A 68,181-nucleotide genomic window follows, 5' to 3' on the forward strand; every position below is an offset into this window, starting at 1 on the left:
CGGGCTCTGTTGAGAGCTTGCTGCATCCATTTATGCTGTTATGGTCCTGAAATGGTACAACAGAGCACACCAGAGGCCAGCAAACTTTTTCTAGGAAGGGACAAGCAGTAAATATATTTGTCACGACTACTCAATTCTGCCACTGTAGCATGAGTGCAGTTGTGGTTGAATGAGTGTGGCTGTGTTCAAGTAACTTTATTTACAGATGCTGAAATTTACCTTATGTAATTTTCACATCATGAAATATTATTATGATTTTTTAACATTAAAAGATGAGAAAACCACCCTCAGAAACTTAGGCCATACAAACAGATTGTGGCAGATGGGCCAGTGAGGTATGGTGTCTGAGCCCTGGTCTGAAACGGTTGGAGGTCCTTGGGGCACTAAGCTCACACTTTCCGATGGGCCTCACCAAACTCACTCCCTCAGCAGCTTCTTTCTTTCCTTTCTGCCATTGTTGCTGGGCTGCAGGGACATCAAAAGGGGCTCATATGGGAATTCCCTGGAGGTCCAGTGGTTAGGGCACCCCACTCCCACTGCAGGGGTCCAGGTTCATCCCTGGTTGGGGAACTAATATCCTGCATGTAGCATGGCCCAAAAAATTTTTTTTAAGAAGTGACGGATATAAAAAGATAAAGGTTATTTCAATCTCTCTTTTATCCTCTCTGGAAGATTTTCTTCAGGTTTATTTCTTAAACATCTAAGAGGCCATTAAATTGGAGATTCTAAAACTAGATAGCTTAAAATCTATTTTCCAATGCTTTTCTATGAAGATTACATTTTGAGGCCTATTATGATTATTTATTCAATTTTAAATACATAGAAATTTAAGGCACTGTACACTTTCATTTTTTTAATAAACCACATGGCAAAACAATACTTTAATAAATGTATAGGAAATTACAATTTGAAGATTGCAAATTCAGTACATATACATATACTATAGTTTGATTTTAAATTACAAGGACAGACTCCAGCTTCAAAATCTTTCTAAAATCAATCATTATGCAAAATACCTGGTTTCTGAAAGCGTATATGGGAAAGTATATACAATTTCTTAAAGTGTGATATGGCTTACTTATTAACATGTATTTATTTAGAGAAGCATAAGCTTTCCAAATATACATTATCTTTCAGGTGCAAAGCTGACATACTGGCACATTTCAATTTTGTTGCAGTTATTTCAGAATATACTTAATTGCAACATTTAAATTGACACTGTCATAGGTTTAACTGGGAAAGTCTTCTTAAGTGTTTTCCAATCTTACCAAAAATTAGAAAATGTTTGTTGGTCATCACAATATGACTAGAAGAATGGGTTAAATCTTTTGAAAGTGAGAATTCAATGACTGGCTGGCTGGAATGTGTAACGGAGGGGCACACACACAATTTAACACTGAGGACTTCCCACGATGGTTCTTCTCCACAATCTGTGTGCTCTTACTGGCATCACAAGCAATATCCCTGGCTAGCGATCTGTAACATAAATGTGAAGCCCTGTCTGGTGAGATTCACAGGACAGATCTGTAGCTAGGGTTTGCAAATGATATCGTGGTTAGAGAGACATTAGGCATAATCAACAGTTTGGGGATCAAGCTGGCCTCCCCTCAACAGAGCATCCTGCAAAGTGTCACTCTGCATTTGTGACTAACAATACCCAACTGGTTCCTAAGTGAAGCTTGATTCAAAGACAAACTGAACCTGATGAACTAGTCTTGTGAACACATTCTGTAACTTTAAATTTACTATATGTAAGGCAGAGGCAACAGCAAAAGTGTCTAAAACCTTATTCCAAAGGGGCTCAAATTCTATATAAGAACACCTTATTTCGTTGAACCAACTGAAGAAAACACATTTAGCTAATTGTGCTTGTTTCAGAAGTGAACACTTCTCTGCGGTAAGAGTGCTTATTTGAATCTTAGCAGTGATCCTGGCTTGTGATTGTGCAGTGCATCTAGTTCTACCACACTTACCATAAAGCTCGGCGTGCAGAGAAATTTGGATCAGGAACAATCAGCAGCTTAAACAAAGGTTCTACCTTACCCAGAAACACACTTATAAGTGCTGCTTTGTCTCTGAAGGATGGTTTTTCCTCATATTAAAATGAAAGGGAAGCTCACATATCTGATCCTGCCTGTGTCTATTCTGGGAAAATTCTACTGAAGACAAACACTCAGTGAGGACACCTGAGCTCAAGAGGTAGAACCAGAACACTGAGACTCCTAAGAGCAGGAAACTAGTTTTAGAAAATGGGAATGAAGCACCTGAAGTGGAAAACAGTAAAATAAGAAATCTAGTGATTTGGCAAACAATACTGATGGGAGCTGCAAGTTGTGAAAATCCTGGCTCACATTACACAGGGAATAGCTAATGGAAAATGTATGGAGGAATTCCGTCGCTTCTGGTTCTGCATTTCAAAGCCCTCTGAAATATGCTTTATGCAACTATATTCCCCGTTTTATATTTCTAAAGCAGCATGGTCGTTAATGAAACAATAGGCCATAAAAGTCAAAATGCTGCATCCGGTCAGAGCTGTGAAACACAGGTTATACACATAAGTAATTCTGATTATTTGCAAATGATAACCAAAATACACCTCACTGAAGAATTGCCCAGTTTTTATGTTGTGATCTGTTTTCCTTATGCAAAATTAATAATGCTAGGTGTTTATACAAACAGCCACTGCCTTTGCTGGACAATGGAGAGCCCTTTTTGAGAGCTGGCTGAGGAGTCTAACTAGGGGCTGTAACTAGGCGGGGGAAGGACAGACCAACTGTGCAATTCCTGGTCATATCTGCTAAGTTCACATCCTTCTCTGCAGGTCTTATAAGTTAGAAGTTAAATCTATCAATCCTCAAATCTTACACTCCCAGTGAAGTACCAGTACAAAGTCTATAGTCCTTGCTACAAAAAGGAAAGCATAGGAAAACTTCATGTGTTTCTCATTTTAAGGAGAACACTATAAGATTTACAAAAGTTTTTGGTCTTTCTGCGTTTTACAAAAGGATCCTTTCAATCCTCAAATGTATTTCAGACTGTTTCATCAAGTAACTTTCCAAGGAATGGGTTATTTATGAAAAGTCAGATATTGCTATTTAAGATAAAGGAAAATTTATAAGAAACAAGCTGGGTAGCTATGAGGAACAATTTGCAAATACGGGGAAACCATTAGCATAATTAATGCATATTCTTTTTCCTTCTCTTGCTAAGTGCTCAAAGTCTACAAGTGCCCAAATGTCCACTGAAATGCCTCCCATTTATTCTTACTTGCCCTCTGTATTTTAATTTTATATTTATTTTGATTTCAACAGCTTATGTGCTACTGAAATTTTTGAAAAAGTCAAATCATTATTTTAAATAGATTCACAGTAAGAATCTCATAAAGTTAATATTTAACAAACACGAGGTTTTATTACAAACCATTAATCCTCATCAACCCTTTTTTGGGGTAAATCCAGGTTTTATCTTAGGTTTATTACATAGTGAGGTATTTGGCAGAAAGATAAAGCATGTGTCCTGTTCATTTATATCAGGAGTCATCTGCATGCCCATCTAGGATTTCAGTTCACAACTTGCTTGGTACACTGCTGCTCTACTCTGATTCTGAGAAGTCAAAGGACCGTATCTGTTCTTGGTATAAGAAACTGTTCTTCTTGAAAATGGATTTCTAACATGCATAAAGATAATCTCAAAACCAACAGTTGCAAAATGAAACATGAATATTCACAGCTGCCTCTTTAACACAATTGTTACCAATTAGTTGCCTCTGCTCTGAAAACTTTTATGCTTAGCCTCCCCACAACAGATTTAATGTCCATCCCCATTCCCCTGCTTCAAAACATAAGAACACACAAGGTCAAAAACCCTTGAAAATTTTGTCTTCTCAGAGTAATATCTTCCCCCAATCCCTCTGGGCATTTCTGTTTTGATATTATTATTGGAAAAACTTCAAAGTTATACCCTAGGATTTCTGGAGTCCGTGGAGAATCCCTAACCCGTGTCATTGATCTGAAATTATTCCTGGAGGAAGGTGGTTGGTCTACAGGAGAGGTGGAGGGCACACTGAAACTTAGTTGCCCAGAGTTCTACCCTGAAAGGGCTCCCACAGGTTAACTGGCATGGAAGCAGGAAGGAAGGTACCAAGCAACTTCCTGTACAAAAGGCAAGGCAGTTTTTAAAAGGACAGAGGGTCATTGTTTACCTTCTGTGGTCTCTTGCTGTTCTTAAAATAATTCCATGAACAAGTGATTTCAGGAAGACTTAAATCTGAAACCCCACACCCCATTCTCACTCCGTTTTTTTTTTTCAAAGTATCATATTATAATTTGAGTTTATGATTCACTTCTGCTATTCAGAATAACACAGAAAATATCTCCTAAACAATTTAGTATCAGTGGCCACAATAGGTAAATATTTGATTCTGATAAGATTACAAATAACCAAAAATGCTAACTTTGAGATACAAAACCCTGTACTATCTGGAAAAAGTTGATTACAAATTATAACAATAAGATTCAAACTTATTTGTGAAATAAAACATTTCTGAAACTCTAGGAATACATGCTTATTCCATTCTCTGGATAATTAGTAGTACTTTGAGAAATAATTTTGGTAAAAAGAGAGGTGGGTGTCAAATTCAAGAAGCTGGGTTCAAGATTACATAATAAAAAAAAATCAGTTTTCCAGCACTGGCTTGATATAAAAATGGTCTTTAAAAAGGATTTTTAAATGCAAATACTGAATTCTTGATGCTTTCTTTAAGACATGTACTGTCATAATTAGTGAAGTACGGTCTTGGATTGTCTTCTGTGAGGTATCTGTAGAGTCATGTCTCATTCTGTAAACAGTGTTTTAGAAACATCTTCATATGAGAATCATGGTGAAGTCTCATTTTACCATTAAACAGAAACTAGCACTGGCAGGCTGGAGTGTCTGTTTTGAGAGACCGGTGCTTGATAGTGACACAGCTGTCAGGGATTCCATTTCTCACTCAGGTGTGCATTTATTGCTCTCACATCTGTGACTGCAGGATAAATAAGGCAGCAGTCTCTCATATATACACAGTTAGGAACTGGAACTCTGACAGTTTGCACAAGTTCTGTTCACTTCTTGCCTGTAACTCTGAAGCTGAATAGTACATTTATACATGCCAAACGTGTTCAATAATAAATGCTTTGCTTTGGACTGTACTTCCTCCCATTTAGATGAACTTCCAGGAACTGCAATATCAAGAAAATATCATTACTATTCACTGCACACTGTTACATTATTAGTGAACAAGACAAAGGGCAAAAAAACAATCATACTATTCTGTGTACATGTTTTTATTAGTTTGAGTTCTACCCTCTTGAAGCTATTCTGTTAGAGAAGTGTTTCAGTTCACAAAGCCAGAACGACTTCTTCTTATTCCAATTTCTCTAGTGCACTCTTGCATAGAGAAAGAACACTAGACATCAATTACAAGTCTTTCATCTTTTGTAGTCTTTTTAAAAAAGCCATAAGCATGTATTATTTTGATAAAAAATAAAAAGCATCAATCTGTGAAATGTTTAAATAAAAACATAGAGTCTAGCTTTTTCTATATAGAAAGAACATATAAATATACTTTATGCCTTTAATCTGAAGGCAAAAAATCTATCTGTAATATCTCATCAGAGAGAAAATGACCGCTCTGCTATCATTATATTGACTTGCAACTCACCTTTTGAAGAGCTTCACCCTTCCCTTAAAATAAATCTTTCCAGCAGAAAAGTCTTCCTATTTACTCCTAAGGACGGTTGTTTAATTCTAAAGATAGAAGTCCACCAACCCCAGCATTTACCATCAGCAACATACTTAGCTGTATGTGTACTATGGCAGTAGGTTTTCCTGAAGTGAGAGACCAGATATTTAAATCTTCCACTGAATGTACATCTTCTATTTTCATCAAAGCTTCTTTGATATAGTCTACATTCAAATGGCTTGGTACACCTATTCAGAATGGATCATTTATAAATAAAGGCTATTTTAAGAAAAAAGTTATATATTACTAATATGACATTTTTTAAGAAAAGAAACCAAATGGGTTTACCTAATTCAGTTTAAATTAGTACTTTAAACTACATTAAAACTTTAAGATAAACTATGCATATATATAGCAGGATATACACGAGAGGTTAATAAATACTTAAAAAAATGCTCACCAAAAAGAAATGTCAACCAAATCAGAATACTTTAATAAATAAGCTAGGATAGACGAAAAAGGAATATACAATGATGATAAACCTACTTTGAGAACTCACAGTTACATGCTTATACTTAGTATCAGTAAGGCAGGAATGTTGGAAATTGAATAGCAAGTTAAATGGGAATTACAGACTTAATACATGAATTACTAAACATAACTACATTAAGAATCATGAGCTGCATTCTTGTCCTAGCTCCACAGTTTATTAGCAGCATGACCTTAATGAAGTTATGTTACCCCACTGTGCCACAGTTTTGTTGCTGGTAAATGGGGATAATAATGTCTGCCTTGCCTACCTTTCTTGGCTATTATAAAGATCAAATGGGTAATAGATGGGAGAGTGCATTGACTCTTGAATGTTTTTTCATGTAAGGTGGTATTATAGACTAATAAGTATTAGTAAAAAGAAAGACATGACTCCTACCCTAGAGAATCCCTCCTGCCAACAGCCCCAGTCTGATTTAGGGAAATAATAAACTCACAATGGGGATACCAGAGAGCTTACCTTCTAGAATTATCACTACTGTGTCCCATATGATTCGAAAGGTTGTAAAAGCCACAAGTAATGAAAACACATATGTACAGATGGGATCAGCAATCCTGTATTCTGGCTGAAAAGAGACAAATCAAAAATATGTGATTAAATACAAACAGACATAAAACAAGTCTGAAAAGCAAAGCAAGGCATACTCTGTCCCTTCTTTAGCAGGACTGGAGCATATCTTTAGAACTTGGATGTTGCCAGTCGAGAAATGTCTACTGTTCTTTGTGAAACCCATTTCCAGAAGTTTAGCCGTTTATTCAGCTGTTTTCCTCTGTGCCTCCTCTAAATCTTCCAGTCACAAGCCACAGACTATCAGAATTGAAAGGAGTTTCAGCAGCCATCCATCTGGTCTAAGCCCCTCATATTAAGGTGTAGGGAACTCAAGTTTAGAGCTGGGGGACTTGCTTAAGATCAAAGCATTACAGCCAGAGCCAACACCAGAACTCAGATCTCTGAATTTTCATTCCGGTATATATTCCAGTACCTAGTAGTTGAGTGACAAAGCTTAAAACTGAGTTTTTCAGTGAAAGCACCACCAAAACCAATAGATAAGTTATTCCTTGAGGTGATACTATTCTGACTAGTGCTAATAAAAAAGCGATACTGATAGTTCAGGTATGTTTGCATAACGCAAAATGAATAGGACTGGCACTGGTGTCTAGCACACTGATAAAAGATAGTTGTGACCTTTAGTTTAGTTTTGTTTTTTGTTTTGGCCGAGCCGCACAGCGGCTTAGTTCCCCAAATCTTAGTTCCCCAAAAAGGGATTAAACCCATGCCGCCTACATTAGAAGCACAGAGTCTTAACCACTGGACTGCCAGAGAAGTCCAGTCATTTTTAATGTTGAAATTAAATAATATTTTCAAATCGAAGAATTAGTGATTATGTTACCTTGAATCGTATGATGTATGCAGCTATTAGCACACCAACACTCTGTACCAGATCCCCCAAGGCATGTACAAATGCAGCTCTCACTGCCAGGCTATCCTGCCCTTGGTTGTGTCCACATCTGGGACCTGTGGTAGGAGAATTTGAGGGCAGGGAGTGGGAATGGGCATGATGGTGACCAGATTGGTTCAACAGAAACCCCATTCTGTTAAGAATAAAAGAAAAGATTATTATTCTTTCTAATATTATTGATTAAAATATTTGTTACTAATCAGGCACTAATGAGGCAACATGAAACTCATTCATTTAATTAATATTTGAGCACCTATTATGTATCAGGTACTGTTCTAGGTCTTGGGGTCAAAATAGTGGTAAGGCAGACATATCCCCATGGAACTTATGTTCCAGGAGAGAGGGCAGAGAATTAACAAATAAATACATAATGTACTGGTTGACAATGTGAATGCTTTGAAGAAAAAGTAAAGCATGGCAAGGAGATGGAGAGTGATGGGGAGTGATGAGAAAAGGCCTCACTAGAATTCTGAGTAGAGACTTGAATGAAGTCAGGAAGCAAGTGGTGGTGGAAGAGTGTTCTAGGCAGAAGGACCACCAGGGCAAAGGCCCTAAGATGAAGATGTGCTCTATGTGCTTTAAAAAGCGAGACAGCCACTGTGGCTACAATAAAATGACCAAGATGCTAGGAGGTGAGCTGGAGAGGTACATAGGATCTAACAAAGTGGCCATGGTAAAATGTTTTGATTTTACTCTAAGTATGAATGGAGGCCATTAGTACAGGGACTGGCAAACCAGGGTCTGTAGACCATAGTTGGCTCACTTCCTGTTTTATACATTTTTTTTCTTTTTCTTTTGCAAATAAAGTTTTATTGGAACACAGCCATGCTCATTTGCTTACATACTAAATGTGGGTGCTTCTGTTCTATAGCAGTAGAGCTGAGTATATGTAAAAGAGGCTCTCAAAGCCTAACATACTTATTATCTGGTCCTTTTACAGAAAAAGTTTACTGAACCCTGGCCCAAATGATTAAGTAAGTATTAAAGATTTTTTAGTTTTTAGGAAAAAAGTTGGTAGTTAGAAAAACTTATTAAAATAAAAATACTATAAAAGTTATTTTAAAAACTTTGTCCTACTTAAATTCCTGATTGTTAGTCAAACTTCAGTATACCTGAGCAAACCCATGAGAAACTTATATAATTCCACAACAGTATTTTATTAACATTTAGGAGAAAAATTAATGTACTATAAAACTTCAAAATATATTAAAATATCACTGCACATTATTGAATGCATACACAATAGTCTCTAAGTTCACAGTACTTGAAAATATTAATGTGAACACAATACAGAGTGTGATACTATAATGGTAGATAGTGTTACTATAAATTTGTCCAAACTCATAGAATGAGTTTAACACCAAGAGTGAACCCTCATGTGAACTATGGATTCTGTGCAGTAATGATGTATCAATGTACAGCTCATGGCTTGTATTAACAAGTGTACCACTCTGGTGGGGGATGTCGATAATGGGGGAGGCTATGCATGTGTTGGGATAGCGTACATATGAGAAGTGCTTGCAGTGAACCTAAAACTGCTTTAAAAAATAAAGCTTATTAAATTAAAAAAAAATACAGCTTACATCACGTTAACTGCAACTCCAATAGCTGCAGTGATGAGCATTATATCTCCATTTATTTCATATTTCATGTGGATAGTTCTTTGGACAGCTTCATAGAGGAGGAACCCCATTAGTATATACACCAACAGCACACTAATCATAGCTGATAGAACCTCTGGAAGGAAAAATATAAAAAATAAATATATTTGTAGAATGGTTATTATACTTCATACATACTAAATACTGTACAGTCTCTAGTTTATATATTCTTCCCTCTAAGGAGATAAAGGGATTACGTTATTTTTGTCATGTCATTTTTCTTATTTAAAAAATTGTTGTTTGCTTTGGATCCTCTATTAATTCATTCCCACCACTCCCCACCTCCTTCTCATCTCTTTAGGGTCAAATTATATATATTTACAAACAAAATGAAAAAAACTGAGAAAGAATTTGTAACATACTTGATTACAGACTAATTTCTCCATAGATGATATACTTACAAATCAATAAAAAAAGCAAACAACCCATAAGAAAAATGGGTAAAGGACACAAATAGTAATATACAGAAAAGAAACAGGTATCAAAGTCAACCATAATACAAGAAATTCAAATAATTCCTTTTGCCCCTTACTAAGTTGGCAAATGTTAAAAAGTTTAACAGCCATAGTTAGCAAAGATATACTGATAGAAGCATAAAATAAAGCTATCTTTTTGGAAAGCAGTTAGTAAAACTAATACAATTTTAAAATGCATATATTCCTTAATTCTAAAAGTCTATCCAATAGAAACACATCCATATGTATACAAAGACATCTACACAATTTTCTACTGTAGCTTAGCCTGTAGTATAAAAAAAGATCCAGAGACATCTTAAATGCCCATCAATAAGGAACTTAATGGATAAATTATGGTATATACATAATGGGAAGCCATAGTCATATATATAGGTATTTTTAATTGAAGTATAATTGATTTACAATATCATGTTAGTTTCAGTTGTACAGTACTGTGTGTGTATATATATATATTCTTCAGATTTTCTTCTCTTATGCTCAGTCACTTTAGTTGTGTCTAACACTTAAGTTGTGTCTAACTCTTTGTGACCATAACCTGCCAGATTCCTCTGTCTATGGGATTCTCCTGGCAAGAATACTGGAGTGGGTTGCCATGCCCTCCTCCCAGGGATCTTCCCGACCCAGAGATGGAACCTCTGTCTCCTGCACTGCAGGCAGACCCTTTACCACTGAGCCACTGGGGAAACCCCAGTATAACAAATATTGAGTACAGTTCCCTGTGCTGTACAGTAGGTCCCTGTTGGTTTATTTATATTTTTTAAAAAAGGGGGAAAAAAGGGACTTCTCTGGTGATCCAGTGGTTAAGAATCCACCTTGCAATCCAGGGGGACACGGATTCGATCTCTGGATGGGGAACTAAGATCTCACATGCCTTGGAGCAACTAACTCCACACACAACTACTTAGCCCACGCGCCACAACTACTGAGCCCATGCACCACAACTAGAGAGTTTGTGTACCACAGTGAAAGATTCTGCATGTAGCAACAAAGACTTGACTCAGCCAAACAAATAAATATTTAACCAAATAAATAAAAAGAAAAAAAATCAGGCAAATTGATAATCACAAGAAAAGACTGACAAGAAAATGTTATACCTGGGAAGTGAGAGTGAGTGCTTGGGGAATTTATTTTTCTCTTTATTCTTTTTTGTAACACTTGAAAAATTTTAAGTTTTTACTATAAACACATTTGTCTTTAGACTAAAGAAAAACAAACCCATTTTTAAAGGCATGTAAGTATGCATGAATGCACTTTGACGTAGGAATTCCTCTTCCAGGAATGATATACACACGCCAACTGAGCTGCACGCACACAAAATGAGGTATGTTAAGAATCTATTTATCAAATATTACATATAATAGCAAACAAGTGAAAACAATAAAAGAAGTGATTAGTAGGAGCCTTGTAGCATGGAATATTATGAATCTGAAAAAAGCGTTGAGCTCTTAATGTTTTAATAAGGAATCATCTCTGTGAAAAAAGAAAAGTACACACCAGTATATATGATACGTTAGCATTTGTGCCAAAAGAAAGAGAATATATAAATAATGATCTGTACATGCAAACTCTGGAAGAATATACAAAATACTGATAAAAACAGATTGTAAAGGAAATGGGTGGCTAGGAAACATGGATAATGTTCCACTATATATGCTTTACACCATGTGAGTAAGAAGTAAAAATCATTTTATATCTTAAAATTATTAATATAGTACAATATAAAGTACATTTAAAAATAATTATTATATAAAACTAGTGTTGACACTCAGAACAATAACAGAAAGAAAATATATAACATTTTTCTTAAGAAATCAAATATTAAACCTTTAAGTGTTATAAGTTAAAACAACCTGGAAAATTGTTATCTGGGTCAACTCATTGCTCAAAGGTCCCAGGCAGTTCCAGTATATTGGACTTTGATACATTTTTATTCCACCTCATAAATTGCAACACAGAAAACTATTTCTCCAAAGACATCTCATTAATGTAGCCAAAACTCTAAAATTCTGTGAATCAACAGATGTTAGAATAAGACAAAAAACATAACAACTCCTATTTAAAACTATGATTCACCTATTCCTGACATACTAATTATATCATACTTTAAAGGAGACACAGCAATAAGAAAGATAGAGAGAAAACCAGCTGAAATACACAAAGATAGGGAGAGACAACTATATCAAGTCTAGGCTCTAAGCCCCTTAAGGATATGACTACTTTACATTCCAGGTCACATTTACTGTAGCACTCAGCAGAAAGGCTGGCATGTAGTATGTACTCATGTATTTATGGATGGATCTGTAGAATGAAGTTAGTTAGTCTGAGTAAGGAAAAATAAAAGGGTATATATATACAATTAAGAAGGTTAAGCTAAATATGAACAATAGGTTATTTACTAAATCCCAACAAACAAGAATAGGTTAAAAGGAAAGAATTAAGCCAAATATAAGACTGAAAACACATAGAATTTCTTGTTAAGTTATAACTGCTGATGGCAAAACATACATATATAAATAATATAAAGAAAGAATAAATAACAAATTTTGAACTGTAAAATCTCAGGTACTAGTGGTTGGCTCCTCATTTGACTCATGAAGAAATAGAACTTTAATTCTCTTTAATATTGGTATTTAAAAAATACCAATCCTTCTCAAACTCTTCCAGAAAAAAAAAAAGAACTTTAATCATGTGTCCGGATTGAAGCTAGCTAACAGTTAGGACATCATAGTTTTAAGGGTACCTAAATCAAATTTTTAATATGAAATTATAAAGCAGTACATTTTGTAAAGATTAACAGTTATACAAGTTAATGACATAGAGATGTGATTGCTTATGAAGATCTAAAACCAGTAATTAAAAATTTTTTCAAAACACCTTGTAATTAGGTTGGCCATACTTTCCTGTTTTCCTAGATAGCCCCAATTTATGCCTGTTATCCTGTCATAATTACCAACAGTGTCCCATTTCACTCTCAAAAGTGTCTTTGTCTTTTGGATAATAAGATATATTGTGACCCTAGGAGGTCTTCCAGATAAAATACTGGATGCCCAGTTAAATCTGCACTTCAGATAAATAACCAATTTTTGCATGTAAGTATGTCCCATGCAATATTTCAGACATCTTGTCATCTGGAGAAAGAGCGAGAGAGCTTGCAAGCAAGTTAAAATGTGGCAACACCCAAATCTCAGTGATCATTTTCCTAAACACTGAGAATTATCTCTTTGTGAACTTTCAGACAAGGCAAAACCATATTCAAAATAAAGTAAAATGAAAGTCAAACTAAAGCATAACGTTCTTAACAAGGAGGATTCCCACCCTGAGAAGGCCTGAGGCCCTTGCAGCCGAAAACTCAGTTTTCCACCACACAATTTTCACCCACCTGAGTAGCACAAAGGACCCTAATGCCTGCCCATAGTTAAGAGTAATGGAATTCAGCTGATTCCTAGAAATTCCCAAAATGACATATTAGGATACTGTTACCAAAATGTGGCTTATTCAGTAATTAATAGGAATGTGCCTTATATTTAGTTTCCCTGGTGAAAAGCAAAGAATTCATCTGTTATTTTTTTATTCTAATGATCTGTCAAAATGTTTTCTAAACAGAGCACTGATCAAAAAAGAAACTAAATTTTGAGTATATTTTTAGGGCTGAAATTTATAATTGAGAAGTATAAGGCACAGGAACATATATAACTAAAATTTCTAATAGTAGATGTATGATCATTCTGATAAATGAACAAAAAGTTCTTTCACTGTGAATAAATTAAACTTTGGTGAAATATCATGAATAGACCTAATTATTGTTAAAAAATTTTTTGTAGTATTTTAAATATGATGGAATGCAGATAAATGCAGGCAAGATATTGTTTTCTCCCCCATTTGAGAGAGAAGGAAGCTTTCAATCAACAACCAAATTATGACTTGCTCCAATCTTCTCATTCTTGCCCTGTTGCCCTGGGTTGGTATTTGGTCACATAACATAAAGTTTTTCAAGATGAAAGGAGTATACAACATATGGATTTTTCATTTTCTAAAGGAGACTCAGGAACTTTCACAATTGAAACCCTAGTTTCTGTGAAAGTTACTATCCTATCTGTCTTAGATAAACTTGACAAAATGGAAATTTAGCATAAGTAAACTCTTGAAAGAGATTTTTATGGAAATTCTAGAAAATCTATTTTATAGTAGTTCTAACATAATTTGCTACTTTATTCTACACACAAATAATTGTATCACTCTACTTGGCTGAATGGTAGTTTTGGAGGATGGAGTAAGATGAATGAATATGTGTTCTGTAACACTCACTTGGGTCATTTCATTCAGCTGAAATTACAAATGCTTATTATGATCAATGATCTAGCAAAGACCAAAATATACCCTAAATTTCACATAGAGTGGATAAAGTTTTGATTCGAAAAGCTAATAAATAGTAAGAGCAAAAATTAAATGGAACAAAACACAGATGATTATCAAGTTTTGATAGTACTATAATAAAAATGTTTATTGTACATTTTAACACATCTGTAAATTGCCAAAGGGTTTCCCAGGTGGTACAGTGGTAAAGAACCCATCTGCCAATGCAGGAGATGCAAGAGATGCAGGTTTGATCCCTGGGTCAGGAAGATCCCCTGGAGTAGGAAATGGCAACCCACTCCAGTATTCTTGCTTGGAAAATTCCATGAACAGAGGAGCCTTGTGGGTTGCAGTCCATGGAGTCTCAAAAGAGGTGGATACAACTGGGTAACTGAGAGCACATGCAAATAAATTGCCAAAACTAGAGGTTTTCAAGATTCATATGAAAAATACTGAGTCCTTCTCTGACATCCTCTGTTATTCTCCATCATACTACCTTATTCTTTCTCTTTACAGCATTTAATACAATTTATGATTATGTTTTGCTTGTGTATATATTTACTGTCTATTTCCCCACCCTATAATATTACTCATTCAACAGGAACTTTTGAGCACCTATTCAGTGAATGAGTAACAGTCTACTTCAACTATGTAAACCACACTCAACCCAAGCATATTTGCTTTTTTATGAGTGCTGCCCAGATGTTCTGGCCTGCCATAACCGTTATCTTTGCTATGATGCCAATGTCTGTGTCCCTTCAGGCATACACATTGTCTATTGACTCAAACTTAAATAGCAAACATTTAAAGTTCAGGTTTCAGAGGCCTAGAAAAAAGAATAGGGAAGGACAGTGGAGATATAGTCTCTTCCGTTTCCTTTTATGCTATTTTTCTTTTCTGCTGCTGCTGCTGCTAAGTCGCTTCAGTCGTGTCCGACTTTGTGCGACCCCATAGACGGCAGCCCACCAGGCTCCCCCTTCCCTGGGATTCTCCAGGCAAGAACACTGGAGTGAATGCATGAAAGTGAAAAATGAAAGTGAAGTCTCTCAGTCGTGTCTGACTCTTAGCGACCCCATGGACTTCAGCCCACCAGGCTCCTCCATCCATGGGATTCTCCAGGCAAGAGTACTGGAGTAGGGTGCCACTGCCTTCTACATTCTTCTAAAAGCAGATAGGAAGGAAAAAGAAGGAAAAGCAGTGGGCTGTACTGGATTAGCCTAGAACTTCCAAACTAGTATTTTTATTTCATCTCATCCACAGGTGAGGATGAACTCAGGACAAAGACATCACATAGGATTTCAGGGCCCACAGTTGCCACCAGGATACTAAAAGCTAAACTGCAAAGTCTGTATCTTTGGATCCTCTCACTTCCTACTCTAAATCACCTCCTGTTTTCTGCCTTCGTACCATTCCCTCTTCCCCACACCCACGGTGCCCAGTGCTCTCGAGTTGACTTTTGGCTATCCAGTATTGACTGATGTCTTATACCTGTCTCCGTAAAAACTCCCATTTCTAGCAGGTACCTATACTTTTCCTATATATGTTCATGTGATGCGAATTAACGCTTAAGGTATGAACATGACAAATACGCATAACTCTTGTCAGGGGTGGGAGGAAGTTGTTGAAATGAATCACCAGGGAGAAGAGATGGGTTTTTTTTTTTGGGGGGGGGGGCTGCATGTATGGGGGAAGAAATTTTTTTAGCTGAATACTTTCTGTTCCTTTAGTAACTATCAGGGGAAAAATAACAAACTATGTAGAATTAGCATTATAAGCATATACCTACCTCAGGACAACCATCATCTAGTGAGATCTGCACGGTCTCTGCTCAGTAGAATGACACACTGCTACAAAAGACCCCTGCACTGTCACTTCCCAGCTAACCTAGGCTGAGACCTGCGTTACCAAAGTTAATCTTGCTTTTCATTTCAAATACAGACGACTCTGCTTATTACAGTCCTTTCCCATGGTCACTATCTTTATCTAATTCTTGCAGGCTCTTCAGCCCAAGAACTGGAAGAAAAGCCAAATAAATAAAGTCAACTACACTCATAATCCACAGAGAAGGATAAAAGCAGAAAGCTCCCCCTCCCCCGCCTTTGGAATAGCATGTCCCCTGAGACATAATGTGGGTCACAGTGTGACTTCATGAAGTTCTAAGTTTTATTAACGTCCAGAATAAGATGACATACCCACAGTCAAATAAATCCAGGCATTTAAAAATAACTCACATATCTTCTTACAAAAGACCTACCATTGTAACTCACTGAAATGTAAGAAAGAAAGAAAAAAAAGGAAAAGAAAAACCTGAATGATTTTATACAATCTGTGAGTTCACATGAAGGAAAGAAAGCACCAACAGAATGGAATTGACTCCTGCAACAGCCAGTTGGGCTTACCCCTCAGATCAGAAACTACCTCTCTTGCCTTGACTGAGAACGATTTTTGCTAAAAGAAACTTTGTTATACTGCCCCAAATGTTACTAAAGACCCGAGTTATAAAGCACATCTTTAAAAATTGTTAATCATGAGGGTGAATCATGTTACTTTTCTCCTACTACCTGGCTGAGATAGTTTTGCTAAGAAAATAAGAATTTTGATTGGGGTGGGGGGGAGGCAGGCGGTTTTGAAACATGAAACATTTTGAGAGATAAGAAAAGTCTGGATAAGATGATAAACTGGCAGATAGAAGAAGGAAGGAAAAGAAGGCGGACACTAACTTTTAGTGAGAATTTACTCTGTGCCAGGTATCATGTTAGGAACTTATACTACCTTAACTCTGTCTTTTTATTTTTATTTTTTTTTACAATTCTGCAATAAAAGTACTATCATCCCTATTTTACAGTAGAAACCCATAGTTAAGTCAAGTCATTCTCCTAAAGGTCATACAGCTAGTGAAAGAGCAGATCTCAGACGTGGGATCAGCCCCTGACTAAGATAAGGAGAAGAAATTCCCTTCTGACTAGTTTCTTAATTAGTCTGAAGGACCTATAAGCCAGGCTACACAACTCAGCTCTGTTACTGACCAAATAAATTTTTAAAGTTTGTGAGTATAAACCTATTCAGAATTATAGACAAATGCTTTCAAGTCCCAAACAGTTTTATCCCAAAATTTAAAAAATTCTCCTACTCTCAGTTTGGAAGTCGGTTTAACTTGGAAAACAAATGATTTAAGGATCACTAGATTATCTGTTTCAGTTTTCATATCCATATTTACTCAGCTTTGACTATGTAACAATCTGATTAATGATACCTTATACAGCAGTTATTAGTGCCAGAGCCATAGACTTCCGTATTTTATGTTCTTGTCCCTAGACAATTCATGGTCTAGAAGGAGACACTGTCTCATAAAAATATCTATAAAAATGTGATAAATGCTATTAGACATGTATAAAGTGTTATGAGAAGACAAAAAGAAAATAAATTTAGGGTATGATACTACTAATATCTAACTCTTATCCATAGACATACACCTCTAGTATGCTGCCTTTGCGTAGGAAAGGGTTGCGGGGAGCAGCATATGAACATACATACATATTTTTTTTTTCTTATACTTTCAAAAGGAAATGCTGGAAGGTCAGACAGAAAGTAATTAAAATGGTTGCTAATTAGGAGTAGGGCAGAAGGATGGGTTGGAGGGGACAGGATGAAAGCAGGCTTCTCTGAGTAAATTTTTTCTTTTAAAAATTAATTTTTGACTTCTGTGACAGTTTTATATATATACAAAGTAAATCAACAAAGAAAAATCCAACTCTTATCACCCATGCCATCAAAGCAAAACAAAATTCAACAGCACAGTAACCAACCAGAAGTTTCTTAGGGGGAATTCCTTCCGAAACGTTCTTTAGGACCTGAATCCCCAAGTCTTGGTAGTTGGGAGGTCATTAAGAGGCACGCTCTCTAAATGCGTCCAATGTAAACATACCCTCCCCTAGAGAACTTAGATTACTTGTGAAGCTGTGGAATTTTATAGCACATGAGGACAGCCACTGCTTCAGTTTATAGCTTTGTTCAGTTCTACATACTTTTGTTGCCTTTTTAATCCTCCTCAGATCATCGTAAGTTTTTCTTTCATTACTTCAAAGAGCAGAATAAGTGAAATAAGTTCTTATCTATATATATCCTTGTAAGATTTTGGAATACAAAGAAGAAAAAGATCTCAAGAGGCCCTTCTAGTGTGAGGGTGTGATTCCCTTCTTAGCTCTGGAAAATACTCACCTATCTGTATCACAACAATCCTTTTCCTTCTATTTTTTAGATGACTTAAAAATTTTAGATAAAATTCAAATAACAAAATTTACCACTTTAACAATTTTGAAGTGGACAATTCAGTGGGTTTTCGTATATGCACAGGTTGTGCAACAAGTACCATTAATTCCAGAATATGCTCATCAGCCCCAAAAAGAAACCCTATAATCCTGAAGCAGTCACTCCTTTTTATTTTTTAAGTCTCTTTTTCTGAGGTTTTTAATAGTATACTTCAGACTTTCCAGATCATTCTTTTATAGTTTTAAACTTTTTCTTCCTATTTTTATTTATTTTTGTTCTGTATTCTGGGAGACTTTTTTCTTTTTTACTATTGTTTAAAATTTTTATTGTAGTTGATTTACAATGTTTGTAAATTTCTTCTGCAGAGCAAAGTGACTCAATTATATATATTCTTTTTCATATTCTTTTCTAGTATAGTTTCTCATAGGATATTGAGTATTGTTCCCTGTGCTATAGAGTAGAATCTTGTTTATTCATCCTATTATATAATAGTTTGCCTTTGCTAATCCCAAACTTCCATTTTGTCCCTCCCCTACCCACCCCCACCCCCCCATCCCCTTTGGCAACTACAAATCTGTTCTCTATATCTGTGAGTCTGTTTGTTTCACAGACGGGTTGATTTATATCATATTTTAGATCTCATAAATAAATATTATCATCTGACATTTGTCTTTCTGGAGGATTTTCTTAATTATATTTTCTAGTCCTATTGAAAAAAAATTTTGTTTTAATTTTTTGTAATATTTCAATTTCAAAGAGCTTTTTCTACATGTTTTTTTCAAAATATTTTACTGTTTTACTATACTGAGTATATTAGTAAGTAATTTAAAACATTTTCCTCTGTTTCTTAAGTCACCTCTTTTCAGGTAGGACAAATTTTTGTTAGTTTTCTTTTTTTTTTTTTTAACTTTCTTTCATGCTGCTGGTTTTTCTCATTTCCTAAAAGATTCTTGGTTGTCTGTTCACATTTAGGGCAGAAGGACAGGACTATGCAAAAAAGTAAATGCTGGAAGGATAACACATAACTATTTAAAATAGGTATGAATAAGGGGTAAAGAGCAGGGCAGACTAAGACAAGTGTATTACTTTAGCGTGAGTATGTGGGGAACCAAACTCTAAGGCTGCAGAACCCTGAGTTCTAGGATGAAAAAGATTTATTTTGGAGCATCAACATTCACACTAAAGTCTCAGCTTTCTCCAAACATTTGGCTCAGTTTCTTTTTGGAAGAACTATTTGGTGTTCACATGGAGAAAAATGCAGACTGCCTGAGGGGAGGTGGGGATGGGAAGAAGGTAGGGACATAGTGGACTGACTAGTAGGAGCAGTTTCCCATTTATAGCCATTCAATTAATCTTGTTTTAAGCCCTCTTTCTCACTTCTGCCATTTCTGTCCCTGAGTCTTCTTTGGAGTTCCATTAGGCTGATCCAGTTCCTGCCCAAATGTACTCTAGGCTGCTGTTCCTTGGCTTCTTTCTTTCTTCAACCCACTCCCATCTACTTTCTAACTTCCAGAAATTTCCTGTTTATTGGTTACCCAACCATTTGCTTTTCTTTGTTGTTTTGGTACTCTGTATTTCCTATTGAAATGTATTTCCCATCTCAAATGCTGATTTCTAGTCCACCATCTTGAACTAGTACTTTTAAGGAAAGGGAAAAATATGACTTTCTATAGAAATATACAGAAATACAATAGAGCCAGTCAGTTCTTTTTTCTTTCATCTTTCCGTAGTGCTTGTAATCTACGGCCAAATAAATAAAAAATACTTCTTTGACATTTAATAGAATTTCCCTGATTATGTGTTCTTAGTTTATCATTTGTAGAACCTTCTATGTTAGGGGAGAATTCCACTGTTTTCATTAGAATTCCAAGGGATCTACAATCTAAAATGAATATACTCTCTTTAGAAAATAAAAATCCCCATTCCATGATGCTGTGTTTGAGTTCTGATTTTAAATTGCAAGAGTTTACATCACAAAAAGATTAAAGTTTGAGAATAATTTTGAAGCTTTTACAAACCCCAAGGCAATTAGTAAATAAATGGATGTATAATGTGTCAGTTAGCAGTGGGAGTTTTTTTAGGAACACATCCAAATGCATTATGTGTTATGCATTGGCTTAACAAGTAACAGAAAGACCTCATTCAGGGCTTTACCTCTCTTGTACAGCAGCTGAGGATGCTGAGATATGGGGATGCCAGATAATTCCCCGAAGTTATGACCTGGACAGCTACTTGGAATACAGCCATTCATGTACAATGTTAAGTTTTACACCAGAAGACTCAACTATTAAATTATATGAGACCTACATATTAAGATTAGGCTAAAAAGTAACAAAGAAGGGGAGATACTGATTAATATATTAGCCCAAAGTGTCAATGTCTCTACAAAAGATGTTAATTCTAGTTCTTTAAGACCAGTTTTGCTGAAGCTACTTAAATGTCAATTTTTAGGTTCTAAGCAAACGCAAAAATTGGTCATATGGCACTTCATATCCTAATTCAAGTGACTGTTCTACATGTATTTTAAAAATAAGTAAAAATTTTAAAAAACAAGCAAGAAGAAGAGTTGTGTGGATAACAATGTATGATTTTAACCTCTTTTAATTGAATATTAATATTTATTCAAAATAGGAAAATAAAATATGTGTGCATTGTTAAAGAAAAACATTCAATGACACTTGTTAAAACATAGTAAAGAAGACTTTATTAAAGATTGGGGGAAGCCATTGAGATTGGTATAGGAAGTCATGTTGAGAACAAGCCAGGGTGATGAGACATCACCTGGGGATGACCCACCAAATATTGAGAATGGGGTTTCTGTTAAATTGGCTTGGCATAAAACTAGATTTTACAAGGAAGAACATAGATGGGCTTGGGAGATGATTCAGGAGATTTGGTCAAGCAGAGAATCTTTGTTGTATTTATAGTTAATGGCCACAGTGAAGGTCAGCCATACAGTATGTTATAAAAATTACAGTAGTGCTCCAAACCTGGACTACAGTAGCTTTGATTGGAAAGCCTGAGGTGAAAGAAAGAAGTTAACACTCATTGATGAATTAAATACATATAGTTCTACTTGGTTCAGTAAACTGAAGGTAAACTGTTTTCCTGTTAACATCTTCAGGACACAGGGAACAACATTTGAAGATTAATGATCATCATATAATTTTTTTCTTTTGGCTGTGCCATGGCATGCAGGATCTTAGTTCCCTGACCAGGGATCAAACCTGTGCCCCCTGCAGTGGAAGCACAGAGTTCTAACCACTGGGCTGCCAGTGAAGTACCTGATTACCATGTAATTTTACACGTGTAAGCTATTTAGTACCCTGGAAGATATATATCTGAATGTACCCTGGAAGATATATATCTAAAGATATATATCTAAATAGCTTCATTTCCTAAGCCAATGCATAACACATAATGCATTTGGAGGTGTTCCTATTTGTCTATTTTCTTTTTTTTTTTTTTTTTTTAAATACTGAGTTTATTTCACATGTATATTTTTGTCTCCCCACCATTTCCATCTGTCTGACCACCACTACTACTATTCCTATCATAACATTCCATAAATACTTAAAACCAAGCAAAGGGTGGAGTTCCATCTTTAAAAACTAAACAGGCATTTTGGACAACACATTCTTGGCAATGGAACGTGGACAACATTTATCAGACACGGTAGGGAAAGTTCTCACTCTGCATTATAAAAAGGACAGCCAGATATCAACTGTTACAGAAATGAAATAAGACGGAAAATTTTTAACAAACTGTTTAAACTATTTTCTTAAAGAGACTTCCTCCACTGCCAGAGATCTTGAATAGCCTCCTGGTCAGTCATCCGGAAACAATTCTTCACATAATTGATAAACTTGGCTTCCACTTTGGGAAGGGAACCACCTTTTTCTATACTTGCTTGCATTTTTGCTTTAATGTCTTCTACAGAGCTAGGTCCTTTAGGTGTTTTCGGTGTTTTTTCCTGTTTTTTGAAGGATTCTTGACCTTTTGATCTTGGTGTTGACGGTTTTGAGTCTTTTCCATTTTGGTTCGATTTTTGTGCATTTTTGGCTGGAGTATCTCGTACAGATTTCTTTACTGGAGCTTTTTCTTCAACTTCCTCATCAAAATCGTCATCATCATCATCATCATCATCGTCATCGTCGTCATCATCTTCATCTTCATCAGCAGCAAGCTTCACTTTTTTCTGGGGAACCTTGCTACCACTTCCAGGGGCAGAACGCTTTCCAGATATACTCAGGAGTTTCACCTCCTCCTCCTCTTCTTCTGACTCTGCATCTTCCTCCACGGCTACTAAGTGCTGTCCACTGATATGCACAGGCCCTGAACCACACTTCAACCGTAAGACCACAGGTGGTGTAATTTCAAAGCCCCCAAGAGAAACCGTTGGCTGTACAGACATTTTCAAAGTTGCCAGTGTTACTTTAATTGGACTGCCTTCATAATTCATCGCCTCTGCTTCAACAACGTGTAACTCATCCTTTGCTCCAGCCCCTAAACTGACCGTTCTTAAAGATAACTGGTGCTCATTTTCATCATTATCCACCTTGAAGTGATAATCTCTGTCAGCCTTTAGTTCACAACCGAAAAGATAGTTCTGGGGCCTCAAGGGGCTCATGTCCATGTCCATTGAATCCTCCATGGGTTGGCTGCACGCACTTATGTGGGAGAGAAGCCGGACGGAATTAAACGACTACTATTGGAACCAGCAGCCGCGCAGGACGGAATCACACCAGGGAAAAAAGCCTATTTGTCTATTTTCATTTGCTTTGTTCTAACAGGCTATCACCAGAAAGCCTTTAGTTAATCAAAGGTTATACAGTTCATTGTGATTTTACTATAAATTTTATAAATAAAGAAATGCCCAATTACTTACCCAAGCGATGAAATCCAAAAGTGAACCTTTTGGTTGGTGATTTTGAAGACAGCCACAAAGCAAGCAGGGTCAATATGATGGCACTTAGGTCAGTTAACATATGAAGTGCATCTGTCATGATTGCTAGGCTATTTGCAATGTATCCACCTTAGAGTAAGGGTGACAAGAAAGAAGGAATAAGTTAATTAAAATAACAAACATAAGCAATCAAACCCCAAATATACAATATTCCACAAAACATGAACTTACACCTAAAGTTAACTAAATAATTATCCTATTGCAATTAAGTCAAAGTATCCTGAAATTTTATGTAAAACATTAACTATGCATATATTTTTTTTTCTGGTGAGACTGTCCATTTCTAGAAACAGATTCTCTGAGGAATCAATGACCTTAAAAAAGTTAAGAGGCACTAAAGGGTGGCTAACACAAGAGAAGTTTTATGTTTTAGCACTTCAGCTTCTACTCAACCTACTAATTCTGCTGCTGCCGCTTAGTTGCTTCAGTTGATTCCAACTCTGTGCGACCCTATTGACTGCAGCCTGCCAGGCTTCTCTGTCCATGGGATTCTCTTGGCAAGAGTCCTAGGGTGGGTTCCCATGCCCTGCTTCAGGCGATCTTCATGACCCAGGGATCAAACCTGGGTCATATTCTTTACTGCTAAGTACTGTTAGTGAACTTAATAACCACCATATCTAAATATTACAATAAAGCTGAACAAAAGGTATTCACTAATTTGGGAGGGCTTGAACATAAACTAAAGAAATTTGTAAGATAGTCAATAGTTCAAAACAAAAGATAAAAAATAACTGATTCTCTTAGATATAAATAGCAGTGTCTCCTAATAGAGGGATAAAAGATGGCATTTAGAATACAATTTTTTTGTACTGGTTTTCCAGTAAAGAATAATAATGTATATATTTCATATATTTGGGTGTGTGTATCTGTGTCTGTATATATAAATTTATATTTATTATATATGTGTGTGTATTTATATATATATATATACACACATAAATATGTACACTATTTATTATTTTTATTTTGTTCCATTATGGTCAACCAATTTTCCTATCACCATTCAGAGAATAAATTTTTATTATACAGAGTATTCAAGCTTGTATGTATATCACAATCACCTGGAAGGTTTGTTAAACTATGGACTTCTTGACCCTACTCCCAGAATTTCTAATTCAGTAGATCTGGATGAGGCCTGAGAATTTACATTTCTAACATGTTCCCAGGTCATCACTGATGCTTCTGGTTTTGGAACCACACTATGAGAACTACTGTTATAGTGTACTGCAGAATTTCATGATCAGGATGTTGTGACACTTAAATGTGCTGAGCTGTTGATTCCCCTGTTCCTACGATGGGTGTGAAGAGCCAAGAGCAGCAGAAGTGGGGCTGATGATCTTGTAGACACATCCATTTATCCCAGTGTTGTCTATACAAATACCATTTTTTAATGTTTTCCCTGACATGAAAAAGCTGGAAATCACTGAGAGAAAATACAGCTTGGTGGTTAATAGCAACAGTTTAGTTCAGTTGCTGAGTCGTGTCCAACTCTTTGCAACCCCATGGACTGCAACATGCCAGGCTTCCAGGACTTTGAAATTTCAGAGACTTTGAGCAAGTTACTTACTCATTTTTGAGCTTCAATTTACTCATCTATAAAATGAGGATAATACCTAAAGCCACACTGTCCAGTAAAACTGAGATGATGGAAATATTTTATCAGCGCTGGCCAGTGGAGTAGCTGCTAGTCACATGTGGCTTTTGAGCATTTGAAATATGGCTAGAGCAACTAAGGGATTGAATTTATTTTAGTCAGCCTAAAGAGCCACATGTGGCGATCACCAGCAAAGAAAGCAGGGTAAGGACCTCTGAAAATCATCTCCTCCATACAAGGCACAGAACATGGGCAAAAATGGTCCAAACCAGCTTTCTGAAAACTATGCACATTAATTAAACAAAGGCTGATACAGGTAGCATTTATTCAAGGAAAAAGTTTCAACCTTGATAAGAAGCTCAGTAGCTCTGTGACATTTTAACTTGCTTTATACCCAATCTCTCCCTCTTCAATTCCATGGTAGCCTTGGAAACTAACAAGCAGTAACCACAGTGAAAACCTCAGCCTGGCAGCCACTGTAAGGAATAGGATGGAGTTGAAAGTGAAAGTGTTAGTCGCTCAGTTGTGTCTGATCCTTTGTGACTCCATGAACTGTAGCCAGCCAGGCTCCTCTGTCCATGGGATTCTCCAGGAAAGAATACTGGAGTGGGTTGCTATTTTCTTCTCCTGGGGATTGAACCCGGATCACCCGCATTGCAGGCAGATTCTTTACCATCTGAGCTACCAGGGACATCCTGGATGGAGTTAGAGGTCATTAAAAGCCCCACTGCCAGGATTGACCTGTCTGGTGATTCCCTCAGAGACTATACTTGCAAGGTTCTTTTTATTTGACTTGACTTGGAACTTGGCCCTGGTGCAAACCACAGTGAATGTTTGTCAAAAACAATAAGAGACAGTTGTTAACACACCAGTTGCCTGCAGCAATAAATAAGTCTTCTGAAATTTTACAATGACGTACCTTGGTGTGGTATTATTTTCATCCAATTTGGGCTTTTATTGACTCTGTCTGTAATTATATACCCGTCGGTTCTGGGAAAATTTCTTAAACTATGTTGCTGATAATTTCTTTCTTATGCTTTCTCTATTCCCCAAACCCCTATTATTTGGAACTTGAACTCATATACTAGCTTTCTTGCCTTTCTTCTCCCATGATCTTCTATCTCTCTGCTCTATTCTGTAAGAGACTATCTTAATTCATCTGCTAATTTGTTTGGAGTTAAAAAATATTTTAATGTTTTTATTATTCAAAATATATTTTTCTACTCTGAATTTCTTTTTAAGAATAGCCTATTCTTGTTTCATAGATTCATGATCTCATTTTATCTCTATGGATACTTATTCCATTATTACACTATTATATCTGACTGGCTCTTAAACAAGTTTTCATAAACTTTCCTTATTTTAGCCTTCCTCTTTACCCACTTAGAGGGGTACCTGATACAACCAATTCTAGTCCTGCTTAGTATTCTCTAGTGCAGTTCTCAATTGTAGTACTCAGGATCAGCAGCATCAGCATCTCCTGGGAACTTGTTAGAAAATTCTACCCCGGAACTACTTAATTAGGAACTCTGGTCCAGCAATTTGTGTTTTAACAAGTTATCTAGGTGTTTCTGATGCACTAGCATAAACTGGATTGGGTCTTGGTTTTTCCCACTGCTTGTTTAGGAATTGGCTTTCTTGGGCCTATTAATACAGTTACACCTTTTACATGATTCCTTTCTAGTTTGTGTTGCTATTGTCTCCTTTCCAGTTTTCCCCATCTGTGTGGAGATACAGAGAAGGCGATGGCACCCCACTCCAGTACTCCTGCCTGGAAAATCCCATGGATGGGGGAGCCCAGTAGGCTGCAGTCCATGGGGTCACTCAGAGTCAGAGAGGACTGAGCTACTTCACTTTCACTTTTCACCTTCATGCATTGGAGAAGGAAATGGCAACTCACTCTAGTATTCTTGCCTGGAGAATCCCAGGGACAGGGGAGCCTGGTGGGCTGCCGTCTATGGGATGGCACAGAGTCGGACACGACTAAAGCGACTTAGCAGCAGCAGCAGCAGTGTGGAGATAATATATATATATTCCATATATGTATGTGGATATATGTATATGTGTGTGTGTCTGTGTGTGTGTATACATATATCTTTTTCATTCCCATGCAGCTGTTAGAGCAGTCAGTAACTGTTACTAAATCCAAAGGATATTTTAGTTCTCATCTTATTGGGCCTCTCAGCAGCTTTAACTTATTTATTTCCAATTTGAAATACTCTTTTCTTCAGTTCTGGGATACTTGTTTGCCTTCTGCCCAACTTCTAAAGTGGTAGTTACTCAAGACTTGGGCTCTCGAGATAATTTTTTCTATTCCTATGGCATCTACCTTGACCTCCCTTCTGAATGACAGACTTACACATAATAGGTCACTAGACATTTTTACATGCCTATTTCACATACATGTAATACTTAACATGTCTAAAACAACCCTTGAGCCCATGCTTAAATCCTGTTCTGTATTTTCTCCCTTCCCTGCTTCATAAATGATACACATTTACATACACTAAGCAGGTTAGGTACGAAATTTCAGAATCATTCCTGATATTGCTCTCCCATCAATTCTCACATTCAACTCATTAGCCATTTTGCCAAAGCTACCTCTAGAATGTTTCTCAATCAGTGTATTTTTCTCCATCCACTCTATTTCAAGTCATAATCACTTCCTATTGGGACTTCTGTGAAATATATTTGCTTCTGCTCTTGTACCAGCCAATCCACTCTCCATATGAGTCAGAGTTATCTTTTTAAAAAGTAAATCCCATCATGTCAGTCTCTACTCAAAAGCCATCACTGGGTCCCCATTGTACTTAGAATTAAAGAATAGACTCATTTAAAATGGTCTGTCAGGACCTACTTGATCTGGGCCCCCTACCTCTTTCCCGCTTACTATATTCTGGCCAACTGGTCTTCTTTTTAGGTCCTCTTAAAGAACTGATGGTTTTAGGACTTTTGAATTTGCTGTTCTCTTTGCTTGGAAAAAAGTCCTCTTCCATTCCCTTTTCTTAAATAACTCCTAATATTCTTTTTTTGGTTTAACTGTATCTGGTTCATATATAAACCATGTCCTATTGATTACTATGTCCTATAGTATCTTGTTCTTTTTCTTCACAGTACTTAAAACCACTTGCATTTTAAATTTACTTGCATGTTTAACATCTGTGTCCTCCATTACAGGAGGACATAATGGCCTCCAAACATTAGACTAAGTGTTTTAGATAGTAGGGATCAAATAGTTTTGTTCTCCATTGTGTATCTGGAACACCACAGCACACTGCCTGGTATACAGTAAGTATACCAAGAAATACTGCTGAATGGAAAGAACTGACCTTTCTGAACGGAAAGAAAGGACGTAAGGACATAATGTCCTCCAAACATTAGATTAAGTATTTTAGATAGTAGGGACCATAATAGTTTTGTTCTCCATTGTGTATCTGGAACACCACAGCACACTGCCTGGTACACAGTAAGTATACCAAGAAATACTTGCTGAATGGAAAGAACTGACCTTTCCATTTCTGAATGGAAAGAACATCTCAGAGCAAACCCAAGATTCAAAATCAAGTCTCCTCTTTCAGATTTTTAAATTATTTCATTTTAAAAATTACTCCATACTTTCTATATCAGTTCACTTCAGTTCAGTTGCTCAGTCGTGTCTCTTTGCAACCCCATGAACTGCAGCACGCCAGGCCTCCTTGTCCATCACCAACTCCCAGAGTTCACCCAGACTCACGTCCATTGAGTCAGTGATGCCATCCAGCCATCTCATCCTCTGTCGTCCCCTTCTCCTCCTGCCCCCAATCCCTCCCAGCATCAGAGTCTTTTCCAATGAGTCAACTCTTTGCATGAGGTGGCCAAAGTACTGGAGTTTCAGCTTTAGCATCATTCCTTCCAAAGAAATGCCAGGGCTGATCTCCTTCAGAATGGACTGGTTGGATCTCCTTGCAGTCCAAGGGACTCTCAAGAGTCTTCTCCAACACCACAGTTCAAAAGCATCAATTCTTTGGCGCTCAGCCTTCTTCACAGTCCAAATCTCACATCCATACATGACCACAGGAAAAACCATAGCCTTGACTAGACGAACCTTTGTTGGCAAAGTACTGTCTCTGCTTTTGAATATACTATCTAGGTTGGTCATAACTTTCTTTCCAAGGAGTAAGCGTCTTTTAATTTCATGGCTGCAGTCACCATCTGCAGTGATTTTGGAGCCCAAAAAATAAAGTCTGACACTGTTTCCACTGTTTCCCCATCTATTTCCCATGAAGTGATGGGACCGGATGCCATGATCTTTGTTTTCTGAAAGTTGAGCTTTAAGCCAACTTTTTCACTGTCCACTTTCACTTTCATCAAGAGGCTTTTGAGTTCCTCTTCACTTTCTGCCTTAAGGGTGGTGTCATCTGCATATCTGAGGTTATTGATATTTCTCCCGGCAATCTTGATTCCAGCTTGTGTTTCTTCCAGTCCAGCGTTTCTCATGATGTACTCTGCATATAAGTTAAATAAGCAGGGTGACAATATACAGCCTTGACATACTCCTTTTCCTATCTGGAACCAGTCTGTTGTTCCATGTCCAGTTCTAACTGTTGCTTTCTGACCTGCATACAGATTTCGCAAGAGGCAGGTCAGGTGGTCTGGTATTCCCATCTCTTTCAGAATTTTCCACAGTTGACTGTGATCCACACAGTCAAAGGCTTTGGCATAGTCAATAAAGCAGAAATAGATGTTTTTCTGGAACTCTCTTGCTTTTTCCATGATCCAGTGGATGTTGGCAATTTGATCTCTGGTTCCTCTGCCTTTTCTAAAACCAGCTTGAACATCAGGAAGTTCACGGTTCATATAGAAGACGTTTTATTTCTAAGTGCTTTTGACACATTGCAATAAATGCTCTACTGTTTACCATTTAATTCTATGTAACATTCTGAATAATATTGTTAACGTCTATTCTAAGTACTAGCATCTCTACAGTGTTTGACAAGATTTTCATACTTGGAAAATCAAGTTAGTATTTGAAAAGAAATGCTTATTGTACCTTTCACAAAACATCATTTACCAAGTAAGAGACTTAAAAAATGTCAGGGCAATTATATCCTAGTAATTTTTATAGGTGTAAACTCTAATTTTAAGGGGGAAATTGTGATTAAATGTGATTTAACTTCAAATATTCAATATTAACTGAATGACTCCCAGTTCATGTGAATTTGGGCATCATTGACTCAGTCTGCTGAGAGCATACCTTATCTGATCTCAGCTTCTATTCCTTTCTTTACAGTGTAAACATTTATAATTCTCAAACAGTAATTATTAATTCAACAAAAATGTATTGAATGTATACTCTTTGCTAGTCATTGTGCTGTGTGCTGGTAACTGAGCTTATATTTCAGTGGACACTGATACTAAACAAGTGAATATACAAGCAAGATAGTCTGAGGGCTTTTAAAGTGGGGGAAGGAACAGGGGAGAAAAGACCTATAGGCAGTCAGAAAGGTTTTAAGAGATATCTTTTGAGATGAGACATAATGACAAGAAGTCATCCAAGAATGTTTTGGGAAAAGACAGTCCATATAAAGCTGTGTTTTTCAAATTGTGGGCTGTGACCCATTCCTAGACCATGAAATCAATTATGGGCTGGACCATAATTGAACAAACAGTAGAACACATCACATGATGTGCAACTTTTGTTTTAGTTATACATATATTTATACATATGTGTATGTGTCTGAACATACTTACATATGTATGCATGCATGCCTACATAGGTTACTATGTTAAGCGTGTATCTTACTACAGTGAGATCAAAAAAGTTTGAAAGCCACTGATGTAGAGGGGCCAGTCAGTTTGAAGGTGTTATGGGCAGGAAAAGAGCTTTCTGAGTCAAAGGGAGAAAGAAGGTTAGCACGGCTGAAGTGAGCACTGGGGAGGAGTGGTATGAAACGACTGAGGAAATGTACATAATTTTTCTGCACATAACCTCCAGCCAGCATCTTAAATCCAGATGGCTTTCTCTGTTCTCATCATGGTTCTTCATTAAGAGAACACAGGAGGGAATTCCCTGGCAGTCCAGTGGTTCGGACTACCTCAGAAGTTCAGTCCCTGGTCCAGGAACTAGGATCCCAGAAGCCCCAGGGCGTGGCAAAATATAAAAAAGGAGAACACAGGAGAATAATCTCCTTTCTTTAATGTAACTTTATCAATTATCACTTAGAGAAGTTAGCAGTTATACTAATGTGACTCTGAAATTAATCTCTAAATGGAGAATGTATTTTATAGTAAAACTGCATTACTTGAATAATTAAAAAGTGAAAAAACCAAAATCATAAAACCTGGGGAAGACGTCTGGCTTTCAGATCCTCCTTAAAATGAAAAACTTTGAGATTAGTTAGTAGTATTTAGGTATGCAAATTTCCTGGATATAAATACAAAAGGAAATAGTAAACAACCACTAAATTCAATGGCAGAGGGAAAAAGAATCAAGACAATGGGATGGCAGATCTTCACTTACTTAAGTGTCCTCATAATCTATTTAACCTCTGTGCCCTCAGATCTCTTAAAAAAGGTGGAGCAGGTGTTCAGTAAGGTCCCTTCACACTGTAAAATGTTATTTTTCTAAGTAATTTTAGAATCATTTGCTATTTTAAACGCTGCAAAAATTAACCTAGTGTTTTATCAGATTTTTTTTTCTGAAACAGGAAGTTACATGATATATAATGAAGATAATGTCCTTAACTTTACAGTAGATGACATGGTGTTCAGAGAACTAGAAGAAATGTCAAAGTTATCTTTGGAAGTTTATGTTGTACCTAGGCTGATCTGCAGTTTGTGAGGCCTCGGCACATCACCAGATCAGTATCTCGATAAATAACAAGCTTCCTAAAAAGCAAGTTTAAACCCCAAAGCAGTAGGCAAGGTAAGTGGAAAGTGAGTTGGCAACACAACTCACCTACAAGCTCTCCAATCATGAAAAGCAAGTAAAGAACGGCAGCAATGGTCAATCTGGTTTTCACCTTTCTCTGCTTCAACAACTCTCTCTGCTTGCTGCAGTTGTCACAGGGGTCCGCCTTCAAACTCAGCTGACTGTTGGTCAAAGGTAAGTCCTGGTCCAGCAAGGAGTCATCGTCGGCCTGGAGGGCCGAGTGCGCCCCGTTAGCAGGCCTTTCCGGGGCTTCGGAACCATCGTCGGCCACCACAACTCGAAGTTTGTTAAACCGAGAAAGCCCCTCGTCGCCCACCTCGTCCGAGAAGTCAAAGGCGCTGGTGTCATTTAAGAACAGCGGCGCATCATCCTTCCTCAGCATTGATTTGAGGCGCTTCCACGCGCCGGATCCGGCCATAGCACTGGCTGAGCGGCCGCGGCGCCGAGCGGCTGGGTGCAGGCGGACGGCCGGAGACTCCTACTTCACTCGAAAGCCAGTTCCCAGTGGCACTGCGGCGCGTCCCTTCTCATTCTGTGGGAAACGAAACACATTATAAATTAAAGGCGGCCCGACAGAGCCCACAAGTTCCGAAGCCCGGGGCGGCGGGGGCGCCGGGGCTCCGAAAGAGGGCAGCGCTCTACCTGGGGTGCCGCTGTCGGGCCGCCGCTCATCTCCCCGCCCCCGGCCCGCTCCGCGGGGCCGGCTCGCGCATCTCGGCCCGGGGCCGCGAAGGAGCGGGGCGGTCCTCGAGCCTGCAGCGCCCGCCGCTCCAGGCCGGCTTCCCGAGTCTGACAGGTTCGGGGCCGGGCGCCCACGGCCGCCGCCTCTCCCCGCCCTGCGCGAAGCCGCGCGCGTGCGCTGGAGCGGCCGCGGACGAGCCGCGCCAGGGAGGGGTGGGCGCGAGGACACGCAGGCCTGGCGCGCCCGGCAGAGGCGCACACGAGGGGCGGGGCGGGGCAGGGGCGCGCGCCGCGTCCCCCGCCCCTCAACCGGCTCTACACTTCCCGAGGCTGGGAGGCAGGGTCGGAGAGAGCTGGAGTCCTCGGGTTAAGTGGGTAGATTTCTACGGTCCCGCCCACCCGAGGTTGGGCGTTGCTGCCTGGAGTTCGCTCCGCTGAAGGACGGCCTAGAGAATCTTTGATTGAGATCTGGGTTTCAGATGCTTGGCGACAGGAGAATGTAACCCTTTCTTGCTAAATTGAGCAGCTTTTCTGCCATTAGAGTTGCTGCCTCTCTGGCAGGTTGGCAAAATTTGCTGCACAGTCAGATCAGCTCGGAGAGGGCAAGGCTTGTGGTCATAAGCAGTTCAGTGTCCTGCTTTGTATTTACTGTTGTTTTTCAGCAAATATGTGTTATCTGTGTGCTCCCTATCAGGTTCCTTTTGCACCCAAGGTATTTACAGTATGGACTAAACCCAAGCACAGGAACTATATATAGTACGGTAAGTCCCCTACATACCAACCTTCAGGTTATGACCGGTCAAAGATGTGAACTTTGAAAGATGCGAACATGCTTTCCATGCTTTCCCACCGTCTAATCACATAGATTAGTTCACGTGTCTGGCATACATTATCATATATGTGCATGCTCTACAAGTGGTTGTGCTTTTGTGTACTTTACTGTATAATACTATATAGAATATAGTGCTACAGGATCTTTATTTTAAGCTCAGGATGTCCGGAAGCAGGTTTAAAAGCAGCAGTGATGTAGCTGGTATATAGTACTACCCAGACATCACTGGATCATTTTTTTTTTTTCAAGAATGTAGATAGACTTGAATCCAGCAAGGAATCGGAACCTGTGCCGTTAATGTCAGGTGTGAGTGAAATTACAGTTTGCCCTCCATCTCCTGTTGCTGACAATCCTTCAGCACCATCAGCTCCCACCTCCTCTCCCTCCAGTCAGTAACTCTTCTTGCCTGTTCACTCAGTGCCAACCCCTGTATGCCAGCTGTTGTACTGTACCATTGTACTTTTCAAGGTACTATAAGATTAAAAATGTTTATTTTTGTGTTTGTTTTTATGCATTATTTGTGTAAAAAGTATTATGAAGTATTATAAACCTATTACAGTACAGTACTATAGCAGAAGCAGAAGATATTAAGAAGAGGTGGCAAGAATACACAGAAGAACTGTACAAAAAAGATCTTCAGCCCAGATAATCACGATGGTGTGATCACTGACCTAGAGCCAGACATCCTGGAATGTGAAGTCAAGTGGGCCTTAGAAAGCATCACTACAAACAAAGCTAGTGGAGGTGATGGAATTCCAGTTGAGCTATTTCAAATCCTGAAAGATGATGCTGTGAAAGTGCTGCACTCAATATGCCAGCAAATTTGGAAAACTCAGCAGTGGCCACAGGACTGGCAAAGGTCAGTTTTCATTCCAATCCCAAAGAAAGGCAATGCCAAAGAATGCTCAAACTACCGCACAATTGCACTCATCTCACATGCTAGTAAAGTAATGCTCAAAATTCTCCAAGCCAGGCTTCAGCAATATGTGAACGGTGAACTTCCAGATGTTCAAACTGGTTTTAGAAAAGGCAGAGGAACCAGAGATCAAATTGCCAACATCCACTGGATCATGGAAAAAGCAAGAGAGTTCCAGAAAAACATCTATTTCTGCTTTATTGACTATGCCAAAGCCTTTGACTGTGTGGATCACAGTCAACTGTGGAAAATTCTGAAAGAGATGGGAATACCAGACCACCTGACCTGCCTCTTGAGAAATCTGTATGCAGGTCAGGAAGCAACAGTTAGAACTGGACATGGAACAACAGACTGGTTCCAGATAGGAAAAGGAGTACGTCAAGGCTGTATATTGTCACCCTGCTTATTTAACTTATATGCAGAGTACATCATAAGAAACACTGGACTGGAAGAAACACAAGCTGGAATCAAGATTGCCGGGAGAAATATCAATAACCTCAGATATGCAGATGACACCACCCTTATGGCAGAAAGTGAAGAGGAACTAAAAAGCCTCTTGATGAAAGTGAAAGTGGACAGTGAAAAGGTTGGCTTAAAGCTCAACATTCAGAAAATGAAGATCATGGCATCCGGTCCCACCACTTCATGGGAAATAGATGGGGAAACAGTGGAAACAGTGTCAGACTTTATTTTTGTGGGCTCCAAAATCACTGCAGATGGTGACTGCAGCCATTAAATTAAGACGCTTACTCCTTGGAAGGAAAGTTATGATCAACCTAGATAGCATATTCAAAAGCAGAGACATTACTTTGCCAACAAAGGTTTGTCTAGTCAAGGCTATGGTTTTTCCTGTGGTCATGTATGTATGTGAGAGTTGGACTGTGAAGAAGGCTGAGCACTGAAGAATTGATGCTTTTGAACTGTGGTGTTGGAGAAGACTCTTGAGAGTCCCTTGGACTGCAAGGAGATCCAACCAGTCCATTCTGAAGGAGATCAGCCCTGGCATTTCTTTGGAAGGAATGATGCTAAAGCTGAAACTCCAGTACTTTGGCCACCTCATGCAAAGAGTTGACTCATTGGAAAAGACTCTGATGCTGGGAGGGATTGGGGGCAGGAGGAGAAGGGGACGACAGAGGATGAGATGGCTGGATGGCATTACTGACTCGATGGACGTGAGTCTGAGTGAATTCTGGGAGTTGGTGATGGACAGGGAGGCCTGGCGTGCTGTGGTTCATGGGGTCGCAAAGAGTCGGACACGGCTGAGCAACTGAACTGAAATAAACTGAACTGAACTGAACTATAGAGCCCATTGTGTTAGTTGGGTACCTAGGCTAACTTTGTTGGAACAAATTGCTTGCAAACGTGCTCGCAGAATGGAATTTGTTTGTAAGTAGCAAACTTACTGTAAAAGTATCTGTACTGGCTGTTGATTCTGTTTAACAGCAAGGTTTAAAAAGAATTAAGTTTTTAGTAGTAGCTTCTAATTTAGATCTAATTTTAATGACAAAATAAAATGACAATAAGCCCCACCTTCTGCTTCTCTGGCGATTCTCCAGGTGAGTCTTAGGGGATTTGGAGGCCTTAAAACTACATGCAAAATTTTGTGGATATATGTATTTTCTTGAGTAAGTCTGTTAGCCTTCATCGTATTCTCAAATGGGTTTCAGACTCAAATAAGATTAAAACAACAGCAGTGTTAGAAGACTAGTGCAAACTCCCATTAATCCAGTGTTTATAAATATATTTTAACAACAATCTATATAAATTACCACATTTTAAGTTATAGAAAATACAATAAAAAGTCATATAAACATCATTTTCCTCTGAAGATCCAGATGATACTTTAGAATCTTGCATGTCTCAGTTGCAACTCACCTTTGAATGGCCACGATATTCCTACAGAACTGCAGTCAGGTTAGGAAAACTGGATTAGCGATCCCCTAGTTCCCTAGACCCAGAGTATTTAATAACCAGGGGACCTCGGTCATTATCAACAGAAGGAAGAAATTTTCCTGAAGGTTGCTTCCTTAATTCTAATATTAATCCATCCAGATTGGGAGTAGTTTATTTGTTGCTAGTACTTTTAGTTTGTTATATTGCCTGAAATCCTACTAATGAGAAATAACAAATGAATAAAGTATTTCAGGAATGTGATCACTCTTTACTAAAAATTTTGCAAATGAGATTCCATTAAGGAATGGAGATAGACGTTTTTAAAAACAAGATGAGGCAAAGCATGTGTTTTGTTTGTTTTTGATATTTACAGTAAACTGTTGGGAAGAGCTAAAATATGGTAAGTTTTGGGATAAGTTGTTACACAGCAATAGATGACTAATATAGTCAATATCAACTTTCCTCTGTTCCAGAAAAGATACCTTTCTTATTCTTTTATCACATGGACTCTTGTTCCTAGGCCTGCCTTGAGTTAGTGGCATGATTTCTATCACTGAACTTTAAAGGGGGCTAAATAAATAGATTTCTGTGACTAGTCTTGAAAGGTAACTACCATTTTCAACCTTATATCTACATATTCAGAATTTATAACAATAGATAATCAGCTTTTGAAACATAACCCATTTATGAGCGGAGTGCTTCCTGCAAGTATTCTAGCTCTTGATCAGTATGCCATTCTTTTATATGGGAATTAATACTTCTTAATACTTTGCCTGGGCAAATGGAAAAAGTTGTCAACCATTTAGCCTATCTCTCAACCAGGTAACCTATAACATACAGATGGTTTAGGTAATAGCAGAGACCAGTCAATTCGATTTCAGGACACATATCTCAGGGCAGTTAACTGGAATAGATGCAAAATATCCTATGTCAAAACCTGTTTTCTGGCCCAGATATCTCTTGGAACAAATGACAGTGCTAAAAATAATACTACAGCTAACATTTACTTAAGGCTTGTTTATGTGCCAGGCACTAGGCAAGGGATTTGGTTTACCTGAGTTCATTTAATCCTTACAGCATCATTAGGATACAATCACTAGTGATACAAAGCATGGATGTGGGAATCAGACTGCTTGTGTTTGCATCCTGGTTTCACCACTTAGAGTCATATAATCTCTGGCGAACTGTTTAACCTCTTTGTGCTTCAATTTTCTTACCTATGAAGTGGGAGTGATAATCATACCTGCTTCACAGGGCCTTAATAAGGAATAATGTATATAGAGCATGTAAAACTTAACATACCTAGTTCCTAGCACAGTAAGTACTCTATCAATGCCAGTGATTACTATTTTTTAAGTAGATGGAGACATAGAATCTCAGGGAGATTAGGTAACTTGGCCAGAGTCGTGCTGCAAACAGAGCAGGAACTCAATTTCAGATCAGTTTGGTTTCAGAGCTCAAGCTCTTAACTATCACTCTACACTATCCCTCTTGGTTTCTTTCTGCATAAAAATGGAATAATCTGCAGAAAAATATCTAGACTTCTTGGGATATATTAGGAGAGATCTCTGTTTCATACATTAAAGATTTGCCAACAATTTGAGACCTCTGTATTGTCCTGTGAAATCCTGTTTGGGAATGGAAGGGGGAAAAAGTTTTTTTTCTTTTTAATTGAAATGTAGAAAAGGTGCTTCATCTACTTAGTTGACAGGTTCAAATGCTGCATATTCCCCATCCTGAGAACTCTTTTGTCTGTTGGAGTATGTGGCTGTAGGAAGTTCCTATAGGATGTTTTTGGAATATGTTCCCTTACCTTTTTTAGGAGGGGATGAAAGCTGTTGGATGGGTATGAACAGGAGTTAGTGATGTGATACACAACTCTGGTGAAGCTAATGCTTTCGTCTTTCCATGGATTACTCCGTAACACAGTGGCTGGAGATTCAGTTTAACCTCTCCTCCAGGGGAGAAGAAATACCAGAAATAGATTACCTGAGGACAGGCAGTTGTCTTCTTGGCCAGGGAAGAGATAAAGGACATCTCTGGCTCTAGAGACCATCTACCATTTCACCAACCTGTGAGCCAAACCTACTTTCAAACAAGTTCGTAGTTTTCATATCTTTGTTTCTGTCTTTTTAAAAAAATTTTTAATTAAATATTCCTATGGATTTCTCTAATCATGTCTGGCTGAAATGAAAGGGAATAGGAGGTCCCAGCTGGGACAGTAATTTAAGAACTAAGCATAGGATTTCCCTCTAGTCCAGTAGTTGAGACTCACCACTCTGCCCTTCCACTGCGAGCAGGTTCAGGTTTGATCCCTGGTTGGGGAACTAAGATCCTGCATGCTGCTCTGCCAAAAAAAAAAAAAAAAATTTCTTGAACTGAATAAAAATAAAAATACAACATATCAACTTTAAAAAAAGTATATATATAAAAAGAACTAAGTGCATCAGTCCTGGAGTTTGGAGGTTGTGGCTGGGCTGGGGAAACTTGAAGATGAGGGTGGAATTTGGAAAACCTGGTTTTAGCTTCTAATTTTGCCATCTATTTACTGTGATCTCTAGTAGTGTACTATTGCTGAACTCATTTTCTTGTGTGTTAATAGTGGAAAATAAAATTTGTCCTACCTGTTTCATAGCGACACTGTAAAAATCCAGTGAGATTTTGAATGTAAAACATCCACTTAACCTACTTTGCTAGTGAGAACTATTAAAGACCACGCCATCTAAATCAAATTGCAAACCAAGGGTACAGGCGAATGCTGGTCATCTGATATCCTTCTTAGGACTGCTACACTCCATTTTTGGTTTATTAAACATGTTTTGAGTCACTTAGACCTCTTGATCACCACCACATATGTTTCGCTGTTACAATTACTTTATTTCTCTCCTAGGCTCTATGTGCCCTTAGTAGCTGACATTGTGCTCAGAGCAGAAACACTGTAAATACATGGAATTAATAGATGAAAATATTTTTGTTATAGAGAGTTCATCCATGACTTTAAATTCCTTTCTAACAAATATTTCTATGTCTTCAAGCTAGTGTGTAAAGTCATTTGTAAGAAATTCTTACCAGGGAGGTCAATATGTCTCATAATGACTAGAGATTGTTAATATGCTAGTAGTTTGTATTTATACTAGACTCATTTCAAAGAATGTTACAACATTTATGAATTAAACTGGGACAAAGAAGCAATGGCAGACAAAGGGACTCTTTTGTGGCCTCTGACAACTGGTGGCTTTAAACAAAGAAAGCTGTTGTGTAAGAACTCCCTCCTGGGTTATTGTGAGGATTGATTAGATTAAAATCTACAAAGTGCTTTAACTTTTTCCCAGAATTCTTTTGCAAATAAAGATGGCGTTTATTTTTTTTTAAGTATCTTTATATTGGTCCTTGCTGAATCAAATGAAACAAGTTCACCTACTATTTCACTCTCTGTATTCCCTGAAGCAAAAAAACCAGACTAAGCCAACCTAAATTACTTTTAATGGTTTTAAGCTGGCCACAAGTGCACACATGACTGAGCAGAATTTAGTACCCTAATCACAAAGATCTTTGTGTATGATTTACATGACACAGTAATGCCTCATAATCACTATGCTACATGGTCATTAGATATAAATTACTGTAATTATTACAACTGTTTTATACTGACCAACAAAGTTATATATTCCTCTTTGTTAGTTATATTTTAATAACTCACATTCTGCTTACTCACAAAGAATGTTTCAGGCAGCCTTCCTGAAAGTTCTTCCCTATCTTCAAACATTGTAAATGTTGAAGGTTTGCCCTGATACCAAGTCCTGTTTCATCCTCATTGTTTACACAGAAACACATAGAGACACCAGATAAAAAATGAGAGTCCTAGATCCAAGTTTCCAATAGTTGAGTTTCCTCGGGAACCCCTTTTCTGTTCCCAGTGACCCAACCGGCCCATGCTGTCCCTTCCCTGATCCAGAAGGAGCCACTCTGCACATTCTGGGAGGCAGCAGTTTCTCTGGAGCAGGCCCACATGAGGTCTGTGAACAATGGAACAAGAAGCCTGTTGGGTAGGCCACCCCAAAAATATGCCTCGATGGCATATTATTTGTTTTGAATCAAAGTTATGGCCAGTTGAAGAAGAGGCACTCTGAACCTTCTGTCTTCCTGAAAGCCGGAAATAATCTCTTCTTGTGAAACTTACACTCCCTATATCTGCAGATACAAGGACACCTTATCACCAAAGATAGGGAATTGGAACTGAGAAGTCTAGGTGAACAAACCTTCACTACTTCTTTAGCTTACTACTCCAAGCCAAAACTCTGTTTTGATTCTTCGTGAATTGGGCACCCAGAACCTAAGTTTCTTTGTCCTGTCAATTCCTCACAAAAAAGTTTGTCTAAAAAGTATGAAATATGGACTTCCCTGGTTGTTGTTGTTGTTGTTCAGTTGCTAAGTTGTGTCCATCTCTTTGTAACCCCGTGAACTGCAGCATGCCAGGTTTCCCAGTCCTCCAGTATCTCTTGGAGTTTGGTCAAACTCGGATGGTAAAGAATCTGCCTGCAGTGCAGGAGACGTGGGTTCAAGAAGATCCCCTGGAGAAGGAAATGGCAACCCACTCCAGTATTCTTACCTGGAGAATTTCATGGACAGAGGAGCCTGGCAGGCTATAGTCCATGGGGTTGCAAAGAGTCAGACATGACTAAGCTACTAACACGCGCGCGCGCGCGCACACACACACACACACACACACACACACACACACATGTCCACTGAGTCAGTGATGCCATCCAACCATCTCATCCTTTGTCACCCGCTTCTCCTTTTGTTCTCAGTATTTCCAAGCATCACTGTCTTTTCCAATGAGTCTGTTCTTCACATCAGGTGCCCAAAGTATTGAAGCTTCAGCTTCAGCACCAGTCCTTCCAGTGGTGGTCCAATGATTAAGAATCTGCCTGCCAGTGCAGGGGACATGGTTTTGATCCTTGGTCCAGGAAGATTCCACATGCTGTGGGGCAAATAAGCCTGTGTACCACAGCTACTGAGCCCACACTCTCGAGCTCATGAGCCATATATGGCGTGAGCCTGTGTGCTGCAACTCCTGAAGCACGTGCACCTAGAGCCTGTGCTCCCCAACAAGAGAAGCTACTGCAAGGAGAAGGCTGCACAAAGCAAGGAAAAGTAGCCCCTGCCGCTGCAATTAGAGGGGCTTCCTAGGTGGCTCAGCAGTAAAGAATCTGCCTGCCAAGCAGGAGACCCAGGTTCGATTCTTGGGTGGGGAAGATCCTCCTACAGAAGCAAGTGGCAGTCCACTCCAGAATTCTTGCCTGGGAATTCCCATGGACAGAGGAACCTGGTGGGTTTCAGTCCACGGGGTTGCAAAGAGGTGGACATGGCTTAGCGACCACAGGTAGAAAAAGCCTGGGTACAGCAACGAAGACCCAGTGTAGCCAAAGAGAAAACAGTATAAAGTCTGCCTACTTTGGCTACTTCTTCGGTCTCATTCTATGGGTCTTCCATGGGCATGAATTTAAATTTGTTTCTTGTTTTCAATTAATTTTAAGTCCAGCCACATGAATTCAAGAGGGACAGAGGGAAATTTCTTCCTCCCCAACCAGCCCAGTGTATTAAATGAGGAATCCATCTGGCAGGTGACCAACTGTCCTGGTTGGCTTGGGACAGAGGGGATTCCCAGGGCCTAGGACTTTCACATTACTAGGATGAGTTTCCCTCGCAGTGAGAATAGATTCCAGAACCCTGAACGTTTGGATTCTGGAGCCCTGGCTGAGTGTTTGGCAGGTAGAGTATCTTACCTGAGAAAGGCATCTTGTTCCTTTTGGGCCTGCAGCACACGGGGCTGGGTGTTCTCTGGGAACTTTCCCGACGTGAATCCTGTTACCTTGAAATGGAAGAGGTCAGAGGTGTCCAAGAGGGAGGCGGCCACACGAGGTAGGGCCCCCAATGACCCTGCTAGAGCCGCCAAGGTCCCAGGTCAATTCTATCAGCTTTGCAGGTGTGGGAACTACCCCTGAGTATCAGGCTGAATAAATCAGTGTATGCCCTACTGCCCGGAGAGCCTGAGGAAATTACTGTGTGGCTGATACCTTAATTGTCCTGGAGGACACACCTCTCCTGTGGCCCTGGCCCCTTCACAGGGCCGGTGGTAGGAGAAACCAAGTTACCTTGGAGATAGAGCAAAGGTGACAGGGAGTTTTATTGTGATATATTTTACAAGCCTTATTGTCTCTCCTGGCCTCTTATTCTTCTGTTTTCCCACTGGGATGTTCTTCCCCATTCTTGGAGGGTGTCCAACTCCTGTTCAGCCTTCAAATTCTATAGGTTCTATCCAGTTTCCCTCCTTCTTTCCCTCCTTAATCCTCTCTCTCTTCCTCTTCTTCCCTCCTTCCTTCTCATCTTCCTTTTCTTCCTTCCTTCTCTCCTTTTATTCAACAAATATTGTTTGAACGCTTATCATATGCCAGTCATTGAACTAGGGACTGGGGCTATAAAGTTAAACAAGACAAAGTCTTGATGATAACCCATCCCCCAGTAGCCCAGTAGTAATACCACACATTCTAAATCTTTATCACCAATTTCTTCTGGAGATTATATGCAGACTGTCATTATCTATGTCTGTATATAACTTTTAAGTGAAAGTGCAAAATAATGTAGCCTTTCTTCTAGGTTGAATTTTAGCTTAGTTGTCCTGAAATCATTCTCCAGGCCTCTACCCAGGGATGTCATCAGACAGCCAACCCCATCCATTGTGTACTGATTCTTATAGTCTGGGGCAGGAAATTCACACACTGTTACTCTAGCTGCCTTTAGTCTTTGCCATTGTGCTTAGTTCTGAGCTGTGAACTCATAGCTCAGAGCCTTGTCTTCATTTTATAAATAGTTTGTATATTTTTATCCCAATGTGCATTACTTTGCACTTGTTCCCACTAAAGCTCATTTGTCAGTTGTCTGACCACACGCTCAGATTTATAGGCTCTTCTGACTAGCCCAAGAACGGACAACCTTGTTCTATAAGGGGCCAGATAGTAAATAATTTTAGCTTTGCAGCACTACCCTAGTGTTGGTGGCAGTTATTGGCTCTGCTGCTGTGTTGTGAAAGCAGCCATGGACGATAGTAAATAAATGAGCATGATTGTTTTCCCATAAAACTTTATTTATAGACACTGAAATGTGAATTTCATGTAATTTTCACCTGGTACAAAATATTCATCTTCTTTTGATTTTTTTTCAGCCATTTAAAAATGTGAAAACTATTCTTAACTTGTGGGCTGCCCAGAAATAGGTGCTGGCTGGATTTGGCTCTTGGGTTGTAGTTTGCTGACCCTAATCTAGACCCATTGCTAGTTAGAAGTTAGGGATTTTACTGCATTCTCCCTCTGCTTGATCACACACACGTATCAGTGAGCCTCTTCCTAGTGCAGATGCTGGAGGATTCAGTCTCTTAGGTCCATCAGTCCCTGCTTCCCAATGTTCTGTTAAGGCAGCCTACCTGTCCTCATATAGATGGGGTGCAGCTGGGGTCCCAGAACCCACAGAGTGCTCTGCTTGTGGCTGCCCCAGCCTCCCAGGGGTCCTGTTAAAATGCACTGGACTTTTCAGAATAGAAATCTGACTGAGTCTCCACCCTCCCCTCCACCCCTAGCTCAGGCACTCTAACAGGAAGCCACACTGAACTTGCATTGTTTGCGACTTTGATCACAGCCTTTGTAAGCACAGGTGCCTTATTTGGAATGGTTTTCCTCACCATTCCTTTACCTAATTAATCCTAAATAGACTCTGGAGCCACTCTCCCCCAGGGCACTCATAGCACCCCAAGTCCAGATGAGTCCATCTGTTACATGTGCTAATGTCTCACTATGTAACTTTATTTTCATTAGTGACATTATTTGATTAAGAGCTGCCTCCAACTGACTTCTTAGGCTCTCTGCTCCATGAGAATGGGGGACTGCCTTTGTTTGCTCACTGTTATGTCTCCCGTACCTGGTCCTCTGCCTGGCACATAGTAGATATTCGAAAAGCATTTGTTGAACAGAGGAACCAGCCCCACAGCAGACCTCAGCCTGTTGCCTGGTGCACTGCTGTCCATATAAGTCTCCCAACTAGAGAATGGTGGAGTCAAAATTTGTCGAGCCAAGTGCCCATCATCTTTCCATTCTGACATTTTCCTCCCTTCTATGCTTGCTGGTTGGTGATGGTGGTGGGGAAGGTGTATATGTAACATTCTCACTTTTATAATCTTTTGGGTGATTAGCCGCTTGTTATGACTGGTTACTCATTTTGGTGAATAGTCTTTCCATGTCATAATAGAGTTCCATCAAAACTCACATAGGTCTTGAAGTATTACCCTTTCATTTAAACCACTCATCATCCATTTACCCAACCCATATTTCTTAGCAGGTTATTTTAGTCTGTTTGGACTATTATAACAAAATACCACAAATCAAATGGCATATAAACAACAGAAATGTTTTTCTCACATTTCTGGAGGCTTTAAAGTCCAACATCAACAGCATGGTTGTGTTCTGGTGAGGACCCTCTTTCTGGTTCATAGCTGGCCCTTCCTCACTGTGTTCTCACATGATAGTAGAGGCTAGGAAGCTCAGCGGGCTCTCCTTTATGAGAGCACTAATCCTGTTTATCCACTCTCATGACCCAATCACTGTCCAAAGGCCCCACCTTCTAACACCATCACATCAGTGGGCATTAGGATTCCAACGTGTGAATTTGTTGTAAACCAGACACACTGTGCTATGTGCTGAATATGCTTTAGGCCAAACAAGTGTGTTCTTAAAGTTAGTGGAACAGGCATTTGTGGGGGAGGTGTGGAAGTAAGAAAGATGGAGGGGAAGGATGGGAAAGAGGACTTCCTATGAAGTTTCTACCCTAGGGACCCACGAGTCCGGAGGAGGCTACTGGCTATGATAGGGAAGGCAAGGGGAGGTTAATGAGAGTCTTATACACCAGGATAGAAGGGATGAGGTAGAACCAGCAGAACTTCATCCTGGAATGAAATACTTCTTCTGTTGGTAGGGGCTTGTGGTTTTCAGTTCCCTTCCCAACAAGCCGGTACTTTCCTAGCTCTCTGATGTTCTCATTTACCCTTTTCCAAGCCAGCATAGATTTTGTGCTCTCTGTATAGGTAGCATCCCTACTTATCTTGATAGCCTACCAGTATTGCTACAGTGACCAATTACTATACTGTGTAGAAGAGGTCACTTCATTTTCCCCTTAGTCATGTGTGTGTGTGCATCGTTTGTGCATGTGTACACAAGTCTGAATAGACTTGTGCGTGTTAGAGGTGAGGGACCCTGGTTATTGTAGTCCACTCATTAAAATCACGTTCAGATAGAGGGGTTCTGGTGACTGCTGGAAGAGACATTTACGTAAGGCATTTTACCTTAGTGAGTTCACTGTGCATCAGATTCAGAAACTTGATTTTCTTAGGGCATCCTAAGAAAGCATTAATTTCTCATTAACCTAAATTATGGAAACTAAAAAATACAAAACATAATATTGTGGATATGTAAGAAAGTGTATATAGTGTTTTTGAGATCAGATCAGATCAGTCGCTCAGTCGTGTCCGACTCTTTGCGACCCCATGAATCGAAGCACACCAGGCCTCCCTGTCCATCACCAACTCCCGGAGTTCACCCAGACTCACGTCCATTGAGTCAGTGATGCCATCCAGCCATCTCACCCTCTATCGTCCCCTTCTCCTCTTGCCCCCAATCCCTCCCAGCATCAGAGTCTTTTCCAATGAGTCAACTCTTCGCATGAGGTGGCCAAAGTACTGGAGTTTCAGCTTTAGCATCATTCCTTCCAAAGAAATGCCAGGGCTGATCTCCTTCAGAATGGACTGGTTGGATCTCCTTGCAGTCCAAGGGACTCTCAAGAGTCTTCTCCAACACCACAGTTCAAAAGCATTAATTCTTCGGCGCTCAGCCTTCGTCACAGTCCAACTCTCACATCCATACATGACCACAGGAAAAACCATAGCCTTGACTAGACGAAACTTTGTTGGCAAAGTAATGTCTCTGCTTTTGAATATACTATCTAGGTTGGTCATAACTTTCCTTCCAAGGAGTAAGCGTCTTTTAATTTCATGGCTGCAGTCACCATCTGTAGTGATTTTGGAGCCCAGAAAAATAAAGTCTGACACTGTTTCCATACTGAAGTAAGTGGGGATGAAATGACTTGGGTCTTGCATTTGTTTAAAATATTTTAGTTCATTTTTAAAAGTGCAGGAATGTGAAGCAATTATAGGATTTGATAATGCGTTAGCTTGGTTAATGAGTATTCTACAGGACCACCAGGAACAAACCTGTAGTCTGACAAAATCAGTCTCACAGCAAGGGGGTACTCTGTAGAGCTGTGATGTGCTACCCTCCTCAAAGGACCTCTAGCAACTGTATTCTTTTTTGTTTTTTTTCCCCACTGTAGCATTATTTTCATTCTATTTTTTAATGGGATGAAAGATTATTTACATTCTATTGTGCTTTACATTTTTCAAAAGTTTCACAACACATGATATCATAGAATCCCATAATATACTTTTTTTTCTATCTCTTATCCTTATATTGCCCCTCCTCCCTTCTCTGTCCTCCCTGATAACCACTAGTTTGTTCTCTATAGCTGTGAGTTTAGCAGTATTTTTATGGAATGTCTCAATTAATTACAGAATGAACTTTCCTCACGTGTCTATAAGTGAATTAGCACCAGAGACCGTTTTTATAGAATGACAGCTAGCTTCAAAAGCATAGCGTGAGGGCTCTGGGTCTGAGCTCTCCCATATGACTCCCAAACTCAGGAACTGTGGTGGTTGCTCAGGCAGTAACATTGACCTGTCTGCAGCGAGGAGCTCCTCTCTCTCCTTCTGCTCTTCTGTCCCAGGATCAGTTCTAGGGACTGTCTCAAGACTTGAGACATCTGATATCTACACACATCCCACTCCCCATCCCCATGTCAAGCACTTAAATCCTGTTCTAGGCTGAAGGAGTGGGCACATCTATCCATATACTAATGCACCAGGCATCTATTTCTCCTGCTTCCAGCTTCTGGTTTAGCTTTAAGACTTTTTATCTTTGGGATACAAAACAGATCCTGCTAACCCAATTGGTGCTTCAACTTCTGTTCCCACTGGCACCCCCTTGCCATCAGACGTCTTAGGGGCTGAAACCTGAGAAGCCAAAGGGCAAGGTGAGGATTCCTGGCCTTGCAACCTGACCTGTCTGCCTCACTCTCAGCCTTGTTTGCCCTTCATCAGCTCCAGGAATGACAGAGGTGGCTAAAGAGGTGCTAATGATACCTCCCTGGTTTACAAGGCATTTTCAAAGGCATGATTTAATTTGATCTTCTTGCAGACCTGTAAGATACAGTTTTTCCTGTTGGAAGAGATAAGAAACTAGGGCACCACAAGGTTACATAATATGTTTACAGTCACAAAGTTAATCAGCAGCAGGGCCATGAAATGAGAACTGAGGTATTCTGTCTCCTGGGGAAGTTTATCTAAGTCCAATTTATTACTAAACCACTATATTTCTATAATTAAAATGTTATTTGTAGCCACCAAGGTGTATTACCACAGAAGATGAATCATGATTAGCAGCAGGCTGAGATTGTTCAATGGGCTTCCTTCATAGTCAGTTGGTAAAGAATCCACCTGCAATGCAGGGGAGGTTGTTCAATAGCCAAATGCTGTGTTTCATTTCCATCCATGTGTGAATGTACTATTTTTCCTAATTTTTCATCACGAAGAGTCAGTAGATAGTATATAGTTGATAAATCAAGAAAAAGAGGCATAAATATATTACATACAGTTTTCAAGTGGTAATCACAGTAGAACTTACAAACTGTTAGTTAAACCTCTGAGTAATGTTTAATTAGTGGGAGTGGTGGGGCTGGTGGTGGGAGATTTTTGTTTCTCATTTTAGGTACTTTCTGCACAGTCTGAATTTCTAAAACAAGTAATGTGCATTACTTTTAAATAAAAATTTTAAAAATGGAAATAAGAATGGAGATAAAATAAAAAGTATTCCCTCAGTGAGTGATTACTTAGTCATATGTAATACTAGGCAGTCATTAGAAAAACTAAGGTCCATGTATACAAATTTTAAGTAAGGAAAACAAATTGAAGAATGGTGTGGTTAGGATAATACCATTTATTTCAAATACTGTGTGTGTACATGTGCATGTGAGTGTGTGTGCACACCACACTGGGAAGGTACATATTAAAGTGATAGCAAAGTATAGGGATACATAGCAAAGAGGGGAGGAAAGACTTTATAATATTCTACACTTTATATACTGTTGTCCCACTGTTTTTTTTTTTAAATTTTTATTTTATATTGGAGTATAGTTGATTTACCGTGTTGTACTGTTTGTTTTTTCAAGGAGCATGCATTGAATATGAACATATGGAATGTTCTGCAGATTCAAAACTAAAGTGATTCTGAGTGTTTCCTTTCCCTTTTTTGCTATGAAAAGGCCAAGTATGATTGTACTGTGTTAGGTATAAGGGTCAGGATATTACACTGACTTGTAGGGAGGAAATTCACTGGTTCTCCACTCGTTAGTATTGTTCCCAAAGGGAAGTTTGTGAATTGAATCGGTCCGCTGTCGTGCCTTAATGTCACCATAGAGCTGACCAAAAATCTGATTCATGTTTCTTTTTATAGTTCCATTTCCTTCTTCTGCTTAGTTTTGAGCAAGAGTGTGTGGAATTTAAATCCCCAAGTCTAGTATCTGATGATTGTGGCAAGGTATCTGTCCCACACTTTAGAGTTCTGGACTTGGGGTCTTGACTAACCCTGATATTAGTTAGAATTCTTTGGCAATTCAATTACTTTTGTATTTTATTTTATTGTGGAAAGAACACTTAACATGAGATTTACCCTCTTAACAAATTTTCACATGCATGTTCAGTCCCTCAGTTGTGTCCTACTCTTTGCAACCCTATGGACTATAGCCTGCCGTGCTCCTGTGTCCATGGGATTTCTTGGGCAAGAATACTGGAGTGGGTTGTCATTTCCTTTTCCAGGCGATCTTCCCAACCCAGGGATCAAACTCCATCTCGGCAGGAGGATTCTTTACTACTGAGCCACCTGGGAATCCCAACAAATTTTTAAGTGTTTGATATATTATTGTTGACTTCAGGTACAATAGTCATACAGCAGATTTCTAGAACTGACTCATATTTTTAATTTTTTTGGTTCCAGTTTTATTGAGATAAAATTGACATATAGCATTGTATAAATGTAAGGTGTATGGCATAATTATTTGACTCATATACATCATAAAAGGATTACCACAGAACGCTTAGCAAACATCCATTATCTCATATAGTTTAAAGAAATAGAAAGAAATTTTTTTATTATGATGAGAACTCTCAGGATTTACTATCTTAACAACTTTCATATATAACATACAAGTGTTAATTATGTTTCTCATGTGGTACATTTCATCCCTAGTACTTATTTATCTTATAACTGGAAGTTTGTACCTTTTGACAGCCTTCATCCAATCCCCCCTCCTCCCACCCTGCCTCTGGTAATCACATTTCTGATCTCTTTCTCCATGAGTTTGCTTTTGAAGTATAATTGGCCTACAACTCTAGGTTAGTTCCTGTTATTATACACAACATAGTGATTGTATATTGCTATACATTCAAAATTATCACCACAATAAGTCTAATTACTGTCTGTAACCATTCAAAAATATTATGTAATTATTGATTGTATTCTCCACACTGTACATTTCATGCCATGAGTCATTTATTTTGCATCTAGAACTCTGTACCTCCTAATCTCCCTCACCTATTTCTATCTTCTGCCCACCCCCTTCCCTCTGGCAACCACGCTTTTGTTCTCTGTATCTATAACTCTGTTTCTATTTGGTTATGTTTGTTCATGTGTTTTGTTTCTTAGATTCCACATGTAAATGAAATAATATAGTATTTGTCTTTCTCTTGTGTGACTTATTTCACTTAGCATAATATCTTCTAGGTCCATCCACATTTTTGAAAATGGCAAGATTTCATTCTTTTTTATGGCCGAGTAGTATTCCACTTCATAGGTGGGGCTGAATCTTTGCCTGGTAGTTGTTTGATCCAGTACTGATGCCAACAGGCTGGTGGGTGGGCCTAGTCCTGGTACTAATAAGCTAGAGGGAGGATTCCAAAATGGCACTTGCCAGCACAATGTCCTCGTGGTAGATGATTCCCCAGAGTGGATACTGCCAACGTCTCTGTCCCCAGGGTGAGCTCCAGTTGCCTCCTATCTTTCCAGGAAGCTTTCCAATAGCAGTTGGTGGGACTGACCCAGGCTTCTTTTGAATTACTACTTCTGTCCTGACTTCTGGTGTATATGAGCTTTTGTGTTCTCCCTTTAAAAGTGGACTCTATTTCAAACAACCCTGTGGGTCTCCAGAAAGTAAGCCCCATTGGCCTTCAGCATCAGGCATTCTGGTGACTCCTCTTCCTGGTGTAGAACCCTCAGGCTGGGGAGCTTGATGTGGGTGGGATTCAGACCCTGTGTTCCTTGGGGTGAGCCTCTGCAATTGTAATTGTCTTCTCATTTGTGAGTTGCCCACCCTAGGGCTATGAAGCCTGGCTAGACCATGTCTCTGCCCCTCCTACCCTCTCATTGTGGTTCCTTCTTTATATCTTTAGTTGTAAGAGATCATTTCTACTAGTCCCCAGGTCTTTCTCATTAATAGTTTCTCTGTAAGTAGTTATAATTTTGGTGTGCCTGTGGAAGAAGGTGAACTCAGGGTTCTCCTACTCCACTATCTTGACCACACTCCTTCATTTTTCTTTTAAATAAAAGAAATTAAATTTGCAAACACTTTAAGATAACCTGGGAAATATGCAGTAAAAAAAAGAATGAATCCTTCAAATTACAAAGATTTTGCTAGTATGCAAACTGCCAGTTCCTCTAAATTTGGCATATCCAATCTACTTAACTGATTTGTTGTTGTTCAGTCACTAAGTCATGTCTAACTCTTTGTGACCCTGTGGACTGCAGCATGCCAGGCTTCCTTGTCCTTCAGTATCTCCCTGAGTTTTCTCAAACTCATATCCAATGAGTCAGTGATGACATCCAACCATCTCATCCTCTGTTGCCCCCTTCTCCTCCTGCCCTCAATCTTTCCCAGCATTAGGGTCTTTTTCAGTGAGTTGGTTCTTCCCATCAGGTAGCCAGAGTACTGGGGCTTCAGCTTCAGCATCAGTCCTTACAATGAATATTCAGGGTTGAAATCCTTTAAGTAGTAATTTTTCTAACAGAGTTTAGTTGGAGAATGAGTAATATATTTATGCCTTTGACAAAGATAACACGTATGGTATTGCTGTGCTTGAGAACAGAGAATATAAATCCTGGCTAATTTTATCTTTTATTCACATCAAAGAACATGTGAGGTTCTACCTGTCCAGTGAGGATAGACAAATATAATAGCAGGTGTGCTAGGTGGGCACATGTTTTTATCTTACAAATCTTATGGTTGTTCCTCTTCATCTCCATTAGGAAAATACATAGGGAGTAATAAATTTTAATAGTAATCTTTATCTGTGAGCAGTTTAGAATCTCTGAGCATCTCTGAGCAATTTTTATGTCCAGGTACAGTGAACTCCGGGAGTTGGTGATGGACAGGGAGGCCTGGCATGCTGCGATTCATGGGGTCGCAAAGAGTCGGACACGACTGAGCGACTGAACTGAACTGAACTGACAGAGCCATTTACATAGCTTATATTGTGCTTTCAGTCCACATGCTATCCTATCTGTGCTTCCCATATGTCCAGGCATTTTAGTTCCAGGCTGACTCTGGCAACATCACTGGTTGAAATTGTTCTAGAACTTCTGTGGATTTTTGTTTGACCATGAGTAGTAGTGAAGTGAAGTGAAGTGAAGTTACTCAGTCATGTCCAACTCTTTGCGACCCTGTGGACTGTAGCCTACCAGGCTCCTCTGTCCATGGAATTTTCTAAGCAAGTGTACTGGAGTGGGTTGCCATTCTGGCCTTTGAATCCCCATGTTTTCATGATGCCTCAAAAACCTTTACCAATATGATTTTTGTTGTGACATTCATATACTGTCTGGGAGAAAATGAGCAGCATAACAAGGAATGTCTGGTTTAATGACAATGTTGTCTGTTATTATGAAAGGTTTTTAACTTTCCATACTGGCAGCAAGTCAAGTTTCCAGTAAATTTCCAATATAGATGTAGATTTACAGAAATGTGATACAGTTTTTCTTCCTACAGTTAGGGCTGCCATTTTCCCATTATGGTTCTTCTTTGGGGTGTATTTTAGGATGTGACAGTCTTGTATTTTGTTGTCATATCCTTTTGACAATCCTTAGTCCATAAAGGCATCACTCCCAGCTTCAGTGTGATAAGGTCAACTTTAGAGGAACCTGGTTCCCAAGGATGTAAAGGCCATGGTTCATCTTTTAATGGACATGGTTTGCTCACTAATTGGGCTTTTTTTTTTTTTAATCAGAGATCAACTGCTTAACAATATTTTCTTTGCAAATATGCTATGCTATCAAGTGTAACTCTTGCTGTGGGGTCTTCTAACAAAGAGCCAGGGGTTCCTTCTCTTCCCCAAGCCCTGAGCAGCACCCGGGCTACCTATGCCTCAGCCCAGTGTGGACTAAAAAATACAGTCACAACCTGAAAGTAGAGAGTTATTTTATTTGGTGGGAATGTTTAGGACTCTGAGTCAGGCAGACAGCATCTCAGTAGCTCTGAGAAAACTGCTCCAAGGAGGCAGGAGGGGACTCAGGTTATATACAAGTTTGCAACAAAGGGAGCAGGCAGTCTAAACATCAAAGACCAGGTTATCAAGTTAAGGAATTCAGCATTCTGTGTATGGGAAGATGCGAGCCTCTGGGCTTGCTGAATTCATTCCTTTCTCATGCACTTCAGCTATCTGGTCTGGTCCTGTTTCCCTGCTCACCTTCCTTCATCCCCCAGCTCCACAGCAATCACTGTGGGCGGTGGCCGCATACTCTGAATCAGTTTTTGGAGCCCTCATTCATATTTGGAGGCCAGAAATTGCTGACAGCTGTGACATTTTTTGTTTATTGATATGGAAGGAGATATTTTCATTTCACATCAGCATCTGTGCACCGGTCTGCATTGGCAACCTCCAACCAGGCGTCCTGTGGCGGGAGAGGTGTCTTCCTGAGACACTTTGAGGCATTCCTCCACTCTGTTTTCAGGGCTCCTCTGCCAAGGGCCAGACATCCGTGAGCTATTCAACCAATGATCTGCTGGTTAGAACTTATTCCTCTTGCTTAACTAAAATTTTGTGCCCCTTAAGTTCTCATTAAGTCCTCAGACGCTACCTCTCGTCCGAGGTCAGGGTGGCGGCCGGGAGGAGCTACCCTACGCCCAAAGAGCGGTGGCTGCGCGGGCGCAGGAGGGCCTAGAGGAGCTACTCCACGTTCAAGGTCAGGAGGGGCGGCTGTGAGGAGATACCCCTCGTCCAAGGTAAGGAGCAGCGGCTGCGCTTTGCTGGAGCAGCCCTGAAGAGATACCTCACGTCCAAGGTAAGAGAAACCCAAGTTGGAAGAGGGCATCAGAGGGCAGACACACTGAAACCATAATCACAGAAAACTAGTCAATCTGATCACACTAGGACCACAGCCTTGTCCTAGTGTGACAAACCTTTTAGAACTAACACCCCAAAACTCAATGAAACTAAGCCATGCCCTGTGGGGCCACCCAAGATGGGCGGGTCATGGTGGAGAGATCTGACAGAATGTGGTCCACTGGAGAAGGGAATGGCAAACCACTTCAGTATTTTTGCCTTGAGAACCCCAAGAACAGTATGAAAAGGCAAAATGATAGGATACTGAAAGAGGAACTCCCCAGGTCAGTAGGTGCCCAATATGCTATTGAAGATCAGTGGAGAAATAACTCCAGAAAGAATGAAGGGATGGCAGAAACAATACCCAGTTGTGGAAGTGACTGGTGATAGAAGCAAGGCCCGATGCTGTAAAGAGTAATATTGCATAGGAATCTGGAATGTTAGGTCCATGAATCAAGGCAAGTTGGAAGTGGTCAAACAGGAGATGGCAAGAGTGAACGTTGACATTCTAGGAATCAGCGAACTAAAATGGACTGGAATGGGTGAATTTAACTCAGATAACCATTATATCTACTATTGCGGGCAGGAATCCCTTAGAAGAAATGGAGTAGCCCTCATGGTCAACAAAAGAGTCCAAAATGTGGTACTTGGATGCAATCTCAAAAACGACAGAATGATCTCTGTTCATTCCAAGGCAAGCCATTCAATATCACAATAATCCAAGTCTATGCCCCAACCAGTAATGCTGAAGAAGCTGAAGTTGAATGATTCTATGAAGACCTACAAGACCTTTTAGAACTAACACCAAAAAAAAAAAAGATGTCCTTTTCATTATAGGGGACTGGAATGCAAAAGTAGGATGTCAAGAAACACCTGCAGTAACAGGCAAATTTGGCCTTGGAACACGGAATGAAGAGGGCAAAGGCTAATAGAGTTTTGCCAAGAGAACGCACTAGTCATAGCAAACACCCTCTTCCAACAACACAAGAGAAGACTGTACACATGGACATCACCAGATGGTCAACACCAAAATCAGACTGATTATATTCTTTGCAGCAAAGATGGAGAAGCTCTATACAGTTAGCAAAAACAAGACCGGGAGCAGACTGTGGCTCAGATCATGAACTCCTTATTGCCAAATTCAGACTTAAATTGAAGAAAGTAGGGAAAACCACTAGATCATTCAGGTATGACCTAAATCAAATCCCTTATGATTATACAGTGGAAGAGAGAAATAGATTTAAGGGACTAGATCTGATAGATAGAGTGCTTGAGGAACTATGGACTGAGGTTCATGACATTGTACAGGAGACAGGGATCAAGACTATTCCCATGGAAAATAAATGCAAAAAGGCAAAATGGCTGTCTGGGGAGGCCTTACAAATAGCTGTGAAAAAAAGAGAAGTGAAAAGAAAAAGAGGAAAGGAAAGATATAAGCATCTGAATGCAGAGTTCCAAAGACTAGCAAGAAGAGATAAGAAAGCCTTCCTCAGCGATCAATGCAAAGATATAGAGGAAAACAACAGAATGGGAAAGACTAGAGATCTCTTCAAGAAAATTGGAGATACCAAGGGAACATTTCATGCAAACATGGGCACAATAAAGGACAGAAATGGTATGGACCTAACAGAAGCAGAAGATATTAAGAAGAGATGGCAAGAATACACAGAAGAACTGTACAAAAAAGATCTTCACGACCCAGATAATCACAATGGTGTGATCACTCACCTAGAGCCTGAAATGTGAAGTCAAGTGGGCCTTAGAAAGCATCACTACGAACAAAGCTAGTGGAGGTGATGGAATTCCAGTTGAGCTATTTCAAATCCTGAAAGATGATGCTGTGAAAGTGCTGCACTCAATAGGCCAGCAAATTTGGAAAACTCAGCAGTGGCCACAGGACTAGCAAGGGTCAGTTTTCATTCCAATCCCAAGGAAAGGCAAAGCCAAAGAATGCTCAAACTACCGCACAATTGCACTCATCTCACATGCTAGTAAAGTAATGCTCAAAATTCTCCAAGCCAGGCTTCAGTAATACGTGAACCGTGAACTTCCTGATGTTCAAGCTGGTTTTAGAAAAGGCAGAGGAACCAGAGATCAAATTGCCAACATCCACTGGATCATGGAAAAAGCAAGAGAGTTCCAGAAAAACATCTATTTCTGCTTTATTGACTATTCCAAAGCCTTTGACTGTGTGGATCACAGTCAACTGTGGAAAATTCTAAAAGAGATGGGAATACCAGACCACCTGACCTGCCTCTTGAGAAACCTATATGCAGGTCAGGAAGCAACAGTTAGAACTGGACATGGAACAACGGACTGGTTCCAAATAGGAAAAGGAGTACATCAAGGCTGTATACTGTCACCCTGCTTATTTAACTTATATGCAGAGTACATCATGAGAAATGCTGGGCTGGAAGAAGCACAAGCTGGAATCAAGATTGCTGGGAGAAATATCAATAACCTCAGATATGCAGATGACACCACCCTTATGGCAGAAAGTGAAGAGGAACTAAAAAGCCTCTTGATGAAAGTGAAAGAGGAGAGTGAAAAGGTTGGCTTAAAGCTCAACATTCAGAAAATGAAGATCATGGCATCTGGTCCCATCACTTCATGCGAAATAGATGGGGAAACAGTGGAAACAGTGTCAGACTTTATTTTTGTGGGCTCCAAAATCACTGCAGATGGTGACTGCAGCCATGAAATTAAAAGATGCTTACTCCTTGGAAGGAAAGTTATGATCAACCTAGATAGCGTATTCAAAAGCAGAGACATTACTTTGCCAGCAAAGGTCCATCTAGTCAAGGCTCTGGTTTTTCTTGTGGTCATGTATGGATGTGAGAGTTGGACTGTGAAGAAGGTTGAGCGCCAAAGAATTGATGCTTTTGAACTGTGGTGTTGGAGAAGACTCTTGAGAGTCCCTTGGACTGCAAGGAGATCCAACCAGTCCATTCTAAAGGAGATCAGTCCTGGGTGTTCTTTGGAAGGAATGATGCTAAAGCTGAAACTCCAGTACTTTGACCACCTCATGTGAAGAGTTGACTCATTGGAAAAGGCTCTGATGTTGGGAGGGAATGGGGGCAGGAGGAAAAGGGGATGATGGAGGATGAGATGGCTGGATGGCATCACCGACTCGATGGACATAAGTTTGCGTGAACTCCAGGAGTTGGTGATGGACAGGGAGGCCTGGCGTGCTGCGATTCATGGGGTCGCAAAGAGTCGGACATGACTGAGCGACTTTTGAACTGAACTGAACTAAGTCCTCATTTCCCTCACCCCCCAGCCCTTCACCATTCCATTCTTTGATTTTATGAATTTGACTATTTTTGATATCTGTTATAGGTGGAATTATGCAGTCATCTGTCTATGATTGGCTGATTTCACTTAAAATAATGTCCTCAAGATTCATGTATCTTATTGCATATTGCAGAATTTCTTTCTTTTTAAAGGTGGAACATCCATTGTGTTTGTGTGTATATATCAATCACATTTTCTTTATCCATTTAGCTGTCACTGGACATTTGTTTTCACATCTTTGCCATTGTGAATAGTGCTACAATGAACATAGAAGTGCTAAGATATTTAAGATCCTGATTTCAATTCTTTCAGAAATGGGATTGCTGAATCATATGGTAGTTCTATTTTTAATTTTTTAAGGAACCTCCATGACTGTGCGTGTGGAATAGAGCCCAATAACCTGATGACTTCCATAGGCTGTATGGTGAAGGGGGAACATTTATTTACTTGAGACGTAAGAGACTTTAGGATGTATCTGTTACCTTAACTAGTATGGGTATTTTTAAATGCCTCTGCTATAATTGTTTACCAGCTGGTAGAATCATTAGTATTGACTCCTTCAAGTAATTACATTTTTTGTTTCATTTTTAGTAAGTTAATTTTAGGGGTCCTGCTGGCATTTTAGAATTTTTAAAGAAAAATTTCACTGGCTTGTCAAAGCTAAAGCTTTATAGTATCTATATATAAAGTAAAACAAAGCTTTGAATTATAACATATCTTAAAAATAGGGCTGTTAGTAATTACTGCAGCTGTTATATTTTGGGGAGTGCCTGTACATATGTTCACATGTATGTGTTTTTAATTGAACTATTCCTTGCTTCTGATAATAAGAAAGCCTAAGTGAAAAGGCTTTGTTATATGCAATAAGTGGTATTTCAAACAAGATAAATGTGGCTTTGTTCATTGCTCCATTAAAAGTGATAACTTCAAAAAAATAGGGCTTTTAGTGTTGGTGTAGAGTAGATACTAGTGTGTTCTCCAGGGTAAGACAGTCAAGTCTTCCATCATTTAGCATGATCTGTATAATCATTATAAAAATTATGTACTCAGTATGTGCTTGTTGTTTAGTTGTGTCATTTGGTTGTGTTGGACTCTTTGGGACTCCATGGACTGGAGCATGCCAGGCTTCCCTGTCCTTCACCATCTCCCAGAGCTCAGATTCATATCCATTGAGTCAATGATGCAGTTCATCCAATATGTGCTTAGACATTGGGAACCCAAGGATAAATGAGACAGACTTACTTCTTTTAACCATGGCATCTGTAATCACATATTTACCTGGCTGACTAGGGGCAAGCTACTAATCTCTGTGAGCTTTAGTTATTCCATTTGTAAAATAAAAGCAATATTACTGTTACATTCCTTCTAGGATTCTGGTGGAGACTTGTTGTTGTTCACTTGCTAAGTTGTGTCAGACTCCTTGCAACCCCATGAACTGCAGCACAACAGGCTTTCCTATCCTTCACTATCTCCCTGAGTTTGCTTAAACTCATGTCCATTGAGTCGGTGATGCCATCCAACCATCTCATCCTCTGTTGTTCCCTTCTCCTCTTGCCTTCAATCTTTCCCAGCATCAGGGTCTTTCCTAAGGAGTTAGTCCTGCATCAGGTGGCCAAAGTACTGGAGCTTCAACTTCAGCATCAGTCCTTCCAATGAATAGTCAGGACTGATTTCCTTTAGGATTGACTGGTTTGATATTCTTGCAGTCCAAGGGACTCTCAAGAGTCTTCTCTAGCACTACAGTTTGAAAGCATCAATTCTTCGATGCTCAGCCTTCTTTATGGCCCAACTCTCACATCCATATGTAACTACTGGAAAAATCATAGCTTTGACTAGATGGACCTTTGTTGGCAAAGTGACGTCTCTGCTTTTTAATATGCTGTCTAGGTTTGTCATAGATTTTCTTCCACGAAACAAGTGCCTTTTACTTTCATGGCTGCAGTCACCATCCTCATTGATTTTGGAGCCCAATAAAATGAAATCTGACACTGTTTCCATTGTTTCCCTACTATTTGCAATGAAGTGATGGGACCAGATGCCATGATCTTCGTTTTCTGAATGTTGAGTTTTAAGCCAGCTTTTTCACTCTCCTCTTTCACCTTCATCAAGAGGCTCTTTAGTTTTTTACTTTCTGCCATTAAAGTGGTATCATCTGTATATCTGAGGTTACTGACGTTTCTCCCAGCAATCTTGATTCCAGCTTGTGTTTCATCCAGCCCAGCATTTCGCATGATATACTCTGCATACAAATTAAATAATCAAGGTGATAATATACAGCCTTGTCATATTCCTTTCCCAGTTTTGAACCAGTCCACTGTTACATGTCCAGTTCTACCTGTTTCTTCTTGACCTGCATACAGGATTCTCAGGAGGCAGGTAATGTGGTCTGGTATTCCCATCTCTTTAAGGTATTCCACAGTTTGTTGTAATCCACACAGTCAAAGGCTTTAGTGAGGTCAATAAAGCAGAAGTAGATGATTTTTTCGGAATTCCTTTGCTTTTTCTGTGATCCAGCATATGTTAGCAATTTGATATCTGGTTCCTCTGCCTTTTCTAAGTCCAATTTGTTCATTTGGAAGTCTTGTTTCAAGTACTGCTGAAGCCTAGCTTGAAGGATTTTGAGCATAATCTTGCTGGAATGTGAAATAAGCACAAAAGGAGATTAAACATGTAACACAGTGCCTGTTGTATACCAAGTACTCAGTAAATATCAGTTTGTCTTTTTTAAAAGATTTACTAATCATTCGTGATAGTTGGTAGTGAAAGATTTCCAAAGAGTAATTCTTAGGTTTAACTCTGCCCCTGAATCAGCTACAGTCCATGGAGTCACAAAGAGTCAGACACGACTGAGCGACTAACACACTCACTTTCACACTGAATCAGCAGCACCAGAACTTTACATCATCTTGGTGAGGAACTTCCTTACCCTGGGGCTACTGAGTCAACACTGTTCTCCACGAAAACAATTTTATAAGAATATTCATTTGTTGTCGTTGTTTAGTTGGTAAGTCATGTTTGACTCTTTTGCAATTTTGACTAATTCCAATTTATTTTTCTTTGTTTTTGGCTTGTGTTTTGGTGTCATATCTAGAAATCCCCTTGCCTAGTCCAAAGTCATAAATATTTACACTCTTGTTTCTGTTTTGTAGCTTTAGCTCTTACATACAGGTCTATAATCCACTTTGACTTAATTTTTGTGTATGGTATGAGATAAGGGTCCAAAGTGATTCTTTTGTATATGAATATTCAGATGTCCAAGCATCATTTGTTGAAAATTATTCTTGGCATTGAACTATCTTGGTCCTGTTGTGGAAAAACAGTTGAACACAAATTAGTTTTCATTCCAATCCCAAAGAAAGGCAATGCCAAAGAATGTTCAAACTACAGCAGAATTACACTCATCTCACATGCTAGCAAAGTAATGCTCAAAATTCTCCAAGTGAGGCTTCAACAGTATGTGAACTGAGAACTTCCAGATGTTCAAGCTGGTTTTAGAAAAGGTAAAGGAACCAGAAATCAAATTGCCAACATCCATTGGATCATAGAAAAGGCAAAGAGAATTCCAGAAAAACATCTACATCTACTTCACTGAATACGCTAAAGCCTTTGACTGTGTGGGTCACAACAAACTGTGGAAAATTCTTAAAGAAATGGGAATACCAGACCACCTGACCTGCCTCCTGAGAAATGTGTATGCAGGTCAAGAAGCAACAGTTAGAATCGGACATGGAACAGAGGACTGGTTCCAAAGTGGGAAAGGAGTACGTGAAGGCTGTATATTGTCACCCTGCTTATTTACCTTATATGCAGATTACATCATGAGAAACGCTGGACTGGATGAAGCATAAGCTGGAATCAAGATTGCCGGGAGAAATATAAATAACCTCAGATAACACCAGCCTTATGGCAGAAAGCAAAAAGGAACTAAAGAGCCTCTTGATGAAAGTGAAAGAGGAGAGTGAAAAAGCTGGCTTAAAGGTCAACATTCAGAAAACGAAGATCATGGCATTTTGTCCCATCACTTCATGGCAAATAGGTGGGGAAACAATGGAATCAGTGAGAGGCTCTATTTTGGGGGGCTTCAAAATCACTGCAGATGGTGACTTCAGCCATTAAATTAAAAGATGCTTGCTCCTTGGAAGAAAAGCTATGGTAAACCTAGACAGCATATTTAAAAGCAGAGACATTACTTTACTGACAAAGGCCTGTCTAGTCAAAGCTATGGTTTTTCCAGTAGTCATGTATGGATGTGAGAGTTAGACCATAAAGAAGGCTGAACATCGAAGAATTGATGCTTTCAAACTGTAGTGCTGGAGAAGACTCTCGAGAGTCCCTTGGACTGCAAGGAGATCAAACCAGTCAATCCTAAAGGAAACCAGTCCTGAATATTCGCTGGAAAGACTGATGCTGAAGCTGAAGCTCCAATATTTTGGCCACCTGATGTGAAGAACTGACTCCTTAGAAAAGACCCTGATGCTGGGAGAGATTGAAGGCAAGAGGAGAAGGGGACAACAGAGGATGAATTGGTTGGATGGCATCACCAGCTCGATGGACATCAGTTTGAGCAAGCTTCGGGAGATGATGAAGGACAGGGAAGCCTGGCGAGGTGCTGTCCATGGGTCGCAAAGAGTTGGACATGACCAAACAACTGAACAACAAAAAGAAACATATGGGTTTATTTCTGGACTCTCAATTCTATTCCATCAATCTGTACACCTGTCCTTCTGCATAGTTTTCAGTGTAGTTCTAACTTGCATTTGTGTTTTCCTGATGACTAATAATTGCCCTAGAAGTTCTTTTTTGCCGTTTCCTGTCAATCCCTTTCCTTACTCCTTAGAACTGACCACTGTTTTGATAAGTTTTTTTTTTTTTTTTTTTTACCATACATCAGTCTTTGCTGTTCTAGAACTTTATATAAAAGGAACCACACAGTATGCACCTATTTAGTATAGGCTTCTTTCACTCAACATAATGTTTTTGAGATTCACCTTTTGGGGTGATGCATCAAGATGAGCATCAAGAGGGGGGAATGTTGGGGCCAGTGTGAGGAAAGCAGGAGAGACTCCATCTTGAAGCCTGTCATCCATCTTAAAGACAGGATGTGAACTGGGCCTGAAACCTGCCCAAGAGTGAGGAAACTGTTGCTAGTGAAAACCAGGTCTCCTGGAGACTTCCCTCCCCTATAGATGACAACCGGAGATTGTAGTTGAAGTCAGGCCACCCCTGTTAGATTAACCATGGAGATATCCCCCCATGATGTATAATCATTGTTCCCTCCCTTTAACCTTAATTGTTTGTTCTCCTAGCACCTACTTGTTGTAAAATTCAACCATATACAACAAAGAGGTTGCTAACATGTAATCAGTCATGTAGTGGGGAGTATAAAACTGGGCCTCTCGGAAACATCAGGGTCCTTGTTGGGAGCGGCTTCCCCTGGACCCGCTGGCATAATAAACTGTACTCCACTGTCTTGAGTGTCCTTTGCAACACTCAAGTGTGTTTTGCGACTGCGGTTTCCACATTTCTGGTGCATTGGCTGGGAAGCCCTTGGCGAGACAGGTCCGTTGAGCCTCTGCCTGTATCTTGCTGGGACGAGAGCCTCTGGGAAAGGAAGGTGCCTCCCCCTCCAGATTGGCTCTTGTTTTAGTGACTCGTCCTTCCAGGTGGACTTTACAAGACTGTGGACGACAGAAGGGAAGTGCGCAGGTAGGTCTCACTGTAATAATGGAAAAAGGGGCCTGATCAACCTCTTGGGGCTGGATGAGTCTATGGTGGCTGTGTCCTCACAGGCTCAGTGAGAAATTGTTTATTGAAATAACTGGTACTCTGTTAACCATGCCTGTACTGATTGTCAACGTATCTTTTGGTTTCCAAAGGACTGTCCCCTTTGCCGTGACACCCTCCCATTCTCCTTAAGGACTCAGGGACCTCCTGAGCATTGCTTGGGGTCAGATTGGGAACTGTGGCTTTGGACACGTGTTTGCCTACATCAGTGATGAGACCGTCTTGGATTTTGGAAGGATCAGACTTGTGCAGAGAAGAGTACGTGGAAGCCTTAATTGATTGGATCTGGTTGGCGGCTGAGAGAGCAAGAAAAGCATGAGAGGTATTACTACTGAAAGACTTAGCAGGTAAAGCCCTTTTCACCCCGGTCATAGCTGAGGTAAAGTGGCAGATGTCTTGTTTCTCTGAGTGGAGACATTGGCAGTGGCTGGGATATAAGACCCTGGCAAAGGAGTGACGAAATAGAAGTTGGACTTGCCATAAGTGATAAAAGGAAAGTAAAAACAGGATGAGTGGTGGAGAATCTAAGCCGACCATTTTTGAATGCATGATTAAAGACTTCAGAAAGGGCTTTGGAGGAGACTATGGCATAAAGTTAACCCCAAACAAGCTTAAAACCTTTTGTGGATAGACTGGCCATCCTTTGGGGTAGGATGACCTTCAGAGGGAACCCTAAAATTGGACAAAGTTCAGGCTGTGTACTCTGTGATAACCAGGCAGCCAGGCCACCCAGATCAGTTTCTGTACATTGACTCATGGCTGCTAATTGTGCAAAACCCACTCCCCTGGGCCTGGGTATGTTACCTTAAAAAAAAGAGAAAGCGAGATTTTTCTGACTAAGGCAGAACCCAGGCAAGAAAAGCTGAAAAAATATATATCATGATCCAGAGGAAGAGGAGCTCCCACTTCCTCCCCCACACGACAGGGACTCCCAGGTGTCTGAGATCTACAAAGAAACCTCAAGAGAGAAAGGGTTTGCAGATACCTCTTAGGAAAGTCCAGGTGGCACTGCAGACTGGCATATTCATCCTGGCCCCACTGCTCTTTACTACCAGCCGTTCTCCATATATAAGGAAAGGGGGCTATTAACTGCAACTGACAAAGAGATGAAAAATACAGATAAAATTCTGCTGCTGTTGGAAGCAGTGTGGGAAACTGCTGCAGTGACAGTAATGCACTTGTAGGGGCCACCAGTGGTTGGACACACCTCAAAAGAAAAGGAACTGTCTGGCCAACTGAGCAGCAAAACAGGCAGCTTCCCCAAACAATATAGCAACCAAACTTACGGTGACACCTGTGGTGTCTAGACTACCAACCGCCCAAGTGGCCCCAATCTAAGACAAGGCAAAAAACAACACCTGGGCACGAACTGAGTGAGATTTTAGCTTAATATTTTGTCATACCATATCTAATAGCCTTGTGTGCAGATGTAAGCCTCCGATGCCTAACCTGTGCCAAGAGTAACCCATCTCTCAAGGAGACTGGGCCTCTTGGAATACAATTAAAGGGGACAGCTTCATTTAAACATCTAGAAGTGGACTTCACTGAGGTAAAGCCATGCCAAGGATATAAATATTTGCTGGTGATGATATGTGCTTTTACCAGATGGGTAGAAGCTTATCCCACCAAGACTGAAAAAGCGAAGGAAGTGGCCCGATTCTTGCTGAGAGACATTATTTCTAGGTTTGGGTTCCCTCTGAGTATAGAATCAGATAATGGGCCCGCATTTGTGGCTGAATTTTTCTAACTGGTCTGCAAAGCAGTAAATATTCAATGGAAACTACATACAGCGTATAGGCCACAAAGCTCAAGAATCGTTGAGAATGAACTGGACCATCAAGGTGACTTTGGCAAAATGGGTGCAAGAAACTGGCGCCCCCTGGATGGACATGCAGTCATTAGTGTTAGTGAGGATCAGAATGACCCCCTGGTCGCACGGGTATTCCCCCATGAGATAATGTTCGGTGCCTCCCCCACTTATTCGGGAAGTAAAGCGAAATTTACTACAAAGAGAAGGGATGGAGGTATGGCAGCAACTGGAACAGTTGGGGAAGGTGATCTTTGACATCACCCTTTATGTTAAAAAAGAATTCCATTTTCCCTAGACACTACTGTACACCCATACTCACCAGGAGATTTAGTATGGGTAAAGGATTGGAAGCAACAGACGCTGTCCCGACCCACCTGGAAAGGGCCATACACAGTTGTAGTAACCACTCCCACTGCAGTTAAAGTTGCAGGTATCACTCCCTAGATTCACCATACCCAGTTCAAGACAGCAGCAGAGGAAAAGGGACCTTGGACTGCCCATCCCAACCCAGAGGAACCACTGAAGACCTGACTTGTCTTCCATCGGCGACCACAGATTGAGGATGGAGCCACTGCGAATAATTCTGCTGTTCCTGATCAGCACGATGATCCTACCGGGACTGCAAACTCAGGATAATGTGTTCCTGTCCTGGGCCCACTTGTATACAAACTTCCATAGTACTTCTAACTGTTAGGTTTGTGGGGCCATGCCTTTGCCAGTGATGGATGTACTCTCTTGGTGGGTGTCTCCTCTATGCAAAGGGGACTTCAGCTCCTTCTGCTCATTTTTGAGACAGCAACGAGAGGTGTTTGCTTCCTCGGTAACTCACAACCTGTCACTTCTTATTTGGTGTAACCTGGACTTTAGCCAAATTGATCAAGGCCATGGGATAATATTTGAGGTAAATGCAAGCCTTACAAAAGTGACCAAAGCCTATACCTTTTACTTAAAAAATAAAAGGAATGAGAACTCAATGGCCAGTAAGAAGGGACAGTCCATCAGGTAATTTGATTAATTTTACAAGATATGGGATGAATATTTTTGAATGACCCCAGAAAAAGGCCAACCTATTGTCCCAGCCCATATCTGTTGGGAACAAAGGGAACAAGAAGTTGGATTTGGTGACCATCCCATAGATGGAAAAGGACTAAAATATGTGGGATACTTGTCCTCTGAGCAATGTGAACAAATATTAAAGGTCACCTTTTGCCCAGATTTACCAGCTCGCTGGCCTGGCTCAGACTGGAAGTACAACCCTGGGATCAGATGGGTGGCCCCTAATGGCACCCATTGACTGTGTGGGTCAAATTTATGGCCTTGGCTTCCAGTCAGTTGGGCCAGCTGCTGTACCTTAGGATTTGCCTTTGCTCATGGAAGTATTAGCCATCCTTACAACAAGCCCCAGTAAATTTGCCTTATTTACATGTGCAGTGGGCAAGGTCTGTGATGATTAAAATAAAAGCTCGAACTAACTTCACAAAACAGGCCCTCCTGGACAATGCAAAGGCAATCCAAGCTTTAAATGAAGAACAGATACAAATGAGAAAGGCAGTGATTCAAAATCAAATGGCTTTAGACATACTTATGGTCACCCAAGGAGGGACCTGTGCTATAATTAAAATAGAATGTTGTGTATATATCTCTGATTTATCTGGCAATATATCAGCCACTCTAGACAACATGAAAAACCAGGTAAAAGCTCTGTCTAATGATAATCCTTTTTAGATGTTGATATTTTCTTGGATCAAAGGTGATTGGTGGAAAATCTTTTTGTAATTATTTTGTTAATCATTATATTATTAATTTTTGGGCCTTATGTTCTCCAGTGTATAACTCAATATGTAATGTCCAGACTGACAGCCCTGCCGCAGTTACTTAGTCCCTGTGTGCTGTACTTACCCATGACTGATGCCCATCGTTAAAGATAAGATGAGCATCAAGAGGGGGAATGTTGGGGCCAGTGTGAGGAAAGCAGGAGAGACTCCATCTTGAAGCCTTTCATCCATCTTAAAGACAGGATGTGAACTGGTCCTGAACTCTGCCCAAGAATGAGGAACCTGTTGCTAGTGAAAACCAGGTCTCCTGGAGACTTCCCTCCCCTACAGATGACAACCAGAGATTGTAGTTGAGGTCAGGCTGCCTCGGTCAGATTAACCATGGAGACATCCCCTCCTTGATGTATAATTATTGTTCCCTGCCTTTAACCTTAATTGTTTGTTCTTCTAGCACCTACTGGTTGTAAAACTCAATCATATACAACAAAGAGGTTGCCAATATGTAACCAATCACGTAGTGGGGGGTATAAAACTGGGCCTCTCAGAAACATCAGGGTCCTTGTTGGAAACTGATTCCCCTTGGACCCACTGGCGTAATAAGCTGTACTCCACTGTCTTGAGTGTCCTCCAAGGCGTGTTTTGCGACTCTGGATTCCACAACACACCCATGTTATTATTTGTGTCAGTCATTTGTTTCTTTTAAAAGAAATTTTTATTATGAAGATTTTCTAATTTATTTCAACTTCTTTCTTTTTCATGTAATTTCTATGTGAAAAATTCTAGACTACTAGCTAATTTTTTACATTTCTCATCCAGTAGCTGATTCCTTTAATTTTGGTACAGTTTTAAGTCTATTCAGTTTTGAGTCTCTAACTTTTCATTTATTCCTGTTTTTTTTTTTTTAATCATGTCTATGTAGTTTCCTTCTTAGAGTCCCTTGAAGGCTATATCATTTTTTCTTCCTTTCAGTGTTCATATTGACATCTTTTTACTAACTTGCTTATTTAAGTATGTATTTATCCAAACATTTTATTTTTTCCAACTTAGATTTTATTTTTCCTCTTGAGTTATTCAAATACATTCTTAGTTTAGGATGCCTACTAATTTCTAGAAAATTTGCCAGTATAATTTGTGATATTTGGGGAAACCCTGTATATGTAGAAGGAACCCAATTCCCTCCCTGCTCTTTTTCTTTTTTTCAGGTGCATTTTTGCAGATGAGTCTGGAAGCATTAGTTGCAAAGATATGCATTTGCCTCTCTGGTTACATGAAAGAAGAGAAATGTACAACAATGCTAAAGTGAGCTTGTGCTGCTATGAGAAAGAGCTTTCACGGCATTGGCAGATACCTTGGTCCCATTAGAAAGTCAATGGTGCCTCTCTACTCCCACTGCTGCCAATAACTAAAGCTGCTGAAGAAGAGTGAGTTCGTGGTGTGGTTGCCCCACCTTTTCTACCTTTCTTTACTTTGAACTCTCAGTGTCCTTTGAGAGTTTTCTGTCCATTCTTTTCTTTTCCCAAACAAAGACTTCCTTGGGCAGAACTGTCAAATCAACTCCCCTGTCAGCATTCCCTTTTGCTGCTTGCTCCTCTTCCTTTATTTCTCTGTGCAGGCCTCTCCCCTCTTTCTGCCCAGCCCCTCAGTCAGAGTTCAGC

The 68,181-nt window shown here is 39.7% G+C and overlaps 1 protein-coding gene and 2 pseudogenes across 1 annotated transcript; all 3 read right to left on the reverse strand.

Moving 5' to 3' along the window:
• Window positions 1–840: 840 nt before the first annotated feature.
• SLC30A4 (solute carrier family 30 member 4) lies at window positions 841–32,948 on the reverse strand. Its single transcript, XM_070377848.1, has 8 exons — window positions 32,603–32,948; window positions 31,988–32,492; window positions 23,379–23,525; window positions 9,315–9,468; window positions 7,663–7,864; window positions 6,732–6,837; window positions 5,836–5,970; window positions 841–5,219 (listed from the first exon to the last, which is right to left on the reverse strand). Exons 2-8 carry the CDS (start codon window positions 32,376–32,378, stop codon window positions 5,065–5,067), a joined length of 1,290 nt encoding a protein of 429 aa, XP_070233949.1. The 5' UTR covers window positions 32,379–32,492; window positions 32,603–32,948; the 3' UTR covers window positions 841–5,064.
• LOC102275767 (nucleophosmin pseudogene) lies at window positions 22,267–23,254 on the reverse strand (annotated as a pseudogene).
• LOC102276330 (large ribosomal subunit protein uL3m-like) lies at window positions 32,444–53,277 on the reverse strand (annotated as a pseudogene).
• Window positions 53,278–68,181: the final 14,904 nt, after the last annotated feature.

Source organism: Bos mutus, chromosome 10 (assembly GCF_027580195.1).
Source record: "Bos mutus isolate GX-2022 chromosome 10, NWIPB_WYAK_1.1, whole genome shotgun sequence".
Lineage (NCBI taxonomy): Eukaryota > Metazoa > Chordata > Mammalia > Artiodactyla > Bovidae > Bos > Bos mutus.

Bases quoted from the DNA above. Each gene is read 5' to 3' on its own strand.
- SLC30A4 (XM_070377848.1), bottom strand. From the start codon at position 32,378: ATGGCCGGATCCGGCGCGTGGAAGCGCCTCAAATCAATGCTGAGGAAG. The intron at 23,526-31,987 runs GTGAGTTGTGTT...CCTTACTCTAAG, and splicing joins CATGATTGGAGAGCTTGTAG to GTGGATACATTGCAAATAGC. The intron at 6,838-7,662 runs GTAACATAATCA...GTCTCTTTTCAG, and splicing joins CATACATCATACGATTCAAG to CCAGAATACAGGATTGCTGA.